Source organism: Dipteris shenzhenensis, chromosome 31 (genome assembly GCF_047967505.1).
Source record: "Dipteris shenzhenensis isolate YYH24624 ecotype China chromosome 31, Dip_SZ_1.0, whole genome shotgun sequence".
Classification (NCBI taxonomy): Eukaryota; Viridiplantae; Streptophyta; class Polypodiopsida; order Gleicheniales; family Dipteridaceae; genus Dipteris; species Dipteris shenzhenensis.
In genome coordinates, this window is record NC_141626.1 from 30,147,294 (window position 1) to 30,219,203 (window position 71,910).

At 43.6% G+C, this 71,910-nt stretch overlaps 3 protein-coding genes across 4 annotated transcripts in view; all 3 read left to right on the top strand.

The window, feature by feature from the left end:
• The window catches only part of LOC147881321 (B3 domain-containing protein REM16-like), a 1,651-nt gene extending 1,097 nt beyond the window's left edge, over nucleotides 1-554 (top strand). The window contains exon 3 of the mRNA XM_087402372.1: nucleotides 108-554. Coding sequence (XP_087258498.1) covers nucleotides 108-554 — 447 coding nt within the window. The remainder of the gene's footprint in view (nucleotides 1-107) is intronic.
• An 8,576-nt stretch (nucleotides 555-9,130) lies between these two features.
• NRPB12 (DNA directed RNA polymerase, 7 kDa subunit) lies at nucleotides 9,131-18,113 on the top strand. Of its 2 annotated transcripts, none has more exons than XM_087370141.1 (4): nucleotides 9,131-9,247; nucleotides 16,817-16,914; nucleotides 17,388-17,480; nucleotides 17,677-18,113. In XM_087370141.1, exons 2-4 carry the CDS (start codon nucleotides 16,860-16,862, stop codon nucleotides 17,697-17,699), a joined length of 171 nt encoding a protein of 56 aa, XP_087226267.1. In that variant the 5' UTR covers nucleotides 9,131-9,247; nucleotides 16,817-16,859; the 3' UTR covers nucleotides 17,700-18,113. The 2 variants fall into 2 exon arrangements, with proteins under 2 accessions (XP_087226267.1, XP_087226268.1); XM_087370142.1 differs by having other exon boundaries at nucleotides 9,247-9,331.
• Nucleotides 18,114-31,351: 13,238 nt separating this feature from the next.
• Nucleotides 31,352-60,076, top strand: LOC147881323 (Transducin/WD40 repeat-like superfamily protein). Its single transcript, XM_087369842.1, has 5 exons — nucleotides 31,352-32,277; nucleotides 32,367-32,661; nucleotides 32,751-32,849; nucleotides 34,829-34,885; nucleotides 59,622-60,076. The coding sequence occupies exons 1-4, from the start codon at nucleotides 31,633-31,635 to the stop codon at nucleotides 34,873-34,875; spliced, it is 1,086 nt and encodes a 361-aa protein (XP_087225968.1). The 5' UTR covers nucleotides 31,352-31,632; the 3' UTR covers nucleotides 34,876-34,885; nucleotides 59,622-60,076.
• Nucleotides 60,077-71,910: the final 11,834 nt, after the last annotated feature.

A 71,910-nucleotide genomic window follows, 5' to 3' on the forward strand; every position in this document is an offset into this window, starting at 1 on the left:
CTCTATAGGTTGTGTCTGAAATATTTTATCTTCTCCATCGAAGTGAAACATATCTCCCTCTGTATAACAGAGAACCTGTGGTTTTGTTACGGGATTTATGACTTCAGCTTGCTAACCTCTCGTTTTTGTCGATCCATCGACTATTGCAGGCCCTTCCAAGAGCTTTTATCGTAAAATATCTTCCCAAGAGAGACGCCCTACTCACATTAATCGATCCTCAAGGAAAGAAATGGATTTGCAAGTGGATATGTTATAGTAGCAGCGGCCGTTTTACACCTTTTATTAGCGGGGGCTGGCGTATCTTTGCTCGAGAGCAGCAGTTGCAGGTGCACGATGTGTGTATTTTTGAGCTGACAGATCCACAAGAATTACGACTCAATGTTCGTATCTTCAGGGCAAGAGAAGTGCGAATTCCTACTAAGTTTGTAGATGCGCATTCTCATCTTCTCGATAGAGCTTTTTCTCAAGAGTCCCCACGTCCATCTGATAGCTCACCCGAATCATTGATGCTAGCAATTCAGAGAAATCTTCTGAGAAGACGCAAGAAGGGCTAAGGTACAACGTTTATTACTCTTTTGCTACAAAATTAAACTCTTCCTTACAGCTTCTTCATGTGGCCTTACGTTCTTCTTAATGTTGTGCCTTTGAGAAGCTTCATGTGGCCTTATGTTCTTCTTAATGTTGTGCCTTTGACTCAAACAGACGGGACATATTTGAGAGTGGAATGAATCGAGAATTCTCACATCGAATTCTCACATCGAAACAACTTCGAACTAGGGCTCAGCACCACGAAAGTGTTATGATGATGATATCATTGAGAAGCCCTTGTGGAATCTATATTATGGTAGTATGCATAAAATTGGTAATTTAATAGATTGCTTGTAGGTCACTTTAGCTTTTACAAAAGGAGCTTTAATAAAAAGCATTTCCTAGTGCTCATGAATGTCCTTATAGACACATTGATTTTGAAATACATATGAGAGAGAGAGAGAGAGAGAGAGAGAGAGCAGCCCTCATTTTTGGGAGGGTTAAGAAGACTTGAGGAGAAAAAAGGCAATCAAATTTGGGTTGCTCCCTCATTTTTTGGGAGGGTTGGGAAGACTAGGAGTACTAAAGGAGCGATCAAATTTGGATTTGTACGAGGGATCTCTCTCTCTCTCTCCCCCCTATGAATTTGGCTCATTGAAATTCCGATATTCTCTTAGTAGGGGCTCATTGAAATTATGATATTCTCTTAGTAGGTGCCATAGCTTGGGTATTGGAGATGGAATAGATTGCATTTGATGTACTTTGAAACAACGTTTCCCAGAGTGAGTTATGGAGGTCATTTTTTCAAAAAGAATTTATGGAAGAATCATGATACACTTATGATCAGAATCTTTTAATAATAATAATTTGGTATGTTTTGTGTTTGGTGGGAAGAGACCCTTTCTTAATTAAGAATCATGTTTCATGAAAAGTTTAAAACATGGCATGAGGATTCTCTCTCTCTCTCTCTCTCTTTCTCTCTCTCTCTCTCTCAGTTTGGCTCATTGAAATTCTAATATTCTCTTGGTAGGTACCATAGCTTGGGCATTGGAGCATGGAAAAGATTGCATTTGATGTACTTTGAAACAGCCTTTCTAGAATTGAGTGATGGAGGGTTTTTTTCCAAAAAGAATTTATGGAAGAATCATGATACACTTATGATGTGAGAATCTTTTAATAATTTGGTATGTTTTGTGTTTGGTGAAAAGAGACCTTTTCTAAAGAATCATGTTTCATGAAAAATTCAAAACAGTGCCTTGGATTAAGACAAGAAGAGCACATTGGTATGTTTTTGGACTATGAAAGAAGTTAAGACACGAAGAGCGGTATGTTTTTGGACTATGAAAGAAGTTCCAAGCTATAACATCACGTTGGTAGCAAAAATGTTCCAAGTTGTCACTTTAAGTTGGTAGCAAAGTTGTACAATGACTTGAATACCACTAATAAATGAGTAATAAATGCAATGCAATGTACTCAAGTTTTAACCAATCCTACGAATGTAAATTGCATGTGGAGAGCATGTGGACAATGAGGGTGATATACTATAAACAACATTGGCTACTAAGTACTTAAAATGTCAACTTTGAGTTTGTTGAAGCTTTGTTAGCATTTTAGTCACTTGGCATCGTTGGCTCAAATGTATCACTGAATGAGGGTCGTCCCTGGGAGAAGCATACATGTGGTGTCATAGTACTCTCTTGTATGGTGGGAGTTGGTGCACTCTACATGTTTTCCATCATGGTTGGATGGGTTGGGGCCCTGTGTTGCTACAAGCACCCTCTTTTGCATGGCAAATAGATTGACCATCTCTACTATGTTAGACAACCCAAACCTCCTCATCATATTGGAAAAAGTTTCTTGAATCCGAGATGTTGTGGTAGAAGGGTTGAATTGAGCTAGGGTTAGGAGCCATGGAGGCTCCAAGATTTTGGTTTTAACCCATCTCTCCTGTCAAAACTCATGGAATATTTTGAGCTATAAATATCAGCCTAGGATGGCCCATGTATTGAATGTGAGCTCAATGTTGAGTTCTTTGATTGGATTGATGCTAAGCTAGGTGATTGGTCAAACAAGACGTTGATGGACGTACTATCTTCTAGTCCAAGCTCAGTTGTGAGCACCCTACTAGACCTCAAGTGCTTGTAGGTGGACAGCATAGATGGACACCTGGGGGAAGTATCGGTTGTTCAGGTTAACCATTATTAACTAGCAATCAATAGGCTTATTCAACATATAATGAATTAGCTCTAATTTAGCATGCACTGAATTATATGGAGTGCTGAAATACTAATTTAGCATGTGTTGAATTATTAATTTAGAGTGCATTGAATTGTTAATCCAGTGTACATTGAATTAAACTTAATTTGAAGTGATGAATATGCAATTTTAAGGGTTCTAGCTAATGGTTTGAAGTGATTATGTCCTATTGTGTGATTACCCTTATGTCAGTAGCTCTCAAAAGCTCTCAATTTCACGATCTATCTTGAGTTTAATAAAAAATTTACCCCCCCTCCTTTTTTAGCATTTGTTGAGATGAAGTTCACTATTTATGGGGTGGATTGTGAACAATGGATTGCTAACTCGCTTCTGAGGATCATAGGTGTATGATTCAGCTCAAAATTAGTCCCTTCATGTGTTCACAGGCTAATTTAGCATGCGTTGAATTAGCTTTAATTCAACGTGCACTGAATTAGTCTTAATTACTAACTCAATGTGCACTGAGTTGTGACTTTAGCGTGTGTTGAACTAAGAGTTGACTCTTTTAGCATGCATTCAACGTGAAGTGAATTAAGAGTTGACTCTATTTTTTGGTATGCCTTAATTCAACGTGCTCTAAATTAAGAGTTGACTCTATTTTTAGCACGAACATGCACGTTAAATGTGCTACGTGTCAATCCTAGTCAACTATTAGGTTATTAGGCTCTGTTAAGGTGTCAAAGCTAATTGGATGTGCCTTAAGCTAATTCAGTGTGCATTGAATTAGGTCCTAATTTAGCATGACCTTCCTGCACACTATCACCGATAGAAATTCTAGGGTTCTCTAATGTTTCATGATTCCTATGCAGGGTTTGCTATCCTAGGTGAGTACTTCCTATCTATTTTACCTATTGCAAGCAAGAAACAACCAGAAATAACAAAAAGCACAACTTTACAAGCAAAATCGGGTGTTTTTTGAAAAAGGGATTGGTCTGTTATTCCCAAGACCTTGGAACTCTCCCACAATCATCATTTTTATAGATTTTTTTAAAAGATTTGATAGGATACAAGGCTTAAAAATGATCACAACTACCTTTTCCTATGTTTGGAGAGCTAGATTCCTCAAAAAGCATCAACCAAACAACTTGACTTGGTTTTCCCTCTCTCTCTCACTCTCTTTTCCACTTTTCTCAACTTCCACCTTTCCTAAACACCCAAACCAACTGCTTTTCACCTGGTTACTAAGTGTTGGGCAATGGGAAAGTAATGAGAGAAGCACATACAAGCAAAAGCATGCGTCTAACTCGCTAACAATGGCACAAAAAATGGGTAGTCCTCAGTAGTGATTCACGTGTCATGGGGCTCTTGGAAGAATGTTGATGGAGTCTCACTCCAAGGTGCTCCTTGTAAGAGCAATGCAAGCGCAAATGGTCCACATGTGTCCTCGCAAGTGGCTCTCGTAGTTGTTGCAATGGTGTATTCACAAGAGAAAAAGAGGGAGAGGGGACGGGAGAGAAGAAGGGGAAGAGGGAAAGGGGAGGGGAGTCAAGAGACAAGAGAGAAGGGGAAGTGAGATAGGTGATATTCATTAGAGGCAAGAACATGAAAGAAGACAAGACACGACTCAAAGTCAAACTGGCTGGCAAACAACAACTAAAGGCCAAAGTCAAACTTTTGGTCTCATATATATATCACCTTTTGAAGGCAGAGCCAACCCTATGCTTTCCTTCTCTTCCTAACCTATCTATCCTATTGTTCCTAGTTTTACAATCTTCTTGGGCCAACATGGCTCCAAGGTAATTCTTCGCAAAATCCTTAGGTGCATACTTACATAATTACATGGGAAGGTCCAAAATGTGGCAGGGTCAACCAAGGTAGTTAACATCCTATTTGATATTGTCTCCTCCTACAACATTCTATGTTGACTATTCCACAACTATTACAGTCAATGCCTCTAGATCCACCAAATTTTGGAATAGAATAATCTTCAAGGTTATTGTGAGTAGGCATCCTATAGAAGTGGCTTTGGTCCTTTGATTCTAGTCTTCTTCAATTGTGGGGAACTTTTAAAATTTCAAAATACATTGTTAGTGTCTATGAATTCTTTCATCCTATCATGGTAAAAATCATGGTTATGCTTAGAACATGCTATTTTCATATGGGAGCTAGACATCTATGCATAAGTCCTTTGTGAGCCTTTGATGCACATTCTTTTTAATGTTATCCCTCCCTACATGCTATATGCACTATATAGGAGTTTGCTACCCTTATGATGGATGATCATGATGTCCTCCCCAATATGATATATATCATACACGAGTCTAGTACAGTAATCTACTACACATGTGAGAGAGTGGGGGGTACTATGCAATTTCTTGAACATTAGGCTCTCTAATGCATATATGGCATGATCACACTAAGCTATGCTATGCTATGCTAACAATTTTGTTGAGGTGACAATTCTAGAAGTCCCTCAAGAACCAGCTCAACAGCTTGTAGAATGTACCTCAATAATGAGCTCAATAGCTTGTATAGGGTGGCCATAGTCAAACAATGAAGACAAGTAGTTTGAGTAATGCCAGATTTGAATTGCAATGCAAGATAATCAATACACAATTGACTCCAAAAAAAATCTCATTTTTAAGATATCAATGTCTTTGAGCTCAATATGACCTTATTACTACACATGAGGCAATACACAACCTCAAAAGCAACTACACATAGCTATCTAATATACTGTAGTAAGTAAGCTAAACAACTTCAATGCAGCTCAAAAATATTTTTTGAGCTAGGTGATGCTTTTAGAATGATACTTCTTATATTCCTCATTTTAGAGTTTGAGGTGGCGATCAAAAATTGTGTCACATGTCTTTCATATAGCTCTTTTCCTATCTAGGAGGATTGAAGAACATTTGATTGTTCGATTAGATCTATTGGATTATTTTTTGTGCACTGAGCGTCCGTTTCAACCATTTCGTCTACAATTGTGAACATCGTAGGGAGAGTTACTATGGCTATCTAGGGCCTTCGTAATTGACCACGAAGTGTTCTGAGTAACGGAGGAATCGCTCCTAAATGTCTTATATCTTTTCAGAAATGGGCAAACGTGGTCATCAACGGGTTCCAGCAGCAAGTCTTGAGAACACACATCTGCATTCCAATCCTGTATGGAATTTGAAACAATGGGAGATGCCATTATGGGAACGCAACACATGAGAGAGATGAAGAAGGAGACGTCTATTCATCATAATGCATTAACTTATGCTAAATAAGGGAGCCCTTTCTTTGAATTTCAGACGCAATATGGGAAAAGATGGGGATGCTAAATTATTTTTTGGATTTTCATGCATAACAGGCCGATAGGAATACATTGGTTTTGCTGCAATAAAATGTGTCGGAATTATGGCTTGCAGTTGATATTCATTCGGGTGTGAGCAAGAACAAGGAAGAATACACTCTCCATTGATCATAACAGATATTTGATATGAGATAACGAGCATTGCTAGAGTGAGAATGACATTTCTAACATCTAAGGTGATTCTTATGCGAAGTGCATTGATTTGTCATTGGAGAAGGAACCCAACATCTAGAATGCTATCAAGTTCAAAACTGGTAACATTTGGAACGCTATCAAGTTCAGAACTGGTATATCTTTGGAGGCTTGCAAGTAGTGGGTTTTTGTTTGAAATTTGTGTCAGGTGGTGCTAATGGGATTTGATAATCTACAGTCATGGAGAATGTGGTGTTTGAGGAGCAATATAACTTGGTGATAGACTACTCTGACAAATCTATTACTGTGGTAAGCACCAAATTGTCTATGATCAGGCTAAATATGCGCTAATTGGTGATTATGATGTTTCGTGGAGTTTGGTATAGTTAAGCTTGCTAGCTAGGATGGATGACAAGAAAATTGGATGCGTGTTAAAGACCTATGAAATTTGTTAAAACAGATATGCGTAGTACCTCCATAATCGTGAAAGCAATGGTGAGAATAAAAGAGCCCTAGAGTATACTGTAAGCTCAAGTAGAAGGCATGTACACAAAGTTTAGCTACTTAAACATAAGGCGACACTTTTTAAGAGAATGTATACAAACTTATGAGCAAAAGAGACATGATTTGCATAATTTCTACCTCCCAAAACTACAAGTGGCAACTTATTTGACACACTAGACTCTCGCATGCTGAGGTACACTACTAGAGATAATGTGACAAGCCTACAATCAGTTGTAGTAGGGTGGAGCTAGCAACATTTTAATGTGAGAGTCCAAGATATAAGGCGATGGCACAAAAAAATTGTTGAGAAAGTGCAAGAGCACGAGAAAAGAGTAAACACACTGCCAGCCAGATCTTATTCATGAATAGAGTGAGCATTAAGTAGGCTCCGTTCATGGAATAATGCATCACGTGTGAGGTCATGACAAATCATTCTTAGATCCTAGATCAACTCCTTGATCATCTCTATCACACCAACCAAAGTCACACCTCATAGATTAGATCACACCCTACACATCATGTACCACATTACACTCATGGTGGTCACACATAAACACACATAAACTATAGCAAGCAATACCTTTAGGAACACACACTCTATGACCACTCAAGGAGACACACATTTCACACATTGTGCAGAAGAGACCAAGACTTTGATCCAAACACTCTAATGGAGCCATTATCTCAATGCCATATGATGCTAATTGAATGGAGTGTTCAAACCCCCATAAGGATGCATGTCTAATTCCTCTAAAGGAAGCAAGATGGGTATAATTAGTTCCTCTTTGTAGAAAATTGGGTGATCACTTGCTCACAAAGGAATTTCGATGTGACTTGGGATCTGCTTTTCTAACTACTCTAGCTTCAACCTGTTTTGTAAAATAGTATGTTGCAACTATGGCATATCAAGTTGTGTGCCTTGTGGTCCTCATGCAGTCATACGAATTGGTCCCACATATTCAATGCCTCATTTCTCAAAGGATTTTGGGCAAATAATGTGGTTAGTTAAAGTCCTTATCCTAAGGATTATCAGACCTTTGGCACACATTATATTATCCCATGGTCATGATGCCTTTCCACAAGATGGGCCACCCATAGCTTCTAGAAGGATATTTCTAGCAATAAATTCTTTTGTGAAATGGCCACTTACTATTCCTTCATGAGCCTCCCTTACAAGTTGGTCTCATGTGATGTTACACAACTTGGTTCCTTAGAACTTAGTCTCAGGTGATATTACACACCTTCTCAAAACTTTATCTCCACATAATACTAACTTGTTGTAAAGTAGCTTGCTATGAGTTGACATGTATGCCTATCAAAAGCCCGTATCAATGCCCATGCCAATGTCATTTCAATGCCCATGCCATGAATTAATGCAAATTCAATGCCCATGCCATGAATCAATGCAACTTCAATGTATGAATCAATGGCTTGCCACATCTTCTCTAGTGACAATGTCTAGTTCTCTATGGAATCGATTCTCCATGTTCAAAGCTCAAAAGTTATCTCCCTAAAAGAGTTTGTGTTTGGGGCTTAGAAGATCTTGTTAGATGTCAACATCTCCTAGGTGTTTCTCAAACAAAATGAGTGAAAGAGACTAAGTTATATGGCTATTTGATCACTCACATATTATCTATGCACATACATGTGTTGTTGATCCATACCTATCATAAATGGAAGAAAACAAAGGTGATAATGAACTGCATGTAACCATCAATGAGTATATTGCTTGGCCTAGAGGAGGAGATGCTTCCTTTGAACATGAAGGGAGCCTATTACACATCACTAAGTCTCAATGCTAGATACTAATGCGTTTGACAATGCACCATTTCCTAATAGGTGAAAAAAAGCACTTACCTTCCACATGTCACATGGCATTTGTTCCTTGACACCCTCCAACGAGAATGTCCTCAAGTCAAATATTTCCCATTTTAAAAATGTCCTCCTCGAGGATGTTCCCGATTTGAACTAGATGTGGAAAAACAAGATGATACAAACCACCCTACTATAAACGACATGAGGTGAAACATGATAAGAATAGATCCATCTTGTTTCTAGTGACAAAAATTCATTTCTCATCCTAAACCATCGTTAAACCACACGACATGTGCTAACATTGTGGGATGGGAAAAAGTGTGGCTTATGTTGCTCTAAATCAGCTAGGGTTTAGAGTGGCAACTCCAAACCATACTTTTCCCTTCCTAAACTAGCCCATGTGCTAAAGCCCCAACACTACACTTTTATAGAGATACCATTAACAAGTTTATTCTCTCCCAATTTGTCACATAGACATAAGTGAGCGCCATGTGGACCGCAAATTGTGATTATGAGAGAAATCCAATCACAAGGCCATGGGTGATGAGGATCAGCAACCTTACCACGGTATGGTTACATTGGCGTGTGCGCTTAACCAAGGTTAGGTGCTTGACTAGACTATTTCTTGCAGAACAAGGCAAAAGCTAGTCCTTCAAACATTGCTTGCCTACATACATTACAGCTCGCTGGGCTGATCATCGGCATTTGCTTTCGGTAAGAGTCATAACGTGATGATCATCTTTATTTGCTTTCGGTAACACTCTGATGGACGTTGCAATGGTGGACGTCGTTAAATGGGTGCGGTTGAAAGTGTTGCTTATCTTGGATTATGGATAATAATTGTGTTGGACGCTTGACCTTTTAGTGATGAAGATAATCTATGTGGATGCGTTAGCGAGTATGACGGACCTCGATGAACATGGCTGAAGAGTGCTACTCTTCTATGCACATTAGTCTTCCATTTGACCCAAAGAATGCATGTTCTAGGTGCCTTCGTCTACGCACAAGCCTCAGCGTAGGCTTAAATGCTTAATCAGCTGCCATTATTTTCAAAACCCCAAAGTCTGTTTTTCCTGATTTCATTTAAACTGCTTTTCAAACCGCGAGAATAATATAAATGGCCCAATATTTTTTTCCTGTAGCGTGGGCTAATACGTTGCCCATATTAATTGGCTTCTCTCCAAATTGGATTTGAGAGAGAGAGAGAGAGAGATTCTTTGATGAGTTTATTCATCCGTGAAGACTAAACACGAGAGCTGATAGAAAACACCGTGCCCCTTCACCTTTTATAACTATCTTGTATGAGCTGGTCGAGTGAGTTATTGTCGTGGAGACTGTTGTATGGCCCATGAAACTGAAAGCCCGATACAGAAAACCCTCTGGAGAGCCCTTCCCCTTAGCCTTTTAAAAGGGTCTATGTGAGCTGTTCAGTGCATGCATATGTCACATGCACATGTCAGACATGCTACCTATGCTACCTACCTGTTTTTACATGCATATGGGCTAAGTTGTAACCTCTCGTACTCTCAGAATGGAAGAGACCTGTTATAAGAGACCTTAACCTAGATCATGTAGTTGCGTACAAAAATACTTTATGACTCAAGGACAGTTCTGAGATCAGGAAGGCTGTCAAGATTCTGTTCCTAACAAAGCATAGCTCTGGCTCTGACGATGGAACATAGCAATGAGCAGATGGGTCGATTGTTAGCAGAGCTAGTAGTATTGTTTGATGCAGATGGGTTGATTCCTACCAGTGTTAGGAGTATTGTTACATGCTCTATCTTGTGAGATGGAGTCCTAGTCAGAACCCTGATGACAACATGGCAGCCTACATAGGTGCCACTCTCTACAGGTGACAATACATGTCAGCCCATAAGAGTGCCACACATTGGAATTTGGCATGATCTTTTATGCTCGAAAAAAAAAACGAGTGCCACACACATGGCAGCCTGCAAGTGTGCCCCAAGGGGCACATGAGGTTGCTGTGTGTCAGGGTTAGCACCTTCCTTGAGAGCTGGGGGCTATGTATATTATAAGCAGCAATCTGCCCCCTAGTTCCCTTGTGTACTTAGGTTTGTGCTCTTTGGAGGAGTAGTTTGGTGGAGCAAGGCAGCCCAAGCACACAGGAGAGTTCACCTATAGCAAGAAACCTCTTGGGCCATAGTCGCTTCTCTCCCTGATGGCTCCATCCAGCTTTGTATTTAACTTCCTGTGACCATTGCAACCCAATATCATGATGGCGTGCTACCTTTCTCACTCAGTGTTCTTTGTTTCAGGGTATGCTTCTGCTTGTTTATGCAAGTTAGGTAAGCATGAAACTACAAGTCCACACTTGTTATGGCACATTTGTAGGGTGGACTGTGTAGAGAGACAGTCATGCCTTCTCCTACGAGAGTCATGCCATCCTCTTTGCATTGTCATTATTAATTTCCATCTTTGCATCTGTCGAAGCATCTTTCACATATTAAACAACACCACCAAGAATCAACAAATGTAAGACGAATACAATTTTTATGTACAAGAGGCATACTTGCATGATTTTACTCGACCACCATGAACCTCTTATTAGCTTCTATCTTCATGCTGTGATCTTTCATCCATGTGGTAGGTTGGCAGCCTAGCACCTTCAACCTGTTGTGTATATAGATGAAGGGTGGGCTACCAGCCCGAAGTCGACACTGGAGCTAGCATGGATGAGTTCTATGTAACCTTGATAAGATTGTCTTAGTCATGTGAACAATGGAGAGTAGAGAGCAAGAGTGTGAGCAAACGTTGAAGCTGAATAACTGAATAGAATGAGTGTAGTACAAAACTGTAGTGAGGGGATTTGTCTAAGTGACAAAACCCTATCCTATCCACTAACCGTAGTTAGGGATTGGACTGTGGTTAGGAGGAAAAACCTCAAGAAGGGAAAAGTGCCCTTGGATCCCCTAATAAAAAATTAACATGCCCAAATCTGTCATGTCAAATTCAGCTTTGAACTCAGCTTTGAAATCTGTAATTATTTCCTCATTTGACCCTGTGAGCAACATGTCATCTACCAACTTAGAAGTTAGAACTTAGAACAAGTTACAAATTAGAACTTAGAAGTTAACTTAGAAGGCTGAAAGAGAGGGCTGAAAGAGGGGGCTGAAAGAGGACTGAAGGAGTGGAGTTAGAGCTTTGAAGGAGGGCTGAAGGGGAGTAGATGATGATGGAGGGCTGAAGCAGCCTGCAGGACAGAAAGGAGTGAATGGGGCTCAAGGAGGGCTGGAAAACCTTGAGGATGGAGAGAGTATGAGGCTGAAGGAGTGAAACATTGCACAAGAGGCCAAAATTGAAATCAAAACGACCAAAATCGGGCTCGTGGCAGATTTTCGTGACATTTGGAGACCCTAGACGCTTTGTTGTCTGAAACGGGTCGTTTTTGTGTCATGAAACACGTTTTAGGCTGGCTGAAACATTTCAGCCAGTTGTTTCAGGGTCCTGACGTTTCAGACCCTAAAACGTGTTTTAGGATCCAAGGTTCCCTGAAATGGTGTTTCAGGCTTGGTTGGGCTTTGAAACGCGTTTCAACGTAACTATGGCTGCAATTGATCAAAACCGTACGGTGTATGGTCACCGTATACAAAAATGCCACAAATCTGCAACTGTACGGAAACAGTCGTACGACTATACGGACCGGCAGATGACGAAGGCTGTATGGTAGTTCGCACGTGTAGTACGGTGCTGAAGCAGCAAATGTATGGATGACTGTACGGCAGTTCACACGTGCAGTATGGCGCTCTGACAGCAGGCTATACGGACGACCTGTACGGCAGTTCACACGTGCAGTATGGCGCCTTGATAGCAAGAATCCGTACGTTGTATGGAATGCTTGCGGGAGCTGCAGGTACGCAATGGCGGCGTACGGGATGCTTGCGGGAGCTACAGGTACGCAATGGCGGCGTACAGGATGCTTGCGGGAGCTACAGGTATGGATGTTAGCTTACAACATGGTTGTGATGGTGGACATGGAGTGTCTGCAGGATTTTGTGGTGGAGGTGGTGGTGGCGGTTGAGGCACTGAACCCTCATCCCCTATGTGTTGGACTGCTCACTAGTTGTCATGGTGTCCTTGCCTGATTTTGTCAGGACCATAAAACAATAGAGCTGTCCCTAAACTGACCCTCCCTATCTCAGGATAGAAAACTGAAGCTCTGATACCAATGTAGCGGTAGATAGACTATCTTCACTCTCTCTCCTACTTAATACTAACTGCAACTTCAAGATGATGCTCTCAATACACAAGTGATTCTGTGGATGTGAGTGATAGAATGAGAGGGAGAGAATGTAGTGGACCTTTGAAGAGGAAATAGATACAACTGAATAATGAATACCCAAAGGGCTGAATACAACTGTATGAAGGGGCTGAAACCCTCACTGCAAACTTGGAAAGACTAGAGTACCTAGAGGAGGTGAATCCTCACTAGATCCCTAAAGAGGCTGAGGCTAGCTTGTTGTCTGCTGCGGGAAGGCCTTGCTGCTGCTATTTTGAGGGATGAAGTGTCCAACTGTGGGATGAAGAATGAGGGCCAAAGGGTGCCCTTTTATAGCTAGGTCAGCCTGGCCAGCCTGGTCAATGTCGACCGTTGACCCTGATCGGCTGGTCAACGTAGATTGTTGACCAAGTCGGTCAAAAAGTCAACATTGACCCCCAAAAAAGATTGCGTTGACTTTTTTTGACCAAAAAAGTCAACTTTGTGTTTTTTGAGCTGCGATGATGTGGCGTTGGCTGTCTATTGACTGCGCAAGGCTGCTTGCATGGCTGCATCCTTTGTGGTAGTTGACCTGGCTGCCTGCGTTGGTACCAACTAGCATGGCCACGAGCTTGTAGATGCCCGTGACAATGAGGCCATCCTATAGTTTGCAGCTCTCTGCACCTTTCACAGATGGAGTCATTTATCTTGGGCCGATCCATTGGTGTGCATTCGATGAGTGCTTCTTATCAGCACCGTCAGTCTTTTCACCACATCAGCCACCATGCTTGGAGTTGTTTTGGGTTCACAGAGTAGTCCATAGCAGTCAGAGAGGGCAATCCTTCTCTTAATCTTTTGGTATGCAGTCCTTGCAGCGAGATGCATTTGGCAGGTATACACATCCGAGGATTCACGTTCCCATTCTGTCGTCGACGTGTTCTTATAGCCATCCGATGTGAGTTCTCATGAACCTCAGACCGTTGAGTTAGTTGTCAAGCTCGTGGAGGTATTCGAGCCCAAGTATGCCAACATGTACTAGAATGCTATGGACAGCCCACATGGGACTGTAATTGTGGTTGAGGGAAACCTAGGATGCTTGAATGGCATGATCAAAAGGCTGTGGCAGTTCCATTTCCCAGGTTTCCTACAATATCGCGCAACAAAATGTCATACGTAACCAATAAGAAAGCCACATATTGTAGCAAAAAAATGAGCATACTAGAGCCATTATGGACAGCAAGAAGAGGGCAAATCAGTGCTTTAAGTGTGGCGAGAAATGGACTCTTGAGCACAGGAAATATGCAAAATGCAAAATACTCGGACAGCCAAACTGGGACTCTTAAGGGCAGGAAAGTATGCAAAATGCAAAATATTGGGATAGCCAAACTGAGCAAGCATAATCATTAAGCTCTCCAATGATGAGGAGGAGTTAGGGCTATCATGAGATCAGAAAGGGGTGATGAGCTTGTATGAGTTCAAGGTGATGCCATATGCACCAGCCACCTTTCAGTCACTTATGACCAGAACATTGCAGCCACTTCTCTTCCGGTATGTGCTGGTTTGACATCCTTGTTTACAGCAAGAGCAAATAGGAGCACATTGAGCATGTCAAACAAGTGCTGGAAATAAGAGCACATTGAGGTTGCATCAGCTTTATGCAAACACCAGCAGAATGTACCTTTATGGTGAAAGAGGTTGAATACTTGGGGCACATTGTGAGCAGAGATGAGATCCCAGTGGACCCCGCAAAGGTGAAAAGCATGAGGGAATGGGCACAGCCACTAAAACCCACCTAGTTTAGAGGTTTTTTGGGTCTTGCTTCCTTTGACAAGCGATTTATTTGAAAACTTGCCAAGAGGTCAGATCCTCTTACGGACCTCTTGAGGAAGGATGCTTTTTTTGTGGTCAAAAGAAGCGCAGCTCAGTTTTGAAGGCCTGAAATTTGCCTTGACTCACTCATTTGTGTTGGTATGCCCTGACTTCTCAAGGCCATTCATTGTGGCTGTTCTACAACAAGAGCATGGTGTAATAGCCAGAAAATTTGATGCCAAAGAGCTCAACTATTATGTTTATGATCAGAAAATGTTGGCCATCCTACACGCCTTCAGGCAAAACTGATCATAGGACACTCAAATTTTTCCTCATGCAGCCCAACTAGTCTGCCAAGCAAAAGAGATGGTTGGCTTCAGTGCAGTCCTATGATTTTGACATTGAGTACAGGAAGGGGATTGGATACATGGCATTCAAGAAGAGTGCATGCAGAATTCAAAGGCAGCAACTATCTTTTTAGAATTGCAAGAGCCCTCATGCGAAGATCTTGACTTTTAATTGGATAATGGGTGAAGGGTCTCAAGAGGACTTGAATACCACCATATCATATCTTATCTATCTTCCCCACCTCTCTCTCTCTCTCTCTCTCTCTCTCTCTCTCTCTCTCTCCCCACCACCCCATCTCCCTCCTTCTCCCCCTTCCTCTCTCTCCCTTCTGCTCTTCTATCCCCTTTCTCTAATCTGCCCCTGCCCCCTTATCTACACAGTGAGGCTACACTCTTTGTTTTGGCAACAAGACGACCTAAACTCCTAGGACATAAGGACTTTATATACACAACTCTTTGACATTCGCAGTGGGTACTACCCACCGCATGTACACAATCAGTCATACTACCCATCAGAAGGGTAGGTGCCATCAGTCCTGACACTCCTGACATTGTGGATCTGCTGTGCATTGGCACCTTTGGTGTTCGCCGGATCATTTGACAATTGCGGCCCCCGCCGTCTCTCCTTCGCCTTTAGTATAGACTATGTTGACTGGTGGGAAGGAGCTGCTTCCCACTTTGCCTTGCCATTCACCTGTATGCTTCTCTGTCGGCCGTTTGCTCCCTTTGTCCAGGGCATTCATTCTTTGCCTTAGTTGAATCCCCGATGCATAGATTTTGGTGTGATGTTTTTGATATAGCATTACACTTCGCTTCAAATTTTGCATCTTATAGCGTGTATGGCTTATCGTAGGGCTTTTGGTTGCCTAATACCGTCCAATATCTAGGATGTGGAGCTTCTACAACCTTTCTATCATGTCATTTAGGAATTTTAGGCTGCTTCTCTGCCTCCAATGCATTGCCATGTTGCTGCCCCCCTTGCTTGTATCTACGCGCATATTTGCTGAAAAATTCAGAGCTTGGCATCTCACTCACGGCTCGATGGTTTGAAGATCATTTGCCCTCACATCATAAGCCAAATGAGGGTGTGATCTTTGGATAAAGCAGAGCAGTTTCCCTCCCTGAATGTCATGCACAAAGTGGAAGAGTCTCGATAACTACTATATATACTTCTGGACCATGCCAGTTTGGGATAATGCATAAAAAATCAACCAATATCAAGGATAAGCGGGGACAAAAGGAGTCACCCTGAGGTTTTGAATCGATCTTGTGGGTAGGTTTGTTTGGTGAATCCCACATGTAGTGCACAGCACTTTGGTCCAATGAGTGGCCACTGCAGAATGGGAGAAAAGTGTCAGCATTGGTCAGAAGTCTTCACCCCACTTTTGACAACCACGAAGGGCCAGGAAGGTGGGGCCTATAAAAGGGCCATTCCTTATATTATTTGAAGCATCAAGAAAGTGCTCAGCAGCTAGCAAAGAAAACGAGACACCAGCCTGAATTAGCTTGGAAAGGTAGCACACAGTCCAAGGCAAATCTGGACAGCGCTTTTCCGGTGGTGGCCATCAGCCCACATTTGAAGAAGCCATAGCAGCCATATGTGGGCTGCCTATGGAACAGGTCAGGATTTCCATGGGGCTCATCAGTTGTAGTGTGTTTGGGGTCACACCAAGTCCTTATTGTAAACTAAAACTGGACACTAAGGCAATGTGGTGTCGTCTTTTTGATACTTAAAAGTTGTATGCAGGCCTTCTGCTGCCAGTAAGGGATTATTGCTGTTGTTTTATGAAGTGCACGTCATTTGGGGATCTTAAGAATGAACTCTAGCATAACTATTTTGCGAGTTCCTTGTTTGTATTTCTTGCAGCTCTTTCTCAATTTGGTACTGCCTTTTGCTTTTTAATTGTACAGGCATTGCTGGGTAACTTTGATTATTGGAGTTGTAAGTCAAATCATGGATGGAGGAATGGCACAACCTGCTCCTGAACCTGTGTCTTATCTGTGTGGAGGTGATCAGTTCTTGTATTTTGTTCCATAAAGGTCATCTGTAGCACAATGATTATTTTTAGGGATAACATGGAATGCATATATGTGTGAATATGGACACCTTTGGGTGCCAGCAGTGTGCACAAGTACATGCTCACAATCTGACATTTTGAGGAAGAAAACCTATATCTCCTTCAAGACCTCATTGCTTGATTGTTTATTTTAAAATGATGCGTAAGGAAAGTTTTTCTGCAGAGAAATTCTTCTGTTAGATGTAGAAGTAAGCATTTTGCTGAACAACCATTGAATGCGGTGCATGGATGCACACAAATTGTAACCGTGAAGGAAGCAAAGAACATTCTACCTTTTCTCATGTTTAAGTTTCTTGACCATAAGCCATTGCTTCATTTGTTATGTTCTTCCAGGAACAATAAGTATTTGGAAGACATTATATGGCAGGCTATTAATATACTAAATCTGGAACATATTTATGCAGATTGTGGAGCAGATAATGCATTGAAGCCAGGAGATGTTATACAATGTCGTGAATGTGGTTATCGTATTCTTTATAAGAAGCGTACACGTCGAAGTAAGTGAGGTTCATATTTATTCCTGAATTCTTACTCTGGATTTTTAGTTGTAGACCTGTTGAGTTTTTGTGCTGTTCCATTTTAGTTGTACACAATATGGGCATGAATGCAATACTGGTTGAAGTTCTTAGAAATTTTAAGAACTCACACCACAGTAATATTGAAGCTCCATATATTGCCTGTTTATTCGTACAGTTGTCCAATATGAAGCACGGTAGCACCTGCAAGGCAAGAAAAGTTTTGGGTAAAGCTGTTTATGTAGATGTCCACAGGGATGCGGATTGCACATACTAATAATGGTATTTGCGATGGACGGTGTTGCAAAGAATCTCTACTTCCACTCAGATCTGATGGCAAATACATCTGCCTCTGAATTCGGGCTATATAACTAGTATTGAATTTCACGTGTCCTTTTACACGCTACTTTGGCATGGTTTTCTTTTTTTGGGTTCCCATTTTTGTGCGCACACTCTGTAAGTTCTAATATACTTCGGTTTATAATGTCTCATACTATTTTGTACCTCCGTAATGTGCTACCTAGATTTCAACCTTGGTGTAAAATTTTTCCTTTTCGTTGGAAACAGGTGTAAGGATACAAGACCTCCGGAGTAAACGTTGTTAATTTTTGGGAATTTTCATGATCTTTGGAGATTTTCAAGAGATGTAATGGAGAAAGTGGGTCCTATAATAGCATTTAGTATTCTAGCCAGCCGAACAGCTGGGCGACACTTCTCTCTTCTCCTCTCCTCCCCTCCCTCCCTCCATTCATAGCCCAACTCTCCGTTCCCCTCCCCACGTGCCGTGGCTGCTGTTGTTTATGCTTCTTTCAGAACCCAAAGTGTCTGAGAGGGGTTGATTGGTTTTGTTTGTTTTGGCAATTGAGCTCCCTTCGCGTCCCAGATGATAGAGCCCTTATACTAAAATTGCTTGCAGATTCATGAAGTGCTGGAATTGCAAAATGCCTCACAGATGTTTAGTTTTCAGGGTCCAGTTTTGATGCTGCACCCCTTTCCTATATAAAAGAATGAATCTGGATAATTTTCTACCTGTCCCACAATGGCTAGAAACGTCACTCGTATGCGTAGGACAATTGGGCTGACATGTTCATGGGAGGCCTGTAGAAGAGGCTCGTCATTGTTTATAGATGGGGCTCGTCCATGTCTGCTCGTTAATCACAACGAGTCCAAGGAAGAGAGGAGACACCATTACAAGGTAACCAATCACAGGTGGCTCCTGCTATTACTCTAGACATTATGGAAAGGCTAAATGAAAATATGAAGAACCTTTCAATCAATCTGGCTTAAAGGATAGGACCTAGGGATACAGAGCCGATGGAAAGTGCAGGAAGGGGCCGAGGAACTAATACTCTCGGTAGAGGACAAGGATGGTTACAATGCTGGAACTGTGGAGAAGTGGGACATGGCATGTGCTATTGTCCCTGGCCAAGAATGGAACCAGGTCAAGGTATGCCTATTTTTCCTCAAAATATGGCACATAATCCTCAAATCTTATCTAGAAGCAATCCACAGGTACAAGCAAATCCTTGGATAAGAGCAGATGCCTTGTAAATGTATATATATATATATATGCGTGTGTATATGTATATGTGTATATATATGTGTGTGTGTGTGTCTTGTGTGGTTGTGGTTGGTGTTTCGAGTCATCTATTCCTGCCTAGTCCTTGTTTTTAGCTAGCAAGCAATAGTTGGTACGTGAGAATTCAAAATCATTCTCATAGTTTGGCGATCCAGCTGGGGAGGGACTGCAAGCATGTCATTTGTAAGCTGCAACATGGCGCACAAGTACATGTCTACGTATTTGGGCATTCCATTGTTTTTTGGTGAGGAAGGGGAATATGGTCAGATCTTCTTGGAAAACGTGACTACCTTTTGTGTTATCAACAATAAGGATACGCCGGCAGAAATGAGGACAATTCTTGTACTAGGTCTTCAAAAGGAAGCAAGGGAGTGGTACGATGGCTTGGATGCAGAAACAAAAAATAGTCCAGAATTATGAGGATGCTACCATCCTTTGGCAAAAGCTCTTGGATTTAAAACAAAGGAAGCTTGAAGAATATGTAGAGTACAAGACTAATTTTCTTAAAAGATGGGAAAGATGGTTACGAGCTCTAACCAATCCGGGAGATGGTAGTATATTTTCTTAAAAAAGACAGGTTTATAGCGGGACTACATCCTGGGTTGAAGGCAAAGGTGGAGGAGTTGGAACCAGTAACTTTTGAGCAAGTGGAAGATAGGTCGTCCTATAAGGCAAGGAAGTATAAGCATCGGAAGAACTTGCAAGGAGACAACCCCTATAAAGGGAGGAGAATTAGAAGTCCAAGGAAGAGAGGAGCCACCATTACAAGGTAACCAATCACACAGGTGGCTCCTGCTATTACTCTAGAAATTATGGAAAGGCTAAATGAAAATATGAAGAGCCTTTCAATCAATCTGGCTCAAAGGATAGGACCTAGGGATACAGAGCCGATGGAAAGTGCAGGAAGGGGCCGAGGAACTAATAGTCTCGGTAGAGGACGAGGACGGTTACAATGCTGGAACTGTGGAGAAGTGGGACATGGCATGTGCAACTATTCCTAGCCACCCTCTATGCAGAAGCCTCTGCACAGCCCGTCCCCATCCGTACCTTTCTTACTTGCCCCTTCCTTTGCCCCTGTGCAGGCTGTACCTGTTGTACGGTCATCCGTACAGGTTCCTTTACCCGTCCTTTTTCCTTCTTCTGTACCTGCTCCCATGTCTGTACAGCCAGATTCCGTATCAAATTCGTCTTCCCCTTTGTCTCTGCAGCCTTTTGCTGTTCTCACGCCGGGTCTGGTACAGTCTTTTCCTGATGTCTCTTCCTCCCCTCTTCCTGCTGCTCCGACAGATGACTCTTTCGTTTTCTCTGCTTCAGCCCCCCCTTCTGCCTCTGCTCCTCTTGCACGTGTCTTCTTTCGGCGGAAGCGTGGTGGTTTGCCTCCTTCCACCTTGGTTAAATTGGCAAAGTTGGATATCGCGGATGGTCCTTCGTCTTCCCTTCAACTGGACCTTCTTCGCCAGATGTGTTTTGCTTCTGTCACAGATGTTCCTTCATCGAGTTCACAGCTTGTTTGTTCTTTGGACTCTGCCCTTCTGGTTTCCGGTCTTCGACAGGCTCAACAATTTGGGGTCTGTCTTTACTTTATGGGCAGGGTTTTATCTGCAGCTCAACTTCGTCATTAGGCTGAAGTTGCAGTGGGTCAGGATTGCCTTTCCTCTTTTGTCTTTCTGGGCAAAGGTTTTTATTATGCCCACTGCTCTTCGACTGATGTGGTGGAGTGACTTGTCAGTTGTGTTGGTATTCATGGGGCTGATTTCTTTGCTTATGTGATGCCCTGGGATCCACTGTCCGGTCTGGATTACCCTCAAAGCGTTGTCGTTGCCTCTTCTTCAGCATCTTCCTACTCTGATAGTTTTTTTGGGGAGGCCTCTACATGTTTCGAGACAAGAGTTTTTGCAGGCTACTCGGGATGTTCGCCTTTGTATTTTATGGGATATGATGCAGCCCGTGCCCTCTACTCTGGATCTTGATTTGGGATTTGCTCATCCGATGCGCATCAGGCTGCATTTTGCCTCTTTTCCTACATCATGTTATCGGTGTCGACAGGTTGGTCATCTTGCACCTGCTTGCCCTTTGGCTTCATGACCACTCCTTTTGCTCCTTCTTTAACAGTAAAGTTTACTCTTCCTTCTTCTCCGGTTTCTGCTAAGGCTTTACTGGATAAGCCTTCTTTTACTGCTCCGAAGCATTATTGGAGGAAGATAGAAAAATCACAGGTTAATCTTTCTCTTACTGAAGAAGTTTAGGATCCGACTCCCATTGAGCATCATCAACCTCCTTCTTCTCTCTAGATATGGATGTGCGCCTTGCAGAGGGGATCATACAGGATGCTGCATATGCTCTTTCTCAGGTTGATCCTCAAAGTGAAGCTAAAATGCCGAGTCTTGCTTTATCAGATGCAGCTCTTTCGTCGGAGGATACAGATGTTGATCTAGCTCCTTTACCTCTGATGCCTGTGCCAGAGTCTTCTTTTGTTCGGGATGCAGAAGTGCCTTTTTTACTGGAATCTTTTCATCCCATGTTACAACAGGTTTTTGACCCTGTGATTCAGAAATTTTCGGTAACCACAGCCTATACCAAGAAGAATCACAAGGCAAAAAACAGCTAGTTTTTATTGATGGTGTGGTTTCATCACTGCATTAGTTTTTACAGAGCAATAATTTGAAGCTAGAGGATGTTGTGTTTGATTCTCCTCCAGCTTGATATGTAACTTTTTACTTAGCTTCCTCATGACTCTTGCTTTGAGGCTTTACTTGTAAATTTTTTTCTTGTACTTATTGGTGGGTTTTTATCTCTTTTTGAGGTTTCCCACATAGAAATATAAGATTTGACTTTTAAAAAAGAAAGAAGTGAGTGTATGTTTATCCTTCAGAGCTATACATGCATATGTGGACTCTTCTTTGGCGAGTATTGCAGCGTGGCATATTTGGAGATCCAAATGCATTTAGGCATTGGATGGGTCCCAGGTCCACCCCTCTCATATTCTAGTATATGGATAGACACTATACAACAATGATAGCCATTTGAGTGACCATGCAGGGGTCCTCACATGCAGCCTCTACTAGGAGAGCTTTATCTTTGAGACTACTACAGGGTTGAGATTGCATTTTTAGCCTCAACCTTGGTTATTTTTGACCTCCTTATGATGAGTGTCTTCTCTTGCAACATTGTATGATGTATTTCTGCCTTGAGCTTTTGCTCTCTTGGGTTTTAGTAATACCTACTAATAGAAGTTTTTTTCTTCTTAAAAAAAAACATAAACTATGCACTCATAACCTATAACAATAAAGTGAAGAAATAGAAAGAAGATGAAGAGCATACCATATCATATACAAATAGTGAGTTGTGCCACTATAAGATTTTCAAGATGTTTGAGTTGACTATGGAGTTATATGGGCATATGATTGCAAAGTCAAAAAAGAAGCATGGGTTTTTTGGGCAAGGAAAATCTGCCTTTTGGTTTTTTACCTCCTAATTCTCAAGCATTAATGTTCACACACTTCCAAGTCAAGTGAAGCAACCCCCTCCTCCATGTTCTTATCATACCCCATTGTGGAACCTTTTTTCTCTCTCCACCTCCCTCCTCCATCCCTCCCTACCTTCTTCCCTGCAATGCTCTTCCACCTCTATCCCTCCCTTCTCTTATATAAGCCACTTCTTGGTAGCTAGTGAAATAGACCCCTCCTAGCAACTAATAGATGGTCTCCGTAGCAAGGATAAGACTTTTGACACTATCGAAACACCTTGGCCATGAAAAACATTGCAGAGGTAGCAGCTTGTGTCAACCAGGAGCGGCAAGTAGAATGCAACAATAAGCAGCTCATGAAGAGTACACATAGCAAGAACAGAGACATGGGAAAAGAGCAACCTAGAGCTTTGATACCATGTAGAAAGCTAGAAGGAGAGGGGTGGGTTTACATTGACTATCAAATCAAGGTTTCTTATGATCCACAGAAAGGACACAAGGTACCACCTATCTTATAGGCTCCCAAGCGTCCATCACGCAATCCAAATCCTATCCATGATCCACATAAACCAATCATGTTGATGTAGATCTACACTCGTCTAGTCACCTTGATGTGCAAATCTCAACGATCATGTGTCACTTAATCGAAGGGTAGGGGAATGGAGGTGGGTCAATAATCGAGCTAGATTTAGGGTATAAGGAGGATTTTCTTCTTTAATCAAGTAGTGGAGTCTTGCCTTATGCTTATATGCTATGGTCTTATCAATGACAAAAACCTCTGGAACCACTTGTTGGGATCTTCCTAAGCCTTCATTCTTGTCTCTAAGTACCAAGGATGACTTTTCAAGGACCTCAAATTTTGTATGTTTGTGGGATTAAATTTGAGGTGTTTCACTTGTTGGTCAAGAGAAAGTAGAATCTTCATTTGATTATTTTCAAATGTGTAAATAAAGAAAACCAAACTCTTGCCTAGAATAATGCTATGTCTAAGTTATATGCGTGAAGTAGATGACTTGTATAGGTTGCAAGCTTATGAGTTGTTGCTGTTGGTAGTGTAGACTAGTTTGTTTTGCATGCTTCTTTGGAGTTGGAGATCAAATATTACGTAATGAAACATGTACACTCTTGTAAGAAGGTCTTTCCCAATTTGCTTTTAGTATCTTTGTTATGCTTTTGTCTTTTGAATTATGTGAGAACATTTGCCTTTAATTGCTTTTTTTTTTTGCATGAATTTTATGTTGGTTGTGTTGGCTTAAGTTGCTAATTTGCATTTTCTACTCTAACTAGTAAAGAGTCTACATATATAGACAACTCTAACCCCACATACAACACCAACAATCTCTAAGGGATTCAAATACTTGAAACGGTTACCTAGATGGAAAAATGTTATCCTTGACCACTTGAGTGCCTATTGTTCAAGCATAACTTTGTTGTTGTTTCTTCCCTTCTGAGGGGAAGGGTTGATTGGGGGGAGGGAGGAAGGGGGGAGGGGGGGAGGGAGGAGGCTGAGGCTTGAGGCCATTGTTTAACATATGCTCAAGGCACATCCACATGCCCCTTGCGATGTTGCACACTTGGATGTGTTTTAACAATTATGGCACTTGATTAGAGGCACAATAGTAAGCTTGAGATGTATCTCGAGCATTGTTGATTTTTGTGTTATTTCATGTTAGTTGAAATCTTATTGACCAGTTTGAGATTTTTGAAAATCTTTTAGTGTTTAAAAAGGGAAAAACAAATGTTGTTTACGAATGCGCTAGTCAAAATTATTTGTTGGGATGTTGGTCAAATCTCAGGGTTGCATAGTAGCCTTCACCACAAATGTTACCACAAGAACAAGGAACCGAGTAGCCCCCTTTGATAGTTAACACATGTCAAGATTATTTTATTTCAAAGAACGTTAGTGTAAAAAAAGCTATGGAGTCATAGATTGTTTGGCGAGGAATTCAAGAGGATCTCATTTTGCAAAAAATAGCCATCCATTTCGAGTGTTACATGTGACTGTCACATTTTGAAAACCTTGAGGGCTTGTACGCACCAAGGAGCGCCTACCCATTGTTAATGTGAGGAGCCAATGGGGATGTTTAATTAGGGTGGATTGGCGCACCCCCCTTTTACACATAGATGACCTATAGGAGACTCCAAAATGTGAGTCAACTACCACCTCGTGCCTGTGTTTTGGCTCTGTGCTTGGGCAGGGCGATGTCACCCACTTCTATAGCCAATGTAGTATTATAGTGATGGGGTAGTCAACACATGTTGCTACACCAGGGCAATTCAATGCAAATGCCTATGCCCAATGCTTGAAGAAGAATGCCTACACACAACGGGAGCCTTATGTACAAAGCCTACACCCAAACTTACCCATCCAAGGCAGTGTTTGCCTGCCCTTAACTTGGGCATGGTATGAGTGGTGATGAGAAGTGTGCATGCGCCCTGAGTGGGAGCTAATATTCCACACCTCATGTGGGACCATGCTAGGGTAGAAAGACCTTTACACACCATTTCTCACCCATGTGCACATAGGTGATTCGTTGCACAAAATGGGGGGCACTTTTGAGCTTGGGTAGCCTCAATCCCTTGCCCATCCCCATCCATGCGTACTTTGGGTAGGCAAATGGAGATCTCACGAATAGGAAGCATCAACAAGCTATCCATCATGCTTCCCTGTCATTATTACTTCTATTAAGTGATAATGCTATCCATTTGTTGTGTAAGGGTGTTTACATACTTATGCCCACCCCTGCAAGAGAAGGGGCATAAGTTAACGTGGCCTTCATGAGTGTGAATATTATTGGATCCTAAAAAAGGGGGACACCCACGAGCATGGGTAGCGAAGTCCCCCTACCCATCCTTTGACAACAAGTTTGCACAATTGCACTTGCTAATGGGATAACGTCTTCCCTCTACAAACTTGTTAGTTCAATGTTTTTTTTCATTGGGTGTTCATATGGTATGTAAACACAATGCACCCACCCTTTTTTGTGCATGGGCGAGCATTAGGTGGTGTACGTACCCTAACCACATAGGTGCCCAACCCTTCTCTATCATGGATGAGCCTCAGGTGCCATAAGAGGAAGAACCCCCAACCCCTCCCCCCCCCCCTACCTTAGGGTTAGTGTGTGCACTTTGTCCCATAGGCCCATGAGGCCTCCCGTAGACGTTAATACATCTCTCTCTCTCTCTCTCTCTCTCTCTCTCTCTCTCTCACGCACGTGCGCACACACACACACGCACACACTGGGGCACCAACGCCCTTTAGTAACAAAAAGCTATCAAAGTCTTGAGTATGAGATGAATTTTAAAATATGCTATGAGTAAAAATTAATCAAATTAACATCGTTGTGTTCTACACTAAAAGAGCTTCAAATATGTTTTTACACCTTGAAATTTAGGTGACCATGAAAAAGTTACATTAATCTGAAAGGAGATGGGTTTTCATATTTTAGTATATTTTTTGTTTCCCCCTCCCCTCCCTCATCGAAAAGGCCCTCCCTTTGGGCCTCACATATTATGAAAAATATGTACAAATCTTAAAATCTTGCATATTTTGCAAGGTATATGTCTTATATTTTGTGGGAGGGGGGGACATGAGATTTTCATATTTTTCCCTTGCATATTTGAAAATCTTAAAGGAAATCCATGCATATTGTATATGCACCTTGTACCCCCATACCCTAGATTTTGGACGAGGGTAGTAACATAATACATATTGAGTTGGCACCTCAGGACACACCTCTGTGTGTGTGTCTGTCTTGGCAATTCATTATCATCCTCATGAAACTTGTGGCTATTTCATACAAGCGTTACCGTTTTGATAGCTTGTAGTTGATGTGGCAAATGGAAGGGAAAGGGAGGGCCAAAGGACAACCAGTGAAAAGCTACCACGATGAGCCCTTACACTCCATTGCATAAGATACGGATAGCCATGTGTCCCTAATTATGGTAGGCAAGCTAGTAGCTTTTTGGTTTTTTGAGCCCTTCTTCAACCACATGTCACAATTTTAAGCCCATATAGATCAGTCCTTTCCATATGAGAAATCTATATAATTGTAAAGAGGAATATGACATTCAATGTTCATGTCGTGTTCTGGGCATATGCGTTCTTGTTTGATCTAAGTTTTAGCCATTTGTCTGCAAGCCATTGCCTTGTTGGGCTTGCAACATCGATCAGTTCTAAATAACTTTGCTCAAGATTCGGTGATCTTAGATCTTGTAGCCGTTGCCCTGCTGGGCTTGCAATGTAGATTAGTTTTGAAGAACTTAGCTCAAGATTTGCTAATCTTAGATCTTGTAACCGACTTCTCCAAGAATTGTCAAGCTCTTTCATCTTCATGTTTGGTATGGCTTGTCTAATCTAAATCTTTTTCCCCCACGAAGGCATGTTTTGCCACCTACATCCTCGCGCACATCATCTATCATGAGCACGGGAGCCATGTTAGCTCATGAGTGGATTGCATTGGATGAGACATCGTTCTTTGTCTAAGTTTCACTTACTTCGCAGATCGCCTAATCTCCCACTTTCTAAAATTCTTAAAATCATTTTTTAGACGTCTTCCATCAAATTTGACCCTTTCAGAAAACCTAGAAAGTGCTCAAGCGCATGAGCACGTCCTTCCTTGGAAAGCCCATGGAAGCATCACACAAAATTCCTTTAAAAAGCACAAAGAAAATGTGTTCACTTTGATGGAAAATTTTGGAAGCTTTACGTAGAATCGCTTATTAAAAATTTGTCAAGATATCACACATGAAATTTAGAAACCATATCTTTCGCTTGTCAGCCGCACACCAGCCACCTCAAAATCACAATCCGAATGAGAAAATGAAGATAGGAAAGATTCATGTGGAATCTCATCAACAAAACGGCAGCCACTCCGCGATCTGCGAGATTGCCTTTAATCTCACTTGGTTACTTAGTGATACAAGGTTTGTGTATGGTATCTGAAATCTCTTCGTTAGGTAATACTCAACAATAGATCCCATTCGGCTCTTTCTCCCGTAAGCACCACAAAGCGTAGCAAGAGCAGGTCCTATTTGTTGTGATCCTCTACTTCCATGGCAAAGATTTTGCGTCGAATACAAACTTGCTCCAGAGCACTGCCTTCTAGATCCATACGGTGATGCCTTCGCCTCTTTGAGGTGGATCATATCTCAAACTTATCAAAAAGCTTGGATGCTGTCAAGACTTGGTTGGTCAACTTCATCGATTTCTTGAATTGTTTTTTGATGCTTGATAGTGCGAGTGCTACCAGAGGTGATGGGTCAACTTGTAGACAGTAACAAAGTGTATTTCTTTGACATGCTCCCTGATTTATAATCGTCAACCGAAGAGAACACAACTGGGGTTATGTGTGTATGATAGCGGGGTGGAGCAGAGGGCTTTGTGATTCAAGAGGTTGCTTAAGAGAAGGTGCAAAATTATCGTGGTTTGAGCATTACTTGCAACTTTAGAACACACTGGGAGGACGTGAAGTTGAGTAGCGTTCGTCAAAACTCATCAAATGGAAATGCAAAAACTTTGACATTTGAAGGTCTTGAGCTCGAAGATATCAATGATGACAAAGCCATGCCTGGAGAGCTCACACATGTAGAAGAGACCAATGATACTTATTGCAGAAGAGGCTGATGATCACAAATGCCCTGATTTCACAACTAAGATTTTCGTGGCAAAAGTAAATGTGTCTTCAAAGGGCTTAGAATCATTGTTATTCCTTGCATGCAAGTTGGACTGTCAATATAATGTTGTATTTCATCGTGTCATTATGAGACCCTCTTGTTGGAATATTTATTTATTCAAAGTTCGTCCATTGACCATTTGGCATTCTATTCTTGTTAATTGGAAGGTGAGTCAATTTATCTCTTAAGCCAAGAGGATTGATGTTATTTATCCTTGTGGGATTGGAGGAGCTTTAGAACAAGTTTGCCAAGCATGGTCTTTACAAGATTTTGAAGTATATAGCATTATATCTATATAGACTGACTAGGTTCTTCATATTATAATAGTTTCATATCATCCATCGTGTATTAACCATGTCAGCTTGATGTGCCCACAATCACTTTTAGATGAGTTTTTCAAACTCACAGGAGTAGAACATACAAGATTCATTTTTGACTTTTGTTGTTGGGAGGATTACAAAGTCCACGTGTAGACTAACTTAAAACACCTTCACAAAGACAAGAAAGAGCCTTCTTAGTAGCAATGCTAAGGAGGATTTCGTAAATCGGTACAATTAATTAGGGTGGCTTTGGATCCCAAAACCCACCAAGAAATTCATATATGAAGTATTGATAAAAGCTAGGCTAATAATGTGACGTTCAAGAATAATAGACATCGTGTTTTAATATCCCTTAAGTTGTGAATGTATTTTTGCAAAGAGACCTACGTGACTGGTGCATGCAAGAGATTGATTCCTTGATGTGCAATGTAAAGAAAACTATTGACATTTAGGCAATATGTCAGTCTCTTATACATTCACGAGACTTGCTTATGATGCTACTCGATGCTAATATTAAATCAATTGCTCATCTCTTTGATGTAGTGCGTCAATTTGGCCTGGTGCTTAATGCCGATAAGTCTAATCATGAAATCTGAGAGAGGTGTACTTTGATAGCGTTTTGTTCATTTAAGTATGAATTGGATTGCAACAGCTTCTTAGTAATGTTTTCAAGGCCTATTTTTCCTTAATGAAGACAATCCTCCATTGTATCTACATTGATACTTTGAACACTAGTTGCAGGTTCTCTAGGTTACAGCATCTCGCTTGTTAAATCAACAGGCATGCCTTGAAGGTTGTGGAACACAAGATGCTTGAGACAAGGTTGAGACCCTATAGACTAGGCGTGTGGCCATTGAGAGAATTGTTGGAAAGCTCTAAGGTTGGCAAGCTTTTCCAATGGAAGGATGGAGCTGGTTCGTTGATTGCCAAAATGATTGGTACGGGCTTTATTTTTCAAATTGACATTCAAGTAATATGTCGGTCTCTTATACATTCACGAGACATAATCACGATGCTACTCGATGCTAACTCTCAATCTCGATGCATGGGGAAGGGCTTGTTCCCTCGGATTATAATTCTTTGGGAAAGAAAGCACATTGCCTCCCCACTCACACTACATGTGGTGATAATAATTATATTATATAATGTATTATATAGTATATTATAGAAACATTTTTAATTGCTTTTCCCCCCCTAGGGATACTTGCTTTAATCTAAATTCTTATAACATTTCTCTCTGTTGAGGCATGTTCTAAATGGGAGGGAAGATTCATAATCAATAGCAAAGATAAATAGGTTGGATGCAAGATCAAAGGATCACAATTCGTACTGTTGTAGTCCATATCGCAATATTATATAGGTTGCAACCAAGGATGAATTATGAGTTCTTGTGAGCATAGACTTATTCATGTATTTGTTGGGCTTCAATTCTCAAAAGGCATAGATCTTTGCAATTTGCTAAACTAGTAGAACAACACCCCTAACATTTGCAGGGAGGATCAGGTCCATTAGGAGGATTAGGTCCTAATGGACCTTGTCTTGTGTCTCATGTCCATATTTTCACTCCTTTTTTTTCCTTATTTCATGAAATGGTAAGTCTCATTTGAAGTTTCCATGACAAAAATGGGACTTTGAAGTATAGACAGTTGAGTAGTGAATGAATGAACGAATGTGATGGATCGTGAAATATAGGAAGCGATCAATGGATGAATAAATACAAGGAAATTACTCATAAACCCATTTAAAGGGCCATAATCTCACGACATGCTATTTTCTTGTGATATGTTATTGTCTATTTTTTGGCCCTGCAAGGGTCTTAAGGGATGTCTTGGTTAGTGAGTTGCTAATTAGGTCCATAGTTTTGAAGTTAGTTCATTTGGTCAAATCGACCATGCAAATTGTGGTTAGTATGAGGTTTAAGTGTAGGTTAGTAGGAGTTTAAAGGATTCTAATGTGTTTAGGGTTTAAGGTTTTTGTTTGCTTATGGAGGTCCTAAATGTTATTGTCTTTTGTCAAATCTCTTATGAAGATGCTAAATGCTTTTGTCTTTTTGGTATTTCTCTAAAGATGGAGGCTCTCTTTGTCTCTTGTAGAACACTATCATATTGCTAAAATAGGCACGTCCCTTAATGATCCATCCACCACATACACATCTCTTTCACCTCTTTTCTCTCCTCTCTTTCATTCCCCATATTCCTTCACCTTCAATTGCTTTTTCTCTTTTCCTTTCCTTCCAATTTACACCCATGTTTTCCTTTTACAAGTTATTAAAAATATTTATCGAGCTACTTTACACCTAGACTTATAATGACATTCCAAAAGGAAGGGCCTTAGTGGGATCCCCACCTTGTTTCTAGTATTTGAGCTTTGTGTATTTCCATTGTAGTCTAAAGGTTCTAGAATTTGTGCTTTTGTGTATTTTCGCTCTAGTCTAAAGGCTGGCTACTACAATCTAGTCGATGAACTACAATATGCTAGATCTCTCTCAACCTAGGCACATAAGCAAGGGTGATGGGGCCATCGCAAGGGAAATCAGAAGACATATTGTTGCCAAACAACCGACATGTGATCAAATGCTTTCTACGTGATACTACCTGCCAGATGCCCATTAGATCACATGCCTGCAATTCTAGGTAAGGTTAGGCCAACTTTTGGTGGCCATGTGTTCGTTATTCAGATAGCATTGGGGAAGAAGTGGGTGAAGAAATTTTGTGAAGTTAAACCTTGAAGAGAGTGAGTTAGTGAACTCCTTAAACCCTGAAGGCTCTAAGTCTCTTTCTCTTCTTCTTCTTCTTAAACCCTGAAGTTCGTACTTTTTCTTCTTCTTCCTCTTCTTCTCAAACCCTGAAGTGCTTTCTTGTTCTTGTTGTCGTTCTTCTTCTTCTTATTATTAAACCCTGAAGTCTCTGAGTAGAAATTTTGTGAACTCCTTAAACCCTGAAGTCTTTTCGTCTCTTCCTCTTCTTAAACCCTGAAGTTCTTTCTTCTTCTTCTTAAACCCTGAAGTTCTTCCCTTCTTCTTCTTCTTCTTCTTCTCTCCCACAAACACACAGAGTGTCTGGCTTCGCAATTCATCATCTCATTATCTTCTTGATGAAGCTCGTCGCAGGTTCCTACGAACGTTACCTCTGGGGTTGGCGCCTCCAACCTAAACGCTCCCATCTCCTCCCCATCTTCTCCTACCCTGCTCACCTCGCCCCTATCAAGTGTATCGCCTCTTGGGGCTCCGTCCTCGCTACCGGTGGCTCGGATGACACCATCAAAGTCTTTGACCTCAACGCTCAGCGTGATATGGGCACCCTCGTCCAGCATCAGGGCGCCGTCTCCACCCTCTGCTTTTATGGAAACCAAGACTCGCCTGTGCTCCATCCCAACAATCTGTTGAGTGGCTCCGACGATGGCACCGTCTGCATCTGGGACACTGATTCTTGGTTGCACTACAAGACCATGAAAGGCCACAAGAAAGGTGTCAATGATCTCACCATCCACCCTTCTGGTCGTCTCGCTCTCTCCGTCGGCCGCGATTCGCATCTCAACATGTACAGTCTTCTCAAGGGAAGGTGTACTTTCACAAACAAATTGCCATCGGAGGCCTCATTGATTAAGTTTTCTCCTCGTGAAGGCAGTGTATATTCGCTTTGCACAGAGAACGTCGTCACAATTCACAATGCTGAGAATGGCTGTTCTCTTCACACGCTGAATCATGATAAACGCGTACTATGTATTGCTCAACAAGAGGTGTGCTCCAAACTCGATTTGGTTTTTGGTCCTTTCATAAATGTTTGGGCCGTTGCATGGCTTGATTTTTTCAAGCGAATCGTTGTCAGGATGGTGTCCTCTTTACAGGAGGGGAAGATTCCACAGTAAGGGGGTGGGATACAAGCAGTGGGAAGATGGTCTTCTCAATTCCAAATGCGCATTCCAATCGCATTCGAGGGCTGTGTGTTCTTGGTTCAGGCGAGGACACTCCTTGTTTTGTTGCCTCTGCATCTTCGGATGGATTTATACGCGTCTGGGATTTGCGTATGATTATAAAATCAGATAGCGAGACACAACAGAGTCCTGTTATGGAGGCCGAAACGAAGGCGCGTCTAACCTGTCTTGCGGGTTGTTCTATGAGGAGTGAGTTCTTCTTACATATAATCCCTTCTTTAAATAAAGGAATAGGTTACCATTGACAAATGGATTGATAGCATTGATGCGCTTGTCAGATAATCTAAAACGGATTCATGACCAGTCTTTGGAGGAGCCAGGAGTGCTACAACTAGGCACTGGGTTGAGCTCTCCTGAACAGCAAGACTCAACCTCGGGTACGTATAATTTCCCTCCATGTCGTTTGACTCAAGAGTGTTTGCAACTCTTGTTTTGTTCCTATGGGGACAAAATGGTATTTTTCTTTCAGTGTCCTTGTTCTGAAGCATTGACATCCCCGGCATACAAAAGTATATGGCTGAAAAGATTATTGGAAACCACTTTAATGATTTATACTGTGTCATGTACACCGAACCCTAGGATGACGTGAGCTTGCAACTCTTGCTTTGTTTCTGTCGGAAGACATCATTCTAACGTTCATAGCGGACAACCATATAGTGTGTCATTATACGGTACACCCACCCTTGAGCATGCTTCAAGAAGCCTAGCAGGCAGCAACAACAGCAGGCCTGCTATGCAGGTAGCAGCAGCAGCAGCAGCTTCTCATATAAGCCCAGGGCCACGAGAAAGATCACCGAGCCAAACAGGCAGCAGCAGTGGGTCCCATTGGGCAGATTGTCACAATTAAGGACAGCCTTCTACGCAAAAACCCAGCAGGGCTCACTAAGCGCTTACTCAATCGCTCAGTTATGTACTTTGAAGCAGACTTGAATCACCACCCAGCCGTAGCAGTCATCAACTGAGGCACACGACCTAGAAGCCCATGGATGCACTATTTTACCACCCCATGCCGTGTGATCACTTGCTATGCATGTACTAGTATCCACTGAGGACGTCTGGTAGACTTAAGACACTAGGTTAGTGCTAACGGCACTGACAGCCCTAACTCTTCTTTAACCCCCTAACCAATGACCATTGTCTTGTCTTGTAGCTTCCTAACCCAAGTTACCACGTGAGGGGTAATGTCAATCTCCAGGTCATCTTCTGCACCTGCTGCCAACCTCCTGTACCTGACCAGGCCTGCAATACTGCTGCTGCCGACCTCTTCTGTGTGCGCTGCCTTTGCCTGTCGTAGACCTTCTGCAATTCATCTGCACTCCATCTGGCAGCCCTGTGTGGCTGTGTCTGTCACTGTTCTGCCCCAGCCCATTGTCTCTTGTCCAAATTTCCATGGCTGGCCAGTGCCTCTGTCAGCCCACATGGCAGCCTATAGTGCTGCCTACGGGGCTATCCTAGGATGTTTCCTTCCACCTAGATCTGCCCATGTGGCATTTAAACCTGATGCACAGACTCTTATGCCCCCCATTCCTACACTCATGTGGGCTGCGAGATGGGACAATAGACCCTGATTTCCAACAGCCTTTAGGTTGGGGATGTTGTCCTCTGCATAGCTTGGTGGCTTTGTCCAGTGTCACTCCTATCAGTCGAGTTTCTGCATCAGCTTGGCGTCCAGGTATGGTGGGTGGATCTGCCTGCGCTTGCAACTCTAGTCCGGAATCCCTTCATGTAGATTGTTCCTTTCATGTCTATCAAGGTCAACAGACCCTTTTTTTACACTATTTCAAATTATTGTGATCATGATCCTTTAGCTTTTTGGTAGTAGTTACTCTTGGCTTGTGATGATCCCTTTATAAACACACAATTTGTTTTGCTTTTTAACTTAAATATATAGTCTAGAAGGGTGCTCTTTTTTTTTTTTTCCCGAAGTTGCGGTGAAAATCTAAATATTTGCCTCAAGCATGAATGCACGTCAGTGATGTCATCCACATCAAGCAAGCAACTTGAAGAATTTTTAGCACAAGAGATTCCGAAGTCTTTCAAAACCTAGATGGGAGCTTATGCTTGGGTACTGCTGAGAACAGAAGCGTAGTTTTGCTTACTAAGTTATTATTATTTTTTATTTTTCTCATTTACTCTTAATTTTCTTTAAAGTCGCTGGTTCTTTGTTTGTTCTATAAAAAATTTTAATTTGTAAGTACTAAGATGGGATATGTTCTAGTCTTATGAAAGGTATATAATCCTGTCTATTCAACGTCTTATTCTGTTTGATGCTAATGTTGTTTTCATTTACTATTTGCTTTGGAAAAGTGCTTTGAAGGAAGAATTAATACAAGCCAATTGCATATTGCTAAGGCAGGTGCACATGGGCGAAAGAAAATTAACAAAGGAGATACTGAATGCTGAGCTCAATGAGGTATGCAAGTTGTGAGACGTATCGAATGCTGTTTTATAGAAATAGGTTATTAAACCTAATACTTTGGCTACTAGAAAGACAAGGAATCACAATTTATGGAACTCGTAGAGGTTAAAGATCGTGAATAGATAGCTTTGTGGCAAGTTGGAGGGCAATTTACTTGCATTTTTATATCTCACTAAAAGAACATCCTGCATGGATAGATGTGTGCAAGTTTAGAGGATGGTACAGGCGCATTTTGTATCTCACTAAAAGAACATTGCAGGTTGTTATGGAAGGGACTACATGTGTAGAAGTTTCTAGCTTAACTTTGTTGTTTGGAATGTTGGTAGGCATGCATATCTAGAGATTGCAATTTTTATTAAAGAATCAAGGGCTATTGCTTGTAGCTTTTGTGTGCATGTGTGCGGGGGCTTGTGTATGTGTGTGTCTGAGTTTAACTAGAATGGTTTCTGAGATAAAAGAGTGCATAATGTAGCAAAAGACCCAAGGGAGAGCCTAGGTCTGTTTCATGTAAGAACCAAAAAGTACTCAAGTGGATACCCATGTGAAGGACAATTTGCATGGACCAAGATACTAGCTTTGTCAAGTTCATAACTAAGGTGGGGCTTCTTTGATGATCTCCCCACTTAAGACTCTTGAAAGAAGTCTCACCCAAGCCGGTCATGTGGGTGCAATGTCTGGAAGAATTGTCTGAATGAGGATATTGCTTGTATGCCATGCAATGTGTGGCATTGCCAAGCAGCTTGGCCTAGGATCTGCATGTTCCCAGACGGCTGCATGGTGGCCGTCTGTCAGCCAATAGTTGACTGACACATCAGCTGAACAAGTGCCATGTGGCATGTCAGAAGGCTGACAGTTGGCTGACCTGGTTGCCCCTTCTCTAAGACTGGTTGTGGGTATGCTTGCAGGTCGATCTTCTTTTGGGCCTGTAAAAGGCAAGGGTTGGCTCTTTGGGATTCACCCGTGATGACCGGAGTTTGATTTGTTCTTTATATGGGACAGATATTGGGCACTCTGGACTATATGGAAAGACAGGAAACAAACTGTCCTTCATGAGCCCACTGCTTCCATGTTCTTCTTTTTTCGGATGTCACTGAAGCAATCATTCTATGATTGTTTGTCCGTTCACCAGATAGACTATGCTGTCTACTTGTCTTATACTGAGATTTTCTGATTTTGTATTGGCTGATCTCTGCTTTGGGGACAGTCTTTTTGTGATATAAAGAAACATGTCTTTCAGTATTTTTTTAAAAAAAAATGTGTGTGTTTGTGTGTAGCAAATCATCAGTTGAGTTTCTTACTCCATCCATCAATTGGAGGAGCACCGGAAAAGGGTATTGATCTTCAGTAGGAGTGTTGGGCTACTGGGCTACTGGGGAAGGTCAATTGTGGCAGCATTTATATGACATCGTCTTCATCTTCTTCAATTATTCTTGAGATTGCTTCTGCTTTTGCACATCTGTGCATGATGTTTGCCTCAAGGCCTACACTCGAGTTTTTTGATTGCACTTTTGTCAGCGCCAAGCATCTTTCCTAGAAAGGTCGTGGAGGAGGGTGCCTACTTGGATTGATGACCTCTTTTTTTTGTTGCTCGGAACCCTGCATACTGAGATTACCTTGCTTTTCCTCTTGCGAAAGCCATGGGAAAGAGCCAAACATTTGGCGCCACTGTCGGGGAGACTAGCATCTCAAGAATGGTCTAGAAATGGAGAAAATTGGTCGTGAAGGGAAAGAAAAGTAGGATAAAGTGGAAAAGCCAGCTAAAAGTGGGGAAAAGCAGGTCGCACCTTTCTTGGATAAAAACATCAGTCACTATTTAGAATAACTTTTGATTATGAACTTGGATTGAGGACCTCTTTTTTTTGTTGGAAAGCTGAGATTGCGATATACAACTTTACAGAAGAGGTTAAGATTGAATTCGATGATCTATTAAGTCAAAAACTCAGAATACATAGAGACAGTAAGGCACTATATTTCAGAAGCTTGGAGATTGAGAGAGATTCTTTTTCCATCTATGATTGTATCATCTTGAGTGAGAGTGAGATTCATTGCAACACCTTGATGTGAGTGAGTGAGAAATCTGATGCGAGTGAGAATAGCTTGGGTGTAGTTGGGCGGTTCGAGCTCCGTACATGGACTATTATGACTCCAGGATTGATTGTAAACTATTTTGATTTAACAGAAAGTGTCCTTCTGTTCTCTCTATAGAATTAATCTTGATTTCAAGGTTCGGAGCGTCTCAAGTGGTATCGATTAAACATGCGTATGCAAGTATGTGTAAAAAAACAAACTACCACGAGCTTTCTCAAACATAACACTCAAGGGCAAGAAGAGTAAAAATTTTTCAACTCTAGCAAAACATATCAATCCCAAGCATCAACCTTGGTTACTACCTTAAGAAATTTTCTTTATTTCTTACAATAAGCCATTTGAAGAAAAAATCAAGCTATCTAATAGACATCAGTGGGTAGAGCTCGCAATTTCGAACATTTCACCTTTTTACAGAAGAGCGATCTGAGCTAATCATGAAAAGTTATGGCTCGGCAAGAGTTCATGGTTTAACCCTAACCTTAAACCCATTCCTATAAAAACCTACTCCACTCCTTCCTCCTTCTTCCACATCTAGACTCCATCCTCTTTCCCATTCTAAGCCCTACGCAAGACCCTTCTCCGTCTCCATCAACCACCAGCCTACTCCTATCATCATTAGTGAGTTATTTCGAGCCCTTCTTGTAGCGATAACCTAGCCATCCACCCATCGTCCATTGGCCCTCAACAATCCTGTTACATTGAGAAGGACTTGGGAGAGCGTTGTAGGTGATCATCTCCTCCTCCCTTTGAATTTTCGTCAAAGTTTTCCGTCCGTCAAGTTTCCACCACCACCACCACCCCCTCCTTCCCCCTCCACCCTCCCTCTCCCTCCCCCCCTCCCCCCTCCTCCCTCCACACCCTCACCTCCCCTTCTCACCCCCCGCTCACCTTCCCTTCCACCCCCCTCTCTCACCCCCACCCTACAGTCCCCGCCTCTCACCGACCCTCTCTATCCCCCTTCCCCTCCTCCTCTCTACCCCCCTACTACCCCCCTCCACCACCCCGCTCCCTCCTCCCACCACTCCTCTCCCCCTCCCTTCTCACCCCCCCTCCCTCCATTCCCTCACCTCCCTCCACTCCCCCTCCACCAGCCCCTCCTTCACCCCCCACCTCTCACCCACCCTCCATCAGAATGATTGAATCCAAAAAACGTGTGATTGAATCTTAAAAATGAGTCTAGATAAGAAGAGAATATGTGTGATTGAATTTAAATATTGAATCAAAAAATGAGGCTATAGATAAGATAGGATTGAAAACTGAAAATGTGTGATTGAACTTATGTATTGGAAGACAAATCACAATTTACAACGTCAACCCATAAAGGTGGACTATTCAATGTAAAAGGGATTGGCGGACTATTCAAATTTCAATATATAAGGGTCGAATAAAACCATGGTTTCAAGGAAACCATGGTTTTCGGACTGAGGGAGGACTAGGCAGTCAACGTTCAGAAATCTGTTCAAAAATTCGCCCGTCAAATGTGGGGACAACACGCCAAATAAAATGGCATCGGTAGCGATATTGGTCAGTGCGTGCCAGATTTACGATTGCACAAATGGCCACCACATGTGGAGTTGTACTCACCAGCTAAATTTAGCAGTACATCTGATCATATTTACTAGACTAGATTTGCAAGTCAAAGTATTCTACCGCCATATATATAACATAACCATAGCGGATCGTATCGATAATTGTATTTATATTTTTTGTTTATTTCTAGGGAACGAAAAAATCTACAATATGTTAGAGCCGTTGATCTACGGTATAGGTGTCGATATCTATTGTACAATTGTAAGATCTACCATGGATCTATGTCGTGGTCTTCGTTATATGCTCCATGGAGTTGGGCTGTACTGTGCTTCATGTAGATTTACTGTAGATCTATCATGGATATACGTCGTCGTAGATTTTCCTCCACTTAAGTGTGATAAGCAAACATATTCCAAGCATGTGTGAAAGGAACATGCATCATCATGATTGGGGTAATGAAGGCCTTCGCCTTCATTGGGGGTTGAAGGGTTTAGGAGGGTTTTAAGGGCTAGAGGGAGGTTTAGGGTCGAGGAGGAGGTTTCAAGGTTTAGAAGGAGATTCTAGGGTTAGAGGAGGTTCAGGGTTCAGAAGGAGGATCCAAGGTTCAGGGTAGAGTACATGGCGGAGAACTCATCTTCCTCCTAGATCATGGAGGTCAAGGGTTGAGGGACTAAGGGTTTATGGGGAGCATAGGAGTGGGAGAGAAAGGTGTAACAATAGAAGGGAGGAGGAGAAGAGAGGAGAAGGGAGGAGGAGGAGAGAGGAGAAGGGAGGAGGAGAGGGTGGAGGAGGAGGAGGGAGGGAGGAGGAGAGGGTGGAGGAGGAGGAGGGAGGAGAAGGGAGGAGGAGAGGGTGGAGAAGGGATGAGGAGGAGGAAGGAGAAGGGAGGAGGAGGAGGAGGAGGAAGGAGGAGGAGGGAGGAGGAGAGGGAGAGGATGGGTTGCAAGGTTGGAGGAGAGGGGAGGAGTTGCAAGGTTAGGACATGCTTTTGGACATGGAGTGCAAGGAAGTATGGACACTTGGAGAGAATTTCTTAGAATGCCAAAGTATAACTCAACACAATGCCAAGAGTGTGGGCTTCATTCCATCATGGGGTATTTATACAAGTTGGAGAGCTTCTCTCACTGTATGTAGGAATTCTAAGACATTCTCTCTCTACATGTAGAACTTGCATCTAGAAGTTGCATGTAGGAGTTGCAAGGTGTATATAGGAGTTGCATGTTGCATGTAGGAGTTGCATATAGAACTCGCATGTAGGAGTTGCATATAGAACTCGCATGTAGGACTTGCTTGTAGAACATGCATGTAGGAGTTGCATGTTGGAGATGCATGTTGAGGTTTCCTAAGAGAGATTATTCCTAGCCTTATGCAAGTAGAAGTGGAGCTTTGTGACTACTCCACACACATTATGTGCTACCTAAGTCCATGTTGGCACAGAGACAACAAGCCTTCATGATATACTCTTCGCTCAGAGCACAATAGCAATTGGTAGCAACGTTAAGAGGTAGCATTTTTTAAGCAAGGACCACGTCAAGAGTATTGCCCTCTCAACAGGCTACATATAGAGGAGTTTGTGTGCTTAGTAGTGCTTTTTGCTACCTCGTCACACACGCACTGGGTGCACGCAAGGTAGAGATCACTTTCACATACTATTATGCCACACTCATTGCACAAACTAGCTCCTCCAACTTTGATCTCAGCGCATCACTTCCCCCTAATGCACGTTAAGATCTAATCCATTGTGTTGGTCTTTCCTGCCAACCCATCTTAGCAATGGATTTTTATCATGACCAAGACCTGCTGGCCTTAGAATAACCAACCAATATTTTTCAGCTTAACCTCCATCTCATCATAGCAAAATTTCAAGCTTGGTGTAGGGTACTTCAAGAGTCTTCTCCTTTTCCTCTCTTTTCCCCAAAGATGAAGTTTTTTTGCAATTATCTAAGCCTGATATCTTGAGACCCTACGCTTGCAACTCCAATTCCTTAGCCAAAGGCCTTCGATATGGTTGCAATCCCAAGGACGTCAAAACAGGCTACTCAAATCGAGAGTATGTACTTTATAATAATGTCCAGCAATATCATCCCACTGGCATTATAAATATGTATAATCATATTCTAGAGGCCATGCAATCTATGCTCCAATTTGGAATGAATGACTTTGATACGAGCCATGTGGCCTACTCATAAGAAATCTAGGAGAAGAAATCGATACTGCCCTCTTGCTTTTGACCTCTATTGCATCTCCCCCCCCCTTAGGATCCTCCATGTCCCAGTTCCTCTCATCAACCCCCAATTCACCTCAATGCCCCCACTAACCACCCACCACAATCATCCGATGCCACTCACACACATGCACATCCATGACCACCCGACACTTCCTCTCATGCCTCCAATACCACACTTCGATCCACTTCACAAGACACTATGGAAGCACGCATTGAGGAATGGGAAATGCTTGAGCTGCCCATTGTTGTTGATATGCCAGTGAATACAATTTTTTTGCAACAAATTGTTGGCCTTGCTCTCCTTCCCATAGAAGTACCTCCTAGCCCATCCACATCCGACATAGTTACAAAAAAGGATGAGCAATTTCCAGCTAATGAAGAGGACCAGCCACCCCCTAGAGCTAACTCCCTCTGTTGCCTGCTGTGCTACTGCTAATTGGCATCACTGGATGTGGCTAGTAGGGGTGTGGTGCTTGAAGCTAAGTCATGGGTGAAGTAGGATCAGGATGCTAAATGGAAATTTAAAGACTTGGTTGCAGCTAAAGATTCATTGAGGGTCGTGATAATTATCTCCCCCCAAGATCCATACGTGGCTACTTTGTTAGTGGAACCGAATCAAAAAGTAGACTCGTGAGTTGGATCAGGCAGCCAAAATCTTTTGTAGACAGAGTTGGTTAAATTTGTGTGTGGTCTTGATTGTGACTCATGTGTCATTAGGAAGTTCACCAAGGCCCTGAGGGCACTCATCCTTTGACTCCCATGCTGAGGAGCAATGCAAAGGCTCGTTGTCCACTAGTGTCATGCAACCAGTTTCCAGAGTGTTGTAGTGTGACTCCATAAGAGGAAGAAGGGGAGGGGAGAAGGGAGAAGACAAGGGGAAGGTGAAGGGGAAGGGAGGAGGGTAATGAAGAAGGGGAGAGGGAGTGGCAATCACGAAGGCACTCTGATAGGAAACAAGAAAACACTCGACAATTCATGGAAGAGAAAGAGACCTTGCATTTCCAAATGTGTGCATACAAAAATGAAGACCAAAGTCAAACCTTTGGCTTTTTACACATTCCACCTTTTGAAGGGAAGGCCAACCCTATTCTTTTTTACTTTTCTCTCTTTCTTGCTTTTATAAGTAACTTGGCCCCATACGGCTCCAAGGCAGATTTCTGTTCTCTTCCTCATCCTTCCCCTTTTCTCCATGCTATCTTGCAGCTTATGTCACGGTTAGCTGTGGTGGTTAACATGCCCCCTTCACGATCCCTCCATGGAAGATTGGACGTGGTGGTCCAATAGTCATTGGGAGATGCTACAAAATGAAGGGAGTTGTTCATTATCCTGTGGTGGTCCAATAGTCATTGGGAGATGCTACAAAATGAATGAAGAGGTGGCCAAAAGTGTGTATCGTACATCTCTGCGAAGGTTTGGATGTGATGATCATGAAGATTTATGACATATAAGTATAGCCACATAACTTGGGAGAATTGAGGGCCGGTGTTGAGGTCAAAGCCTATTTTTGAAAGGAGCTGCCGAAGTTGTTTTGCCATTGTGGGCTCATTGGCAGGATGTCCCAAAGATAAATAATTAGTAATTGGAGAAAATGCATGGTTGCTAAGATCGGACTGTATCGAGGACTGCAGCAAAAGTTGTGTTAAACTCCTCCATTTGCACAGCAAGGGCGTAGGAGGTAGCCACCTTTAGATTGAGGTGGGAGAAGTTGTAGATGAGATCCGACCATTCAATGTAACATCAAAATCCTTCCATATCCACTCGTCGGACTTGCCTAGCCAAGCATTATGTCCGCCAAAACACATCGTGCTTCAAAAATGTCAGTCTCCATTGAGTTGGAGTCTTGCTTTACAATCCATAGTTGGCACCTTGTTAATATCCGGGTGGATGTGTCCATTGGACGTCTACCAAGAGTGGTTTTTACACCATTTGCAGAAGTTTTCTGTAGGAGTTTGGTGAGGGTGCAGAGTTCTTTTAAATCTTTCAACTTGAGTTTGTAAACTTTGCAGCTTTCCCCCTATTAGCGTTGGAGATGTCCTAGAACATTCTTAAAGGATGTGATAGCCTAGTACCAGGTCTTGTGGTTGGGTGGGGGCTCTTGCGGTAAGGCGTCCTCTTCTTTGTTTAGATTCTCATTCACCTCCTTAGAATTTTCTTCATCTTTGGGACCCTTGACATCCACAAAGAGCATGGGATTTAAGATGTGGTACCATGATAATGTGCCTAGAACTTTTGGACCAGCGGACTCCTACAACGTCATGTCTTGTGAGTGTGTGGTGGGGGCATGTTGTGAAGTGGATGGTTATGAAGTGGGGCCAGAGGCGATGGTAGTAGTAGCAATTGGACCGGTGGGTGGTGTGAGGCCTTGGGGTAGGGCAAGTAGAATTAAAAATTTCCCATGCGGTGTTGGCATCTACTTCTTGGATATTAGTTGGGTAAGCCACATACAAATCATCAAACTAGCTAAAGCCAGTTTTGAGCATTTTTTGTATGGCTTCCACGACCCTATTAAAAACTACTATTATGCCGGTAGGTGGATACTGTGTACTATTATAGGAATCAAGGGATCAAGATACATATTTGGCTTCTTGCTGGCCATATTGCTACATCCACCTAAGACCTTTGGTCAAGGATTGTGGATTATAGGGTATGTCTTGCAAGTCGTTGGGCTTCAAAAGTTTTAGGATAGGCCCATCAAGTGGGAAAGGAGACGAATTGGATGCTGACAAGAGCTATTGTGGAGCTCGTCGGTGTCTTCTCGAGGAGGTGGTACTGCTGTGACTTGTATGCTTTGGAGCTGCTCTTGGAGCCAAAGATTTTACTCATTTTTTAATTTAGGAGGGCATGGAGCTGCTGATCTAGTGGGCCTATTGTACCACTTAATTCTCTGGAGTCAGACTTCAAGCTTGTAGTGCCTCGTGTTGCCCCCGACGGTTGCTTGGCATTGAAGTGCCTCATAGTTTGCGGCTAAGGGCTGCTGTCCACGTGTCGAATCTGGATCCAAAGAAATCTGGAATGAGTATCTGTCTGCTCTATCGAAATGGTTTCTGAAAGGATGGATCTGTAGAGAACTGCTATCCCTCATGATCCACGTACCCCCCTTGTGTCCCTAGTCTCATATCTGTAGGTAGACTCCCTCGTTTACCCACTCACTACTGGTAAGGGGTGCTCTGGACTCTGATGTGTTTCCGTGTAAAAGACTATGTCGCAGATTTCGAGAAATTTCCTAGTTCTGACCATAAGGTACCATTACAGTGGTGCAGGATAGGGTCTTGGAGATCTGAGTCTCATAGACCCCGCCTCCCTATGCAGAAGGGGGGGGGTGATGCCCGACGGGGGCCTGTCGTCCATCCCTAACTACTACCCACTTTCCCTCCTTACATGCCTGATCACGCTGCTGCAGCAGGGAGTGCCTCTCCTCAACTTGTAGAGGGGTGAGGTCCTCATCCATGGAGATCGTTGGCTGATGTCGTAGTACTGACCTGCGTCGTAAAATCGAAAGTCGGGCTCTTGACCCTGTGCTCAGCTACACCCAAAGTAGTGGCCACGAAAGTTGTCGCATCTGACATCAGCATAGCTTCAGTGTGTGGGATCCCACGGATTGTGATGTTGAGAACCTTACTAGCTCTCTGTTGCTGCTTCACGAGGGTAGCCAAAACGGTGGCCCTTGCGGGTTCCCATTTGGCTACGTCGACCCACTTGGAAGTCTCCTCGATCATAGGCTTGCAATCTGGGCCTCTACTACCGGTACTCCTTGTAATTGTACGAGTAGAGGAGAGCTCCTTCTTGAGCTGAACCATGTCCTGCCTCAGCACCTGGATGATACTAGCCTGCTCTTGGATATGACAAGCCTGCTCTTGAACCACTCTAGCCAAGTCCTGAGTGAAACTAGCTTGCTCCTGGGCGTAGCGTGTCAGCTCCACCTCCCTAACCCGTATACTATGTACCTCCGTGAGTAAAGTCTCCCATCTGTCCAGTGGGTCGATGAGACCGTGTACCGAAAGGGCTGAGGTACGAAGGTAGGGGAGTGTGGCAAGATAGTGGGTGGTGGTCGTGCCATGTGAGAAAAGATGGCGGATACCTAGTTACATATACAGGGGTTTCAATGGTCCCAATCGGATAGGAGGTAGGGGGCTGAGTCAGTGGCGAAGCAATCCCAGTGTGACTGAGAGGGAGAGGGGATGGGAAAGTCGAGAACAGTGGCCCTGTGTGCATCACCTCCTGTGGGGGTGACATGGGTGGTGGAGCGGCTGGGGTCTCCAAAGCATCGGGTGAGGAAGACCCCAATGAAACGCCGCCTGTCACGGGAAAGGGTGTCAAAGCAGTGGATTTGATTGGCGTAGTCGAGGTCAAAGTTCACTTCAGTGGGAGGGCTGAAGCAGGCCCTCTAGGCGGAGGTGTAGACGTCGGTGGGAGAACTCTTGTGGGAGCAGATATGGCTGTGGCTGATGATGATGATGATGATGACACTTTATGGATCGCTCGGCTGTCCACTCCAATCCCACTCCGGTTGAGCCGTTTGTTGACATCCTCAAGCTTCGCCTGCACCTGTTGAGGTTTGTCTTTTTCCTTCTCAGAATCTCTTCCCCTTCCCTCCTTTCCCATTGCATGGGGGAGTGGAGGAGATAGGCTAGGCCAGATGGGAGTGGACGAAATACCTCAACAAGAAGAGGTGTATTGCATTCACAACTAGCGCCAGTGACAGGCTGTCAGCTCAATGCAAGAATCCCCAAAATTGCTTAAGCATCACTTACTGTATTGCCCCTTTCCTGGCTACTGCAGAAAGCACTCAAAATGCATCTGTTTTCTCCTTTTTCTGTGCTAAGGCGTGCATTCTTTCAACTCAGCAAATCTGTGATTTTCTCTGATTTTTCTGTTGTTTTCTGACAGGTACAGATTGTCTCTGACAGACAGAAAATGACAGGTAACACCCTTTTTTTTGGGGGGGGGGGGTGTGGAGTAACTGGGTGAATAACTGCAGTCTAGTTAGCCTGTAACTAGCCTTCATCATGGCTGAGTTTGCCCTTCACCTCTGGAGTGCCGACAGAAACTTAGTACGAAGACTTTGTATAAATGGATGCTCAAGTATGTGTGGGTGTGTGGATTTGTATGTGTGAGAGCATATTTTTATACTATGGTCTACACCCATTGTTGGGCGCTGATGACGTCAGTGGGGATGCCATAGTAGCTAGTCCCTGCTATGCATGATGGAGTTTATGGTTTTCAACCTTGTGAGTGACTGTCATGAGATTGAAACTGCACTATGTTGTGTTTTTAGAGGATGAGTTTGGGAATGTTCTTGGATTCATCTAGGTATATACTAACTAGAGTTAATTGACCAGGGTTGGTTTAACCACTGGTTTGCCTAGCGTGGCCTGGCAATGGCATCAGCTGGGTGACGGGCTACGTTGAGGCTATGCGGATCCCAAATGAAGTGATGCTCGTAGTTTAGTGCGGGGTTCAGAGTTACGGGAAACGGGGAAACGGAAACGTTTCGGGATTTTTGAGAGGGTGAAACGGGGAAATGCCACATCATCAAGGGGGTTTAGAGTAATGCATACACACATTTAGAGTGCTCTACCTTCAAAAAAAAAAGTGCGCAATAAGCTATAGCTCTACCTAGTACCATTAATATTGATTGTAACTTTGAACTTTGAAGATTCAAGTTTCATTGTTCAACTAATCACACAATGCAAATTTCAATTACGCAAGGTGGGGTAATTTATAAATCCTATAACAAGTTACAAAATGGAAAAACGATTCATGATTCATGATATTTAAGAAACCAATCATGATTCATAAATGGTAACTCAGCTTTCAAAGCCCAAATGTCATAGTAACAAAAAGAAAGCTGAAACCCAAAAAAGGCTACATCGAGGATGATATGATCAAATAATAAGCTCATCCTCATCCTGAGACTCAACCTCTGCCTCCTCCTCCTCCTCCTCCTCATCATTCTCCTCTACTAACGGCGCGTTTTGGGTTTGAAACAGCACGTTTCAGATGCCATTTCGGCGTTTCGGATTGCCGTTTCGGGCCGCGTTTCGCGTTTCGATGCCGTTTTGCGTTTCGAGGATCTGGCACAGGGGAAACGCCGTTTTAGGCCTAAATTGCGCCGTTTCGGCATTTCAGCGTAACTATGGCGGAGTTATTGGCTTGGAGCTGGTCTCGTCTGCAACCTTGTAGCCATGGCGGAAGGTAGTAGCGGGACGGTACAAGACCACAACCCGTGAGTTATGGCACGAGATGGTGGACGAACAGCAGCTCCGTGATGGTAGACAAACAGTCGCTCTGTGACATGGCCACCCAAAGCCCTATGAGGCAATGGTGCAGCAAGAGGGACTCCCTCCCACTCACGACACAATCGGCAAGTTGAGGGGAATAGATGTAGGGAGCGTGGGAGCAAGGACGGGCAAGGTGATGGCGGAGCAGGAACGAGATGGGTGGTGCAGGGGGGTGACGGACGGAGCAGGAGGCAACGGATGGAATTGGAGCAGTGAGGAGCGAGGATCAAAGAGCAGCCATGAGCGATGGACGTGAGCAGACGATCGAGCAACAGATGGACATGAACAGAGGGATGTGAACAGCGAGGGGGAGGGGAGAGAGAGAGAGAGAGAGAGAGAGAGAGAGAGAGAGAGAAAGTTTATTGAAGTCTTCGGGAGACCGTGAAGGTCTATGAGACTAAAGATAACTGATACAATGAGCATAACGGTGGTGGTCTCAAAACGGGCCAACCAACCGTTTCTACAAAAAAGAGGTTATGAAGGACTATGTGTCTAGTTATGATACAAAAAATATGTGTCTACCTCCAGATGATACAAAGGAGGAGGAGGAGGGGGGGGGCACCAAAAATGGGGCAGAGGGGGGAGATACAGTATACATGTGCAGGTGGTGATCGTCAGAGAACAATAATAGAGGGGCCGTCAAATGGGAAGTCGGAAAAAACTCTGCGATAGATGATTGGCCTTTGATGTCACGCGACCTAGTCGAGCTCGGTCGTCGGGGGCGGCGAGTGGCCCCGTGGATGAGAGCAACGGTAACCCCAGTGGGGCGGGTCGAGAGAAGAGACGAGATGTGATGGACTTGGATGTGTGAGTCTGTCCGCTGACGCAGCTGTCGTGGCTCTGGCTGTCGCTCACGTCCACGTCGTTGGCTAGACTGAGAAGAGGTATCCTGTGACTGAAAGAAGTCAGTGATAGGCCGTTGGGTGTCCTCACGTTGTGTGTGTTGCTCGTGTCGTCGTGCTCGAAGAGAAGTATCTCGGTGGCGGGTCATCTCATGTAAGAAAGCGGCTAGGCACCGCTGATCCGGGAATTGTAGCATGTGTGGGAGGGAGCCAAATCCGTTGCGGAAGAGGTAGTGGTATCCGCCTCGAATGGCATAATAGATAGGACATCTGAAAGCAAAATGCTCCTCCGACTCGATCTCCTGTAAGTCGCAAAGTGGGCAAAGGCGGTCCTCTCGTGGGATACCCTCTGCGCATCCACTCTCGATCCGTAATCGGTGTGACGAGACCCTAAACTGACCGAGGGAGATCTTGAGTGCATGTGGTAGATGAAGTTGTGTGTAACCCGGAGGTGTGATGAAGCCCTCCTGTGAGATCTGGAGGCAGTGTAGGCGGTAGAAGTCGAGCTTCACAGGAAGAGTGTAGTGAAGAAACCATGTCTGCCAGGTGTGGAGCTGGAGCAGATCCGCCCGAATGAGCCGGTTGACCTCCTGGTCAGTGGGAGAGAGAGGAGATGGTGGAGCGTCGAGGCTGTACTGAAAAGGAGGCAATCGGTCCAAGTCGAGGCCCAGTCGGGTGAACCAACTGGAAAGACGACTATACCAGCAATGCTGGTCCCCATCAACGGATAAGGCCATAGAGGAGGATAGGGCTAACCAAGGTAGGCGGAGGCGACCGTCAGCGGAGGAGCCAAAATCCTTGACTCTGTGGAGGTAGGTGATACCCTGAAAAGCCGCATCAAGCTGTAGGGGTGAGGCGCTGAACTCAGCTAGAATGATCTGGTGTGGTACCGATGGTTTGCTACGGATCATCCGAGCAAACATCAATATCTGTAGGCGCTCAACTCGAGCCCACTCTGTGTCTGAAAGGTCGACTCCCCACCAAGGGCTACCGTACATGCCTGCTGGGCGGACCAAAGAATAAAAAAGGAGAGACTTGGTCCGCGGGTCTTGGAAGTGGGAGTGGTAGCACTGTCGCTCCAGCCTGGCAAGAGCGGCGTATCCCCGACTGATCCTGGCCTGCACGGTCGGGCACATCGTGAAGATCGGGCCTGAGAAGACAACGCCCAAGTATGTGTAGTAGCACTGTCGCTCCAGCCTGGCAAGAGCGGCGTATCCTCGACTGATCCTGGCCTGCATGGTCGGGCACATCGTGAAGATCGGGCCTGAGAAGACAACGCCCAAGTATGTGTAGGAGTCAACTATCTCAACAAGGTCGCCGATGAAGAGGAATTGCTCTCAGTGCATAGCGGGTCTGGAAGTGTTGAAGATCATCACCTTGGTTTTCCCAAGGTTGACCTTCAAGTCATGTGTATCACAGAAGACCTGAAGTCCATCCAAGTGTCGCTGAAGACTGGTAGCAGAAGAGGATAGTAGTACTACATCGTCTGCGTATAGGAGAATCTGGATGGCAGTCTCCGCAAGAGAGCAGCCTACACCTCCGAGTGTCCTGATGGTGGTCTCGAGCTCGTCGATGTAGAGGCCAAATAGAGTCGGTGACAAGGGACATCCTTGTTTGACTCTGATAGTGCTCGTGATCTCTGGGGTCCAGCTGGTGCCAATCCTGACCTGCCCTGTCACCCGCTCATAGAGACTACTACTGCGCAGATAATTGCTGAGTCGTAGCCTAACTCCTGCAGACGTCTGATGAGTCGGGCGGGGGGAACGGTGTCGAATGCCTTGCGGAAATCCACAAAGCAACAATATACTCTCTGTCTCTTGTGTCTGGCCTCCTTAATGATCCCTCTAAGTGTAAAAATGTGATCGTAAGTCGAGTGATCCGTCCTGAAGCCGGCCTGTCCGGATGCCCTGAGCCCATGTATCTCTGCGCGAGCACTGACCTCGCCATCTAACACTTATGCATAGATCTTGGACATAACATGTCCAACCATGATGATCCTGTAATTCCGTGGATCCATGGGATCTCCTGCTTTGTGGATGGGTGTGATAGTGTTCAGGGTCCAGGCTCTGGGGAACCCGTGGCAGACAGCTTCATTGAACAGCGTTGCCAGGATGGGGGCTAGAGTTTTGATGCCATAGGCAACAAACTCTGTGCATAGGCCCTCATGATCCTTAGCTCGACTGTTATGAAGCTTATGCGCTGCGTGGGTGGCTCCTTGGGTTGTGAAGAGGATACAAGAATTGGGGCGGGGGGTGGCTGAGAGGTCGGGAGGAGGTTGATCAGGGATATCATAGAGTGCGTGCGTAGGTGTGCCAAAGGGAAGTGTTCGTGAGGGGGGGGATCGGCGTTCTAGGAATTTCCTCCAGAAATCCTTGGAGTTGCTACTAAACAGAATGTTCATTAGCGCATCCTTATTCTAGCGCAGGAAGGCTAGCTTCTTCGACGATAATCCCTGGTGAGACGTGGGTTGGCCCTAGCGTTTCGCTGGGTCGTGAGTCGGAGTGTGCGGCGTAATGCTTTGCACTCGTCATCATACCATCTGTTGCAAGGGGTGGAGCCAGCGGGTGGAGGGCGGGTGGACCGGGTAGTGGAGGGAAAGATGTGGCGGGTTGCATTGTGAAGGGAGTGGGTGATAAGGGTGGCTCGGTGATCTAGGGAGGGTATGGTGCCTATGTGTCTGAGGAGGGAGGCTAGGTGGGCTGAGTAATCAGGTGAGAGGTTATGATCGAAGTGTATATCATGATAGGTAGTGTAGTGCGGGGTGTGGTTGGGAGGGGCTCGGGGCGCAAGTATATGAAAGAAAAGGTAAGTGTGATCGGCTCCTGGGGGTAAGGGTGCAGTGCGGAAGTCAGTGATCTGTGGGGCTAAAGCAGGGGATCCCAGAATATAGTTGACGACACTGGCTCCTCCGCCATGTGGGAAACATGTGAAACCAGAGGAGGCAGGCCACCGATCTAGTCCATTGTAGATGACCAGATCATGTATACGTCCAAGGTCCAAAAGAGCCTGCCCATACCTAATAACGGGAGCGCGACTGTCAGCCGAGGAGCGAGGGAAGCCCGAGTCCTCTGTGTCCATCTCAAATAATAGGACCGGATCTGAGTGGAAGTCCAGGAGTGATGTCTGACGTGCACCTGTCCTTGCGTTGAAATCCCCAACTAGGAGGACCTCTCCGCGTCTGGAGAACTCCACAATGTCTGAGTAGAGATCTAGATAGGGGGATACCCCCGTATCCTCGCGAAGCATTCGTGCGAAATGTGACGTCTCAGGAGGAAAGTAGCAGACTGCAATAAAGAGGTCGCGTGTGGAGGGGCGTCGGAATCGGAGCCATAGGTAACGGGCATGGACATCCCGTCTAACCGCAGATGTCAAGCTCGTGAGCACTGAGCGAAGGAGTACTGCAACTCCGCCTGACCCTCGGACCCCCCCAGTATAGTTGGTCACCTCACGGAATACTGACTCCCAGGTATAGCCACTGACCAAGGGGAGAGGGCGCTCGGGGCTCTCATGTGTCTCTGTATAGAAAACGATGTCGCGTCCAGTGTATGACTCTGAGAAGTTCCCAGGGTCAGACCATAGGGTACCATTACAGTTCCATACGGTGCATGCCAAGGGTGCTGAGTCTGAGTCTCATAGACCATGTCTCCCTATTCAGGGGGGGAGTCTGCTATCGTGTCTGGAGTACCTGGTGGGGCTCGACGGCGAGGGCCAACTAACAAGTGGCCATCTCGGACGACAGCCCACTTCCCCTCCTGATGGGCTACATCTCGTTGTTGAAGCAGGGTGCGCCGCTCTTCCACTTGCATAGGTGTGAGATCCTCATCCATGAAGATAGTAGGGTGGTCCCGTAGTGTAGCACGCTGCCTGAGTGCTGCAAGTCGAGCCTGAGTATCCCTGAATCGGATGATGAGTGGCTGTGGGCGTGTTGGGTCCCGTCCTGTGCGCCATGCATGCTCGATCCCATGCTCGACGAGGCCGAGGGTAGAGGTCATAAAAGCAGTCGCGTCCGCTAAGGGGGTGAGTGAATCTGCGCGGGTGATACCTCGTACTCGGATGTTGAGAGCCTTACTGGCCCTCTGTTCTTGCTCGGCGATGGTGGCTGAGACTGCTGCTTTGGGTGCCCGTCTCGCAACGTCCACCCATCTGGTAGTCTCCGCAATAGCAGTCTGGATAGTAGCGATCCGCTCCTCTACCTCTGGTGTAGTGCGCGGGGCCGCTGTGACTGTAGCAGTGAGAGAGACAACCTCCTGACGGAGGTGAGTGATCTCCTGGCACATGCTCTGAATAAGGTGGTCTTGTGCTACAGTATGATCCCGTAGTCGATGTAGCTCCGTAAAGATGTAATCTATCGTCTCAGGTGGGACCCGGGGGGTGCGAACTGGGACATGGCGTATGGCTGTGGGGGCGTGGGCAATAGGCTAGCTGTATATGGCAGAGGAGTGGAGAAAGGCTGCTGGGTGAGGGAAAGGGGGGACATAAGAGTGGTGGAGACAGAAGGGAGCTGTGTGGGGGGTGAGGGACTGTGACCCTCTCCTGTGGGGGGCAGGCTGAGTGGTACAGTGGTGGGGGGGGCAGTGATTGGAGTAGAGATGATGGCTACGGGAGAAAGAACTGCATTAGTGTCCATTGCACTCGATGTTTTCAGGGCTGGTTGGCTGTCAATTGCTAATCCACTCCTGGAGATGCGCTTTGTGATCTCTCCCACAATTGGCTTCGGAGACTGTTTGGGTTTGTGGGCCATTGTAGGACTTGTTCAAGTGCACGATTTCCAGGGGAGGCAGATCTTGTTCAGCATTGCTGTAGGGGTGCGCAGGCCTGTGCAAGGCGAGTGGCAAGCCAAGGCTTGCAGCAGACAAGGGTCCTCAGACCACGGGAAGGCTGTGGGAGGGTGTGGGGAAGAGGCTACGGCAGGGGGGGTGGTGTAGAGGTTGCGGGAGGGGGGGGAGTAGAGTGGAGCTAGGGGGGGAGGGGGGGGGAGAATAGAGCTACAGAAGGGGGGCAGAGTAGAGCTATAGGAGAGGGGGGGCTGAGCGACGAGGGAGGGGGAGGGTGAGTGACGAGGGAGGGGGAGGGGGTTGAGCGACGAGGGAGGAGGAGGGGGTTGAGCGGCGAGGGAGGAGGATGAGCGACGAGGGAGGGGGAGGCTGAGCGACAAGGGAGGGGGCTGAGCGGCGGTGAGGGGGAGGGAGCTGAGCGACGAGAGAGGGGGAGGGGGCTGAGCGGCGAGGGAGGGGGCTGAGCGGCGAGGGAGGGGGAGGGGGGCAGAGTAGAGCTATAGGAGAGGGGGGGCTGAGCGACGAGGGAGGGGGAGGGTGAGTGACGAGGGAGGGGGAGGGGGTTGAGCGACGAGGGAGGGGGAGGGGGTTGAGCGGCGAGGGAGGAGGCTGAGCGACGAGGGAGGGGGAGGCTGAGCGACAAGGGAGGGGGCTGAGCGGCGGTGAGGGGGAGGGAGCTGAGCGACGAGGGAGGGGGAGGGGGCTGAGCGGCGAGGGAGGGGGCTGAGCGGCGAGGGAGGGGGAAGGCTGAGTGACGAGGGAGGGGGAAGGCTGAGCGGCGATGAGGGGGAGGTTGCGAGCGATGAGGGAGGGGGAGGCTGAGAGAGAGAGAGAGAGAGAGAGAGAGAGAGAGAGAGAGAGAGAGCTACTTACAAGACTGAACTAGAAAGCAGAGAAAAAACAAGCGAGATTGCAAAAAGATCTGAGGAGAAAACCCCTCCACTATTGGGGGAAAACCTCTATTCCAAGGTTGTAAACTACTCGGTGCTTTTTATCAATTCAGACAAGGGATTTTGCAGAGGCGTTTGAATGAAATGATTGCGAGTTACCAATCACATATACTTGAACTTAAGAGATTGCAATTAAGTTGATTTAAGACTTATACAGCTTAAACACAAAGTGACATCATTGGAAATTGCAATATGATTCAGGGGCCAAGACGGCTCACTTTATTCTGGAAAATGGAGATACAAGACCGAGGTGCAATGCACCTTCCAAACTAATGAACTCAGTGAAAGCCTAGGACCTAGATACAAGACTCAAGAGCATATGTACAAGGTAGACAACAGAAAGGAGGAACTCCAAGCTCAGGTTTCAACTCTTGGCTTGCCCAATCCACAAGGAAGAAGCGTGCAACATCACCACTTATATTCAACATTAGAGGCAAGCACCAATTTCTAGAAAGATAGTAGAAACAACATGAAATAGTGCTGTAAATGAGATAAACTTGACAATACAGACTCCCTTCGTGACTTGACCCTTTTGTAGATGAAGTCCTTGATGCCTCTGAAGCTCCCTTGGGTGAGGAGAGTGTGGAAATGGGGCTAGAATGAGAACAGCTCAGAAAAACTACTCGTAGGCTAGAGAGAGAGAGCCTTTATGGAGTGATAGCTGTAGAGAGAGAGTGCCAATGCTGATCCCAAGGGAGGGGATGTAAGAGAGGAGTTGCTGCTATTCCAGAGGTGTAGAGAAAGGCAGATTTTTGCAAGGGGAAGGGGCTGGAACAGTAGAGAGAGAAATTTTGCAGTAGAGACAGAAAGACTGCAGCAGGAGAGAGAAAGGGACTGGTTGCTCCACGCTAAGAGAAGGAGAGAGGATGCTGCTGCTGTTCCAGAAGAGCTGAGAGGGGGCAGATTTCTGGAGAGGAGGGGCTGGAATTGTGGAGAGAGTGTGCTGCTGTAGAGAGAGAAAGTGTTGCTGAGGTGAGAGTGTCCTGGGGATAAGCTGGCTGCACCCAAGGAGCTGGAGAGGTTCTGCTGCATCAACCAAAAGGAGAGAGAAGAAAAGTGACGAATTTTTCATGTAGGGAATGAAGGGGAGAGGCCTTCTTTTATAGGCTCAGTCCCCCCTAGGTCCAGAGTGGAAGGTGGACACTTGTCCCAGATTTTTGGTGGGCTGCAGTCCCAAAGAGGATAGCCCACAACTTGCCCCAAATCTACAAGATTTGAGGCCAGACACTTGGCTTACATGCCTTGCCACCTGCCATGCATGTTGCCACATGTGTGGGACAGGTGGACTGACCTACCAGCTCAGATTCCATGTGGCAGTTTGCCACGTCACTCCCAAAAACTCTAAAATTTCAAAGTTGTCAGAATTCAATTCTGATCGCACCCACGGGTTCCTAACAGCTTGGACTATCTACTGACGTACTCTAAGGGCATAATTGAGCCATACTGAGCTCATTTGTTGTCGTCTTATCTTGTATCTCCATTACTCTTGGCATGCTGCCAGGCCCACACCCAAAGATCAAGGAACATTCTCTTGAATGGTTTCTAGGTCAGTATGCAATCTGTGCATTTGATTGGTCCCATATTTGGGTACTCAGGTGGGGTGTGGTTTCCAAATGTCCCTCTCAAAGAGAGACCATCACTCTTGTGGGTCACTAAACCCAAAGCAAGGGGGTCCACCCTCAAATGCTAGACCTAGTCCCCATTGACCGTAATTGAACAATAGGAAAACATTTTATTTCTTAATAAGCATACTATTGAAAAACAAAAAAATATTACCAAGCAAGTGGATACATGTTGTTGAAGCATGATGACATTCCCTCCGTCTTTCATTCGGTTGTCCTGAACTGAAATGCTTCTCATAAGCATCCATAATTTCAGGACACTCTTGAAATGTAGCTCTGTCCACCCATTGGGCATCGGTGGATGGGAGTCCTCTGAACTTCAAAAGGTACATCTTGCGAGTCATGCCTCGACGTCTCGTAGTGAAGTTATGCATAATAATCTGCTTTGGGATGAACAAGATCTCAATGTCCTCTACTTTAAGTGCATCGTCCAGTGTGGGCTCTTGAGATGGTTTCCCAATGAAGGGTTTCACCAAGCTTACGTGGAAGACATCGTGGATCTTCCAATGCTCTGGAAGTCTCAATCGGAGTGAGACATCATTTATTACTTGCAACACTTGAAAAGGATCATAATATTGAAAGGATAGCTTGAAGTAGATGCGCTTTTTGCCCACTTTGGTTTTTAACCGGGTTTCTCAAATTTCAATAAGACTCATTGGCCTTCTTTCACTGCAAATGCCCTCCGTCTTTTATTTGTAGCTGCCCTTTGTTTCTCTTGTGCCTTTTGAATGGTTGCTCGAACCGTAGCATAAGTGAATTTGTACTGAGCTCATTTGTTTGTCATCTTATCTTGTATCTCCATTACTCTTAGTATGCTGCCAGGCCTACACCCAAAGCTCAGGGAACATTCTCTTGAATGGTTCCTAGGTCAGTATGCAATCTATGCATTTGATTGGTCATGTTTGGGTACTTAGGTGGGGTGTGGTTTCCAGATGTCCCTCTGAAAGAGAGGCCATTACTCTTGTGGGTCACTAATGCCCATAACTCCAAGCAAGGGGGTCCACCCTCAAATGCTAGACCTAGTCCCCATTGATCGTAACTGAACAGTAGAAAAACATTTTATTTCTTAATAAGCATACTATTGAAAAACAAAAAGAAATATTACCAAGCAAGTGGATACATGTTGTTGAAACAGGATGACAAAGGTCTAGGGTCTACCCGACTTTTTGCCGGGTCAAGTGACAAGGGTTGTGGGCCTAGTTGACCTCCCAAACAAGGTACAACCTAGGCGCCATCAAGGCAGCCTGGTGGCAGCCACAGAATGAGCCCATGGACAAGCAAAGCATCCCCGTACCCCTCTAGTATGGTATGCGGCAGACTTGGCAACAGCATGGCATGGTACTAGCATGGGACGGGTGAAAGCAGTTGCATACTCCTCTGTAACAGCCCTAGATTGAGAAGCCCCCATAGCTATCCCGCTCTCTCTCTCTCCTAGGCGCACAAGCAAGGCCGTCACTCAACCTCTCATGGGCTGGATAGACCCACAACCAAGGCCCTCACTCTATGATATAGGATATGTCATCTCTAACACAACCTTGTGTGTGGAAGCTTTAGAGTTGTGAAGGTGATTTGATTAACTCCAATATTCCAATCCGCATCAAAAGTTACTGAATACTACGTTGACAACATGTTGGCGTTCTTTGTTGTGCCATCCATGCTTAGGCACTTTTGCATCACTTGCATCAAGCACCTTGATAACGATCTAGGTTCCATTCCATCAACTACTCTTCACACAAACATCTTAGTCTTGTAGTTACTATTGCAGACTAGATGAAAACCAAACTTAAGGCATGTTTTCCAAATTTTGAGTTTGCAAGCTTCCTTGAATCATCTAGATGCTTGGATACCCATGTTAGTCTCTTGTAGTTCACCATAGCCATAGGAAAGGAGTAGTGCTCCCTTTACTTGATGAGATTCTTTCTCAGATGGAGCTCTCTAGATTCCAACCTTGAACCCAATGCTCCCGCTTGGGACTGATTTGGATGCTATGTATCTGCTCTTGGACCTTAGTATCTGTATTTGGGATTTCTTTATGCATCCCTTTCTTGTTGCCTAGGCCTAGATTCATCCCTAGACCTTGGCCATTGTACATTATGACAAGACATTGATGTGAAATGGGTCTTCTGGTTAATGTCTAAATTACTGTGGATCCCTTATGGTTTCCCATGTCGTCACAAACCTACCAATTGCTACGTACCATTGTCAAGTCCATCCAATGAGTCACCACCTTGTGAACATCACTGACAAGCAACCCACCCTCAACTTTTTTGATAGCCATGTACTTGTCCCCATCACAAACTAGGAACAGTCTAGATCTTGCTAAGAACGAAGCATCAAGAGTTTGTTTCAACTTGTCCAATATTTGACACTGTTTGCAACCGTAAACAAATAAACATATGCAAAGAGATCCCTACGACTTCTCCACAAAGATCCTTACCACCCAAAATCCTTTGAGAAACTCTAAAACTACATCACTGGCAATGGAACTACCTCCACTCATGTTTGGATCCTACGTCCATCAAGGTAATCAGTAAACGATCCTCTTCTAGTGGCCCCTCCCACTCTACCACAAACCTCTCCAAAATCATGTAATTGAACCATCGTGAAAAGTCCTTCAAGTCAACTATCTTTGTCAACAGCACCATCTCTGTAGAGTCCGAGACCAAAACTTTCTTGGCCAACATGTAGAAGGATCCAAATACCTCTATAATGACAATTTTCATTTTGTCTACTTGGAAGTTCTAGCCTCCACTTGAACAAACAACTTGCCCCAGCATGCAGCAAAAATTAACAATAATGCACAGAAGGAATGCGATTCTCCCTCACATTTGCGATTGCAACAAGCCGAGTACCGCCCTAAAGCCCCCCCCAGATCAAACATCTAGTTGTAATTTTGAGCTGAGGCTTTGGTTACTATTGACAACCACCTCACACTCCAATCTTATGTTTATGTTAACTATAATGTCGTAACCTATGCAGTGTGAGGATTGTGCCAATGTTTTGTGATGGCTCTGGCTGTTCATAGATGATGTAGAGTAGTAGCTAGAGGTGTGGGTGATTGGACCTAAGTTTGAGGATGCCTTTGTCTTGCTTTAGAAAGCTCTTTTACGGGGCGGATGGAGTAATAAGTGTGGGCTCAAAATGGGTCATGTAGAGGTGGTGTTGGCATAACAAGGAGCAAAATAATGAAGAGGACATGGGAGCAAGGCACATGCACCATTTATGGGTTAGGAGAGCACCGCTCCATGGTCTGATCTAAAGGCCATGTGGGTAGTGCGAGGGGGTGCCATCTAGGCATCATCTTTGGCTGCCATATGGGTAGGGCTATAACTTGTTGCACGGACAGCACCCACATGGTCTGGGTGGCCCAAGAGAAGGGATTGAAAAGCAAGGTTCAAGGGCCTTTTCTAGGTCTAGAGCTTGTCAAGTAGTACACAGTTGATGGGTGAGTGGGCCCTAAAGCAAGTCGTCTAGGAAAGGCCCATGATATAGTTGGCAGATGGGTAGCCCACCTATCATGGGCAGCCCTAGTCTACAAGCTGGCCCTTGTTTGGGCTGAGTTGACCAATATATTAGGGGCCCTCACCCCCCACCTTCCATGAATAGGCGCCTTGGGCCCTTAGTCTAGCAAGCCATTGAAGCTCACTTTGAGAAGTGAAAGAGTAGCAATAGAAGTAGTCTTGAGTCCACATTTCGATACCATACATTGTTGCAAGTGTGAGGTGCACAGAGGGTGCTTTCTGTATTGTGATTTGTCGTTTTTTTCCATGATCCTTTGGCTGCCTACTTAAGTGTACTTCTCCATATCTGTCTTTAACTTGTGTTCTCATGGCATTATTCTGTTTGACACTGTTTCCAAATTTGTCGCTCTCTTGGCACCTTTTATACTCTCCAGGGATGATCATTAGATGTGGTTGGGATTGCCTGTGCTTGCACGAGTTGTTTTTAATAAAATTATGAGTCAAGCATGGATAAAAGGATGTTAACATCTTGGGCCTTGGCCTTGTCACCCTCTGGGTTGCCCCAAAAGAAATTCTATACTGCTCTTCCTCTACATGAGGATTTACGACCCTGTGCTTGATAAGATCATTAGGACAAAAAAAATACTCACTAACTTTATAGTTACGATGCTGCACAGACTCTAATTGGAAAATCTCAGCATAGGAAATTATGGAATCACCTTTTACTTCCATTATGTGGTCTCGTTTGTCTTCATTGGATGATGCTTATTCCAAGAAGCCAATCTGCATACAACTGAAACACAAACCCTCTTTTGAGCTCTAGCTAATTTTGCATGGTCATTCTTCTCTTTTGAACTTGATTGCTTCAACGAGGCCTAAACATAGTGCAAAACTCTCTTCTTTTTGTTAAATCTGTGGTTTTCCCACTTCTTGGAGGATTTGTGTTTTTTGCAGGTGGCTGCAATGACATTATTATCATAAATCTTTGTGAAGTGTCTCACATCTTTCAAAGATCCCATCTTGATAAGCTTCATGGAGGTCTTGAATATATATCGGATAGTAAGAGGAGCCATACGAGGATTGTCGGACATAACGATCCAGTTGCTGTGAATTCATTGCAAGCTTGCAGGTTTATTGACCTGATCAAATCTTCTCCTTCAGTAAACTATATTCTAAAGCGCTTGATAGAAATCGTTCATTGTGAGTGGTTAAACTGTCGAATCCCTTGACCAAGTATGGGATTTCCCTCCTTGACCGGTGGTCAAGCAACACTGGTTGGTGAAGTTATACAAGTCGAAATGACTTGTCCATTGTTTCAACCGAGTTTCAACATGATCAACATTTTGTCCTTTATTTTCTCAACTGAATATCGTAGGGAAAAAGAGGGGTGTTTTCAAAGAACATTGTGAATTTGCCTGTTTTGATCCTTTAAATTGACCATGTCTCATAACTTTTGAATTTCCTCTTTGAGTTGAAATATCGTGATAATCATCCATGTCAATATGGCCGAACAAGAGAACACAGATGCATATTCATGCATGAATTGATAGATTTGACGTTGATGATTGGGCACTGGATATAGATGGCTAGGTATGCATTGACGCCCATAGTAATCCATAACTAACTTGACATCCACAGTAATCACAGTCACAATGCATCACTTTCAACTACTTTCAGTAGTTAAATCCACCTACTGGGAAGCTTATTGCAAGCAAGAAGGCATTGGAAGTGATAGTTTTATTATTAAAGCTTCAAAAATTCTAAGAAATAAACTTTAACAATGGAAGGGAGGCTTGAGTGCCCTTGCTTATAAACCATACACAAGAGACACAAATTGGTCCCAAATGCTTTGGTGCCCCTTTTGGTATTTATTTATTTCTTCTATTTATGGAATATGATTTTACAACAAGGGCTCACCCTTGCACTTTGCTTCATTGGCAGTTCTGTAGTCCCACCTAATTCCTAGCTTCAATAGGCATCCAATTTCAAGGACAAACTAGCATCCAATTGCCAAGGCAAGGGTAAGGCATTCCCTAGTGTCTGTGACCAAATGAAAGATGACAATGCATTCCACAAGTTATCCAACTTTCTAAAGAGTGTTTGGTAGTACCACAATCCAATGTTCAACCTCTCAAGCGACAATACAACAACACAAACCCCAAAATGCACAAGATCCCAAAATGCACAAGTGACCTCAAGGTAGGATGAAACTCACAACACTGTCACTCTAGCACCAATCTAGGCTCACCCTCCGTGTCTGGGTGTCTATTCACAGCCCAATTTAGCCAAGAGAGAAATTCAAACCACAAGAAAGCGACAAAGAGCTTCAAAAATGAAGGTTGAAATCATTGTACCCGTTGTCCATAGAAGAGGGGAGATCTCTGGCCTCGGACCTATCCTTTGTCCAAGCCCCAACAGTGCCCCTTCAGCCCCAAAGGAGTTGGAAGACAACAGCAAATAGATTCAAATCAACCCCAAAGGACATCGAGCCAGCTCCTAGGTAGATGATGTCCAGCTAGAACACCTCAAGAGGGGGAGCAAAAAATCAAGACAAGGGGCAGTAGCAAGAAATCGTCAGCAAAGGGAGAAAGAGAAGCAAAATTCGGGTCTCCAGGTGATCACGAGGTAGGGGAGGGAGTTGTATAGCCAGCAATGAATCTTGGGATGCGCATAAACAGGTCGTACAACCAACAAATAGCCTTGATTTGTGTGCAGTAGAGTCGTACGTCAACAAATAGCCTTGGGGTGCATGAAGGAGATTCGCACAGATTCTTGAAATGCATTTAGCAGTATAGAGGTGATCGCGGGTAGGCCATACAGCCAAAGAGCAACCTTGGAATGCATGCTAAAACGATCACAGAGGAGGGGAGGGAGCATCCTCGTAACACGTGGCTAACAATCAGCTACTCTCTTTTGCTTTTCCTGGCTTTTTGGGATGGCTGCTTTTACTTTCTTATAAGCTACATCCAAACTTTCCACATATCTATTTGCTTCAAAGATCTTTTCCTTCATGTGCAAAATGGAGGGAACTTTTCTTCCACGTTCTACTATTTCAAAGGGTGCTTTTCTTGTGGAAGAATGTATGTGTTGTTATATGCAAACTCAACTAGTGGCAAAAACTGTTTCCACTTTAGCATTTTAAAAGACCTAAGACAATAGAATTAGCCTCTTCTAATTGTTCATTGGTCTGTGAGTGGAAGGGGAGGAAAATTTCAGCGTAGTGTCCATGTTCTCAAAGAGGCCTTTGTAGAAAAGGATGGTCATACACAAATCCGTATCACTAACAATGGATTGAGGCATTCCATGATACTTGAAAATATTGTGCATTAATTTTTAGGCCATCTAATCCGCTCTAATCTTCTTCTTGATTGGAATGAAGTGGGCCTATTTGCTGAATTTGCATATGATTGTCCAGATCTCATCATGTCCAGTCGGAGTACGAAGAAGATTAAACACAAAGTCGATGGCAATGCTCTGCCAAGGTCGTAGGTGTAACAATCTAGGTACCTTTTGCTTGTCATATTTTACTTTCTGACAAATGATGTATGATTTCACATTTACCTCAACATGTTTCCTCAAAGCTGACCAATATAAGAAGTGCTCCATTGCCTTTAGTATAATGTATGCCTCTATGTCCTACAGATGGTGGAGCATGACTCTCTGTCAACACTCTTGGCCTGAGCTGCTTTGTGACAAAAAGTTTGTCATGCATCATCTGAAAACCATCCTTGAGAATATAGTGCTCATGTCTTTGCCCCTCAACTAGTTGATCAAAAATCCTTGCAAAGTCATCATCATTTGCATACTGCTCTTTCATAGCATCATGCTCACTGTGGTATCCAATTGTGGCAGCTAAAACTGCGGTTTGATTGATAGTGCATCGGGTATTGGCTTCCTTAAGTGCATCACCAATAACATTTTTCTTGCTAGTCACATGCACAATCTGAAAATGGAACATTGAAAGCAAGTTTGTCCATCGCATGTGCTTTTTGGCAACTTTCTTTGAGTGAGAAAGTACCTCAAGGATTGATGATCTGTTTGCACATGAAAATCGGCACCTAAAAGGTAGTGTTTCCAAGTAGAAAGAGCATGTATGATAGCCAACATCTCTTTCTCATAAATTTGTAAATACATTTCAGCATCACTGAGCACCCTACTCTGATATGCAACCATTCATCTTTTGTCGAGACGTCCTCACCTCTGTCTTGCAACAAACCTAGCCTTGGAAGCCTTTCCAAGACTTTTTAGAATCTCCCTAGCTATCGCCCCCAAATACCGAAGTCTTTCCTTGCAAGAGGGCATATGTTGTAGTGGCATTCTCTATGAGTTGGTACATGTTGGAGACTTTAGTTTAGTATAATAGTCTCGGATTTCTTTTGGCAGCCCACAACAGTACTTTTTATATGCTTTGACAGCTCCACACGTTTGTATGAACTCACAGGCAGCAATGCTTCCCATAATTTCTTGTTGGTCATGATATCCACTTTCAATGTGGCTGTGAGCCAAGTACCTAGCTGTGAAAGGCAGACCCTCCTTGAAATTACCCTGGGTTCATCACTGCGTGAGGGAGGGCTTGCTATCTTTGGTTTACTAATTAAAAATTATTGGCCTGTTGGGCATTTCCCATTCCAGGTCCAATTGAAGGCATCACGGGTGGCTGTCCCACTAGAGGGTGCATGGCTAATTGTATACCTTTGTTTCTTCTACTTCTTTTTAGATGCCTTTTTGATTTTAGGAGGGGCGTTCAAAATTTCAGCAAGGTTTTGTGTCAACTGTGTCAAGATGCCCACTGCGCTTGCTAACTGTACCTACCAGGGCTTTCTACTATCAGGGCTCACCTTTGCGAGAAGATGGTGATGATCCCAACAATGGAACCACTAAAATCAGCCTCTAACAGACTAAAGGGAAGTAATCCTAACTAACTTGACAACCATCATCTCCCTTTTCACAAGTAGGCCCTTTTCTGACAAAAATATTGACATCTTTTACATTAAATTTTTTGTTTTGGACAGGCACAAAGGTCGTTATTTATGTCGCTCTAAGCATCTAAAAAGAACGGTCACTATATAAGCATCGCTATATAGCACGCTATTAAAGGTCACTATATAGCGACACTAGTAAATGTTGCTATATAGCGACACTAGTAAACATTGCTATATAGCGATGATTAACAAAACTTTAAAAAAACATTAGTGGGGCTGAACAAGGCCACAACAAGCTCTGTTTTTCCCCACTAATGTTTGTTTTTTAAGTAATCACAAAAAAAAGTTTTTTATTACAAAATTTCCCTTGTGAAAAGGGTGATACATAATCGCTCAAATGAACCGATCGAGCGACAGAAGCATACACATGTCGAAGATATACAACATTGTTTGTTACAAAATTACCCTTTTGAAAAGGGTGATACAAAATCGCTCAAATGAACCGATATACAAAAGGATATACATGGCGAAGTATATGCAAACTACTACTACTACTACTGCTGCTGCTGCTCATTCGAATCATCGTCGTCGTCCTCCTCCTCATCTTGTTGGCCTGATCCTTGGCCCTCGTGAGCTGCACCTGATCCTGCACCTGATCCCTGGTGGTCATCATCGCTCACCTCTCCTGATGGGATGCTCGAGCTTTGATTCTAAGAGTGAAACCATATTAATTGAAAATTAGATTGGAACATAAAGAATAAAACAGTTTAAAAAGTAAGATTACAAGTAGGAGTAGACTTATACCGTGCGAGCAGCCACCTTAGCCCAATCGACCGTCGCTCCCATTGCCTCTTGCTCAATAAAATAAATAGAACAATACATTAAATGAGAAGAAGTAGACTCACCATGGTTGCCTCGAATGCCAACAGTCTACTTGCACCAAAGTGTGACATACCTATGGCATCCAGCCATCTCCTCACAGCCCTTCTTTGATGTCTCCTCACAGCCCTTCTCTAACCCTTGAACATTTCGGGATGGTCTTGTTCTGCTTCTTGAAAAACTTCCAATCAGCTTTATCTGCCCAGTTGGGTTTAGCCCTCCCCTTTGCGATGGAAGTATGCAAGGTTGATCTATAATGCTTCAAGACCAAACCCATGCACTCTCGCATGTAATTCTCATTGAACTCCCAATTTGGGGGATTAGGGTATTTTTCTTTCAATTCATCGATGACAGCTTGCTTCTTTTGGTCATCTTGATATCGCCAATCAATAGCTATGCCGCTCCTGAAGTGGCAACTCATCAGTCTTCTCATGGTGGCCATCACTGCTGCACCCTTTTTATCTTCTATTATCTCTCTGGTAGCCTTGATTTGATAGGACAGGTCCTCGACGGGGTAAGAAGGACTCGTGGTAGTGGCACAATCAGAGTGAGTGGTGTTTGTGCAAGCACTTTCGGAGCGAGGAGTAGCAGTGGGAGTAGGAGAGCACAAGGGACCTGACTGGTACTGGGTCTCGGGACCAAGTGGAGACCTATAGGGATGTGAGTGTGCTGACTCATCTACATCTCTCGATCGAGTCAGCACAACATAAGCAACCCCTCTTACTCTTTCTTCCCTTATGATGGGCATGCCCAGGTGATGACCCCTTAGTCGAAGGGGCTAGAGGGGATGGTTGGGCAGTAGGTCCAGCCATCAGTGTAGGAGAGGGAAGTGTTGAGGTCCTCTGGGATAGCAGAGAGAAGAATCTCGCTCCCTCCTCAGTCATTAGCAAAGGAGTTCCCCGAGGGGTAGTCACAGTGCTACGTCCGAGAGGAGTTGTGCCAGGGGTAGTCACAGGGGTAGGCCCCTGAGTTGTTGTCGCCTGAGGGGAATCAAAGTCCTCTGAAGAATAGAGATCATGATGTCTCCTCCTATGAGGATTTCCGTACTCGTCGAAGGTGCGACGTGATCCCATGTCTAACGTAGACACAAACACGAAACAAAAAACAAAAAACAAGAGAATACATTGAGAAAGCATATGAGAATACATTAACAAAGCATAAGAGAATACATTGAGAAAGCATATGCTTATGCTTATGCATAAGCATATGAGCATATGCTCATGCATAAGCATAAGCATAAGCATAGGCATAGGCATAGGCATATGCTTATGAAAAGAAGAGAAAAAGAGAGGGAAAAAGAAGAGAACGAAAGGAGAAGGAGAAGGAGAAGGACATGCATTAGTATAAGCATAAGAATGAGAGAAGGAGAAGGAGAAGGAGAAGGATACATATGCTCATGCATAAGCATAATCATGAGAGAAGGAAGAGGGAAAAAGAGCATGAGCATAAGAGATAAGAAAAAAAAGCACATGCTTATGCTTATGCATGAGCATAAGGGCATAAAAGAAAAAGAGAGAAAGCTTAAGCATATGCATTTCATATGTTTATGAAAAGAGATTGAAAGCGGGGAAAGAGGAGGGGAAAGAGAGAGAAAAAGAGGAAAAGAGGAAAAGAGGAGAAGGAGAAGGAGAAGGAGACATATGCTCATGCATAAGCACAAGCATAAGAGAAGGAAGAGGGAAAAAGAGCATAAGCATAATAGAAAAGGAAAGAAAGCATGTGCTTATGCTTATGCATGAGCATATGAGCATAAAAGAAAAAGAGAGGAAGCATAAGCTTGTGCTTATGCATTTTCCCCTCTTCCAATCTATTTGCCCCTCTTTTTCCCTCTGCCTATGCTTGTGCTTATGCATGAGCATTTTCCCCTCTTCCAATCTATTTGCCCCTCTTTTTCCCTCTGCCTATGCTTGTGCTTATGCATGAGCATATGAGCATATGCTCATGCATAAGCACAAGCATAGGCAGAGGGAAAAAGAGGGGCAAATAGATGCTCATATGCTCATGCATAAGCACAAGCATAGGCAGAGGGAAAAAGAGGGGCAAATAGATTGGAAGAGGGGAAAAGATATTGAAAGGGGGGATGAAAGAGGGAAAAAGAGCATAAACATAAGAGAAGGAAGAGGGGAAAAGAGATTGAAAGAGGGGAAAAAGAAGAGAAGGAAAGGAGAATAAGCACAGGCAAAGAGGGGAAAAGAGATTGGAAGAAAGGAAAAGAGATTGAAAGAGGGGATGAAAGAGGGGAAAATAGCATAAACATAAGAGAAGAAAGAGGGGAAAAAGAAGAGAAGGAAAGGAGAGAAAAAGAGATTGAAAGAGGGGAAAAAAGAAGAGGGGAAAAAGAAGAGAAGGAAAGGAGGAAAAAAGAGATTCAAAGAGGGGGGAAAAGAAGAGGGGAAAAGAGATTGAAAGAGGGGAAAAAGAAGAGGAAAAAAGAAGAGAAGAAAGAGGGGCAGAGAGGGAAAGAAGAGGGAATAGGGAAAGAGAGGGGAAGAGAAGGTTCCTACACCCATCACTACAGCTAGTGCTTAAGTCGCTAGCTACAAGCCAATGCAAATAACAAAAATAACAAAAGGAGAAAAAGAGGAAGCACTTTCTTACCTGGAATAGTCCCACTCGGTGTTTTGTGGACTAGCCCTACAAAAGAGAGGAAACATACCATTTTTCAAATAACTAGTTAGACGAAGGAGGAGTTTAGAGAAGCAACCTCTCAAAGGGATTGGATTGAGGAGACACACATAAGCCTACAAACAAGGAGAAACCATAAGCCTACAAACAAGAAGAAAGAGGAGGAAGAGAAATGCCAAAAAGAGAAGAGGTGAGTCTTCTTTCTTTCACAAAATATCGTTTTTTTTTCTTAAACTTTGAAAATCAAGCATGAAAACTAGCACATAGCCTTAGCAATGCAAGGAGAAATATGCTTCAACACTTACAAAATGAAATCTCACAAAAAACAAACCTACATTGCTTAAAGAGACTCAAATTCTTGAAAAACTTATTTTCACACAAGCAAAGAGGGAGAAGGGTGGAGAGGGAGCACAAGTGTTAGGAGAGGGGCTAGGTAGCGGTGATGAGTGAAGAATAGAGAGGAGGAAAGCAAGGTCATTGAATATCAGGTAGGAGGATATATTTTTTCTTTTCTTGCAATAGAGATGCTAAAGAAAGCATCATGCAGGGTTTCAGGTTTAAGCCCCCAGCGTCACTATATAGCGACATTGGTCAGTCGCTATATAGCAACGCTTATATCCAAAAAGTGTCACTATATAGCGATGGAATAGAGCAAAGGGTCACTATATAGCGATGGAACAGAGCAAAGCATTGCTATATACCGACGGTTCAAGGCACTTATTGTGAGAAGAGAGAAAAGTAGCTCATGGGTGGCTATTTTTTGGATATTAATAGATTTCATTGTAGCTCATGTTGTGATTTTGTAAGTGTGCAGATGGAAGGGATGAGTGAAAGCTCGTCACATGATGTGCTAATGCTCGGGAGCACAAAGTGGCTTACGGAGAGGTTGTATTGTCATTGCACTCATTGCAAGTGAGAAGTATGACATCAACATCATATTATCATGCACCACTTGTGGATATATGGGAAGGAGCCCAAACCAGTACCCACCGTTGGTGTTGCACATGGTGATGGATCATCGATAAGTCAATGCTATTTGAGTTCGTGGTTGATATTGGATACCATTATGACACGAAACCTTGAGACAAAATCTTATATTTACACAAGATCTTGAAACAGGATGAGAAGGGTGACAAGGGTGCGCATATACCTTCACACTTTGAGCAAGACTATAGTCTAGGAGATGATGACGAGGGTATGGTGGACATGATGGATTCTATTTGTGGGGCACTACATCACATGTACACATGATGTCAGAGTTTGAGGTCAAAATGCGAGCGTTGCAATCAACACAGTTGTATGAGGAGTGCAAGTATTTGATATTTCTAGAGCTCCTAGACATCTCAATGATATTTAGATCAGGGGTATCTTGATGTGGACCATGCATGACTACCCAGGATATGGAGAGTGTGCAGGTACGTGGTTGTGTCTTTACATGTATAATATAGAATTATGCTTTTATGACTCTCTTTTGCACGCATGTCTTATAGTAACACATTCATGCAGGAGTGTAGGACTTATTACAAGTGGGTACCATGCTTGTCCTGTTTGTGGACCGGATTTGAAATCGCTTACACGATACTCCAAACATATGAGGAAAAATGTTTATGAAGGTCATGCTTGATACCTTTTGCTGGACCATCTCACGCGTGGAGGTCAGCTTGATCCACCACCACCATATTTGAAGACAAGTGACTGGATTCAAGCTTGGAGGACGAATGGAGAGGAACCTCCTCATGGTATGAAGAGGCTATCAATCTTTCATGAGCTTCCTTATTGGTGTCAGTTACAAATCAATAATCTCTTGGATCCCATGCATATCTTCAAGAATGTGGGGGCTACTATTTGGGCACACTTGGTTGGTTCCAAAGACTTGAGAGGAGTGCAAGAAGACTTGCATGCTATGAATCGTTTGTGGTCCCAAATGCGTGACTTAGGAAAAGTTATCCTCCCGAAAGCAACACGGATCCTCTCTACGAGAGAGGAGGCAACGATTAAGGCGGACGTTGCCTCTTTTCAAACACCCACAGGGTACATGCATTGCTTGAAAGGAGCATTTTCAAAGGACAATAAGCTTAGTGGGCGCAAGTCCCATGATTGGCACAAGGTCTTATAGGTATTCTAAGTTGTAGGATTAGTGTACCAATAATCATGATGCGTTAGTGTAATTATGATTATGTTATATTGTTGACTTGACTTCTTTGTTGCTTTGATAGTTCATCCTCCCAATTACAATAAAAGGGTGCTTACAAGAAGATGTTAGAAATGCTATATTCAAGATCAGTGATTGTGAGGTATGCTTACTATCAAATCGCATTGATTGCATTTTCTTCAATTTAAGCTGACTAATTATGAATATATCTTACATGGGCATGTAAAATAGGTGGATATCGCTATATAGCAACATTTTCCTAAAGTTGCTATATAGCGACCCTTAATGAAGCCCACTTCTAATACTAACGATAAGCACCCCGCGTGCTAAATGTCGGTACTTAAGCATTGCAATAGGGTTTGTGTGTAGTAGTGTTTACACTCCCAAACTTGTGCTTAGTAACATCATTGCATGAAATAACTTAAATTGGAACATGAACAGAATGAAACAACCAATTGTGCAAGTTATTCCTTTGAATATCTCCATCTTGTAGCCTCTACTCTTCAATTGAAAAAGAATTACTAACAATAGAGACATGATTTAGTGTGATCCAAACACATCCAATTGCTAGTTGTTAGGTAGGACTATCAAGTGGGCTTGTAAGTTCCTTTCCATAATGTACAAATTCTTGATTATTAAGGCCATACACATTCCCTCCTACAAGTTTTGCTCTCAAATTCCACCCACACCCATTGATAAAAAAAGGCTGGTCGATTTTCTCAAAATAATCTTCAAGAATCAGGTTGTGTCTCCTACCATCCCCATTTGAAGCACGCTCAATTATGAGTCCAAATTTATTCTTTACATTTGCATTCTACAATGTCTCCACAAGACTCCATTGGTTTCTTACAGAATCACTATTAAAACGATTGCATGTGCAATGCACAACCATAGCCAATCATGGGAGAAGATGATGATGAGGATGAACAATCAAAAGTCTAGCATAATGACCTATGACATGATTCTGAAAGACATCTATAATGTTGAAGTATCCTTGGGAGGCATCACCAATGACAATTAAGTCATTTGATGATCATTGATGTTCTCCTTTCCTTCCACAAAACCTAAAAAGGATGTCAGCTTTCACATTCCATCTACATAAAGAAATTATCAAGTTTAATATTCTTCTAGTATTCTCAAAAATTTCAATTATAAATCACTTTATTATAGAGGACAAAGTGAAATTCATAGAAAGATGAAATTACCTTATTTGATGCTTAATGCTTGTTTCATCTTCCACTACTATGACTGGCACTATAGAGACTACTCCACATCATTTCTTTGCATCCATATAGATCTTTCCAATAGCATCAAATATGTATTCACACTCACCACAAATAAATTCAATTGTTTTTCTTCCTAGCCTTATAGTGGTAGATAAAGGTGGGCCTCTAAGGTTTATAGTACTCAAGTTAGGTAGATGTGGACCACCCCATATTAACAACTTCATATATGGTTTTGGTAGACTCACTAAACCTTTGTCCTTGCTGACCGCAACTATGTTTTGTGCCACCTCTTTGAAAGAAATCCAGCAAGACTAATTTTCCACCCAAATTTTCTTGTCTGTGAGCTTCAACCATGTTGTTAAAAAAATGTCAAAAATATTTCTTATTGATACATTCTAAGCTTGATTCTTTCAGAGTCCTAAATTTGATTCACACATAACAATTTTTTCTTTTGCCCACCATAACTTTCTTTTTCCTTGATTCAAACCTTTACTACACTACCCAAAAGTAGCAGTTTTTAGCTCTTCAATTATGAGATAATCTACCTGTCTTCCTTTGCCTCTTTTCTCGGCTCCTCTTTTCTCAAATTGCAAGACTCTCTCTATAAAATCTCCTACGAGAATGAGGACTTGAAATTTCTAAAAACCTAATAAACACCTATACAACAGCAACACCCTTCTAGTTTGCAATGCTCCTTAGACTTGATCAGAATTTGTATGAAGACTTAAGAGGCAATGTACTCTTGATGGTAGATTTCTTAGAGACTACATATTAGAAGAATTGATTGCTTACAGACTATGCATTAAATAACTTCACTCTTATAAGCACTCTGTCAAGGGAATCATAGACCATGTTGAAAGACCAGAATGCTCTTGAGGATTAAATGACTTAATACAATTTGCCAGGGGAATTGCAGACTTTGTCAAAAGCCTAGAGTGCTCTTGAGTCTAGATTGCTTAGAGACTACACATTAGAAGAATTGACTTCTTGGAGACTGTGCATTAAACAACTTCACTCGTATGAACATTCTTCCAAGGGAATTATAGACCATGTCCAAAGACCAAAGTGCTCTTGAGGTTAGGTGGCTTAGGAACTACTCATTAGAGGACTTAATTCTCAAAAATAGTCTACCAGGGGAATTGCAGACCATGTCAAAAGATCAAAGTGCTCCTTAGGCTAGATTACTTAGAGACTATGCATTACTTAGCTTCATTCTAGTGGGAATTTTCCAAAGAAATTGCAAACCATGTCAAAAGACCGGAGTGCTCCTAAAGTTGGATTGTTTATATATAACACATAAGATGACTTAATTCTCATGAACATGTTGCTAAGGGAATCACAAACTATGCCAAAAGACCAAAGTGCTCCTAAGGCTAGATTGCTTAGAGACTATGGCTCCCCATACCTCTCCCTTTCTTCCTCTATCACGCAGTTGATCA

Coding starts and splice junctions, on each gene's coding strand:
- LOC147881323 (XM_087369842.1), top strand. CDS start 31,633: ATGAAGCTCGTCGCAGGTTCCTACGAACGTTACCTCTGGGGTTGGCGC. Junction 32,662..32,750: donor TGCGGGTTGTTCTATGAGGA/GTGAGTTCTTCT, acceptor TGCGCTTGTCAG/ATAATCTAAAACGGATTCAT. Junction 32,850..34,828: donor ACAGCAAGACTCAACCTCGG/GTACGTATAATT, acceptor TTGCTAAGGCAG/GTGCACATGGGCGAAAGAAA.
- NRPB12 (XM_087370141.1), top strand. CDS start 16,860: ATGGATGGAGGAATGGCACAACCTGCTCCTGAACCTGTGTCTTATCTG. Junction 16,915..17,387: donor TGTGTCTTATCTGTGTGGAG/GTGATCAGTTCT, acceptor ATATTTATGCAG/ATTGTGGAGCAGATAATGCA. Junction 17,481..17,676: donor TAAGAAGCGTACACGTCGAA/GTAAGTGAGGTT, acceptor TTATTCGTACAG/TTGTCCAATATGAAGCACGG.